We start from the raw sequence: 72,089 nt of genomic DNA, 5'->3' as shown, positions 1-72,089 counted from the left end.
GAGTTTCCTCAAAAATTTAAAATAGACATACTATATGATCCAGCAATTCCATTTTGGAATATTTATCCAAAGAAAAGGAAAACATTAACTCAAAAAGACATATGCACCCCTATTTTTATTGCAGCATTAGTTTTAATAACCAAGACATGGAAATAGCTTAAGTATCCACTGACAAATGAATGGATAGAGAAAATGTGATATATATATATATATATTTATATTATTCAGACATAAAAAAATAAAATCTTGCCATCTGTAACAATATGGATGGACCTTAAGAGCATTTGCTAAGTGAAATAAAGTCAGAGAAAGGTAAGTACCCTATGATCTCACTTATATGTGGAATCTAAAAACAAACAAACAAACCAAGTTCATACATACAGAGAGCAGAGCAGTTATGAAATAAATAAGTCATGTATAGCATGGCAACTGTAGTTAATAATAATGCATTCATAATTTAAAGTTGCTAAGAGAGTGAATCTTAAAAGTTTTTATCACAAGGAAAAAATGTATAACTATTGTATGGTGACAAATGTTAACAAGACTAACTATGGTGATCAGTTCATAATACATATAAATATTGATTCATTATGCTGTACACGTGAAACTAAAAAATGTTATATGTCAACTATATCTAAATTTTAAAAAAGAATTTGATTTGGGGAAGCTGTCAAAATGTCAAAAGGTTTGAACATCTGACCAAATAGGATCAAAGATCATTATGAAACAATAATTATCTACTTAACCAAAGTGACAATAAAAGATTGTAAAGGCAAATATAGGTTGCACAGTTGTGAACAAAACTTAGCTCTTTTGATACAGAGAAGACTAGGTTTTCCTACGTAAGCAAATACCTGATAAAGACAATGTGAAAGCACAGTAAATATTTTAGTAATACACAAAACCTTTGCTTTTCAGGTGGATAACCCAAAATATTAAAAAAAAAAATCTTCCACAATCTCTTATCAAGAGCAGACCAATAGTCCAAGAAAACTTTGTCCTTTTAACAGGGAGAAAACCAAATTCCAATTTTGCACTGTGTACTTTTGATATTAAAGTTTTAAAAAGGTTAACTATATCTATTCCAATCTTAGCCAACTTTAGCACATAAAATTCCTAACCAAGATTCCTTCTCTTTTAGTTTAGGACAAAATCACTCTCTTTTTCTCTTAATAAAAACACGCCTGCATATCTCATAGCTCTTCTTACCAAAAACACATCCTACTTTCCTTACAGAATGATGCTACCCTTAATATTTCTAGTTTAGTTAAATATATTAATTAGAATTCTTAACCCTGAGAATTCTTAATACTTAGAGAAAACTAAGAAACAAGCAATTGTGAAATGTCAATTCTATGGATTGGCAAATTTATAAATACATTTCATAATTTCTAGAGGTATATTTTTCCTCATAGTTAATTTTTCAATGTGGCATAAAACATGTTTATCAATAGAATCAAATAACCGAATAGCCAAAAATGTTAAAACTATGTTCAATAATTACTATTTCAGTATTTTATCTTATTTTGAAATGATCTAGATATTAAATGAATATCCAATATAAGTTATCTCAGTATAACTTTAAGATTTCAAGTTCCTAAAAGATTTTAGAAACTATTTTTTAAACAGACATACCATAAAGCATAATTATTTTTTAAAATTCATTAAAAAATATTTATCTTACATCAATTTACATTCTTAACAATTATGTTCAGATTACTCTTGAAAATTCATGAGACATTAAACAATCATCATCTTGCCCTGGCCAGTTTGGCTCAGTTGGTTGGAGCATCATCCCATGCACCGAAAGGTCTCAGGTTTGATTCATAAATAGGGCACATACCTAGGTTTTGGGTTTAGGTCCCAGGTTGGGGTGTCTACAATATTTATCTCTCCCTTCCTCTCTCTCAAAAAAATAAAAAAGCACCAAAAAATCATTTTAAGTTCTCTTGCTGAAAAATACTGTAACAGAGATAAAATGAGCTTATTTGGCTTTTAATAAACTTAGGTAGAATAAAAGTATTATATTTAATTTTGATAACTATAATGGCATGCCTGTTTTCATTAAACCAACAAACTTAAACTTTTTTATGTACTGAAGATTATCCTATATCATGTGAACTTGAAAACCATTTGGGTTACTTTCTATATTTCTGAACGTATACTTAATTTATATAAATACTTGATATTATTTAAGCCAATTAAATAGTGTTAGAAATTAATTTTGGAAGGATGAGACAAAACCTTTGAAGACACTCTTTTTCTCAATGTCCCGGTTGCTTGCAAATGAGAGACCGATTTCTGGGCCAGTGTTTTATCATGGAGCCCTAGAATCTATTACTCTTTTCACTAAAATATTTTTTATACTGGAGGATACCCTGATGATTTTTAATAGTCCGTTCCCACTTAGATTGATGGTCAAAACAGTCTGAATTTCTTGTCTTAATTTATTTTCCCAAGTACCCCCACAGTTTATTTTGTGGACTTACCTTGTGAGTTCCATAACTGCCTGCCACCCATTGTGGACTCCCAATATAACTAGCCTGGAACCTCTCTGGAAATTTTAATAAGCCCCAAAACCCTTCCACGACCCCAGAGCCTTTCCTGGAAGAATATGTATCTTTTTCCCCCCTAATAAAGTGTGTTTGGATTGGAGAGCTGCATGCAAGGGAGCAGAGCTCAAACGCCAGTGTGACTTACTCAGGGCCCTCGGTTAGGACGAGAGGACAAGTGAATTCCAAGGGTTCAGGGGCGCCTCACCTGTCTGTCTTGTCGTCTCACAAGCCATGAGCAGTCAGCTTCAGATCCCGTTCCTCGTTGACAAAAAACTGTTAAAAAATGATTACAGAAAAAAAAATGTTTTGGTGATAGAAACAAACTTTAACACTTCAGGAAGTGAACAGCCTCCTTTCAAAGAACTGTAAAATGGAGCGGGAGGCAAGAAGCTTCGAATCTAGAGGCTAAAGAATAAAGGACAAGGAAAAGACAAACAGGAACTATCTCACTGGCGGGGGCCACGTTCTCAACCTGGTTTGGAGAAGGCCCAGGGTCCGCTTGGCTGTGGAGCACTGGCCGGCGGGCTATACCGCGGTTCTGGTCGGAGCACTTACAGCGACAAGGAAGGTCAGTAAGTTTCCGTTTGCTGCCCTGGCACCCCAGTCTTGGGCCTAGAAACTTATCCCAACAGCCCCCATCCCTATTCTTAGACCTGCCTCCCATGCTTTGCTTAACTTCCCTATTTCTTTACTAAAAAAAGTGAAGGATAAGGCGGGAGGCTGACACTCCACAGCGTTTGGGTGGAATAGATCCAGGGATGCCCCTTCTTCCAGCCCCTGACCACCCTCTAACCTCCTTTCCAGTCACGACCTTCATAACCATCTTCTCAGTCACCCTCAGCCTCCGGGCCTTTTGAGCTTAGCTGATTGCGCTCCCGGTCTCACCAGCATGATTCCGCGCGGGTGGAGGCCGGGGACAACCTGCACCTGTGGGCCTCCTACAGTTCCCTCTCCAGGCTTCTCCTTCGCTGTGAATGTGGCCCCGGGGGGCAGGGGCAACTTCAGCGAGTTGCTGTGGAGAAGCGCCAGGGAGCCCGGTGTGTCTTGACCTGAGCCGGGACCTGAGCCGGGAAAAACCTTGGACGCCTGAGCCGGGAAAAACCTTGGACGCTGGAAGCCTCCCGGCCCTGGACGCGACCGACAGGAAGCAGGCCCTCCTGCAGCTGCGCAGGTGGGTTGCCGGGCAGACTCCCTGACTTCCCAGCAGCACAGGTGAAACTCATCAAGTGACCTCCGCAGGCACCACTAGGGGCTCGGCGTCCAGGAGACGTGGAGGAGCCTTCTGCACATTCTGGTGTCAGGGCTTCTGGCCGGCCCCCACAGCCTCTCCCTGCAGCCACTGGGAAGCTTTTTAAGGGCAACGCTTTTATTTGTGTGTGTATGTATGTATGAATTTATTTATTTATTTAAGTGAATCCTCACCCTAGGATATTTTTCCATTGGTTTTAGAAAGAGAGGAAGGGAGAGGGAGAGACAAGGAGAAACACTGATGTGAGAGAGACACATCAATTGGTTGCCTCCTGCACACACCTCCACCAGGGCCGGGGAACCTGCAGCCGAGGTTCGTGCCTTGACCAGCATCAAACCATCAAACAGGGGACCCTTCAGTCCGAGGGCCAACACTATCCACTGAGCAAAACTGGCTAGGGTGCCACTGGGCAGCTTTTAACACCCTGGAGCCCTCTACATGCTGTGAACCAAATGAAAACAACAGAGCTCTGGGGGGAAGGGGGGGCGGTAAAGAAGATTTCCTGCAGTCAGCCTGCTTCACAGACTAGCTTCATTGAAAGAGTGCCACAGAAAGCCCTGGCTGGGCAGCTCACTTGATTAGAGTGTCATCCCCATATGCCAAGGTTGTGGGTTCCATGGTAGGTCAGGGCACATACAAGAAGCAACCAATAAATGCATAACTAAGTGAAACAACAAGTTGATTTTTCCCTCTCTCAAATCAATAAATCGTTTTTTTAGAAAAAGAGTGACCCAGTATGGTTATTATAAATATTATAAATGCATAACTAAGTGAAACAACAAGTTGATTTTTCTCTCTCTCAAATCAATAAATCGTTTTTTTTAGAAAAAGTGTGACCCAGTATGGTTATTATAAATATTGTTGCCCTATTTTGGATCCTTTGAGGTTAGGATTAAACTTCAGAGTCATTAATTTAATAGTTTGGGGGCTGTTGGGTGAGAATAAGGACAGGGACACATTTTGGACATTAGAAAGGGCATTTCTAGCTTTCTTTGAAATTAAAGAGCAAATCATGTCCTGTTCCATTCCTTCTCCTTCTCAGTCCCTGCATAGCCTCCTCAGAGTTTCCAGAGAAGAAGCCCACCAGCTTGACAGTTTAAATGAGAAAGGAGTTGCTATTCTTAGCCAGGAAGAGTCACTTGTGTTGCTCTAACTACCTGCCCTTCTGTCCTTTCCCTGACTTAGCTGCTCTGTAGAGTGGTCCTAATATTCAGCCAGGTTGAGGACAAGTGCTCTAGTGTGTGAAATAAATTCACCGTCCACTTCTCTAGCCTCCATAAACAATGGGCTTCAACACAAAGAGAATGAAAAAGGAGACTTGAAAAAGAAAACTAGGGAAGGCTAAGGTCGAGGACAGTATAGGAAGGGATGGAAACGCCTCCTGTAAGGGACAGTATTGAGAAGGCCCCCAAGTAGAGTTTAACATTGGGAGAGAAAAAAATCATAGAGTGAGAAAGTAGAATAAGCTCCCTGCCCCAACCCCTAGCACTCTGACTACAAGTCTTTAGAATGTCCGTAGGTCACTCCCACCTCTGAACACACAAAACCTGACACATCTTGGAAAGTCATTTTCCTCACAGATGTGAAATGGGGCTACACCACCTTTGCCACAGGGCTTTTTTGCCAACTCAGTGTCCCTCTATTGCTTCCTCCCTGCATAAACCTTGAAGGTAGGGAAAAGCAAAAAGTAGCTAGCCTGCAGGTAGAATCACACAAAGGTAGGTTGAAGTTGGGATTCAGACAGACAGTGTTTTGGGCATTTGTCATCAATCCCTTTGATTTTCTCTTTTTAAAAAGTCACTGAGCACTTGTTAGGTATCATGCATTTACACACACATTATCTCATTCCATCCTCAACACAGCCCTCAGAAGTAGGATTACCACTCACATTTTACAGATAAGGAAACTAAAGCTTAAAGAAGAGGCATGACGAATTCAAGGAGGTAGAGCCAAGATCAAACCCAGATCTTTCTTTACTCAAAATAGTGCTCTTTCTGCTGAACCCCAGCTGCCTTTGGATTTAAGCTTCAATTTGGTCCAATAGAACTAGAATGTTGGTTTTTATCCTATTTTACACTTGGAATATTAAAGAGCCACTCACATTAGGGGAGTTACTAAAACCCATAATGGATTTAGGAGACAAACGCATCAGCGGACATTTCTTTATAACTTTCTGGTCTCTTTCCTAATTTTTACTCACTCTTTTGGTGCGCTCACAATAGCCCATTATTGTCCCCTGTGCTTTATTCAGAAAAATTCCCCAACAACCTTTCCATCCTAATGGATTTATTCAGGGTCATCTGTAAATGTAAGGATAAGAATTATAGCCATCATTTATTTTTATAGTGAGTGCCTCTCATGTCAAGGAACTAAACCCTTCATAGGCATTATCTCACTTAATCCTTATAATAAATTCCTGAGACCAGTTCAGTTAGTATTTCTATTTTACACATGAGGAAACTCAGGCATAGAATTAATAGAACTTACCCAAGATCTCATGGCCATTTAATGGTTAACCAGAGATTCAGACCTTAGTCAAACTCCAGAGCTCACATGCCTAAACTAACCTAGGTTAGTCAAGAGAATGTTGAAGTCCTCAGACTAGACCATTCAGAAGTGACATAGAGCCCACACTAGAGTTCCACAAAGAAGAATGAGCATGAGATAAAAGTATTAAGAACTAATCTGAATCCTAAAATTTATATGGAACCACAAAAGACCCCGAATAGTAAAATCAATCTTGTGAAAGAATAAAGCTGGAAATATCACATTTCCTGATTTTAAACTATATTACAATGCATAGTAATCAAAACAGTATGGTATTGGTGCTCTGGCTGGTGTAGTCAGTGGTTGGAGTGTTGGCCCATGCACCAAAGTGTCTGGGGTTCGATTCCCAGTCAAGGGCATGTACTTGAGTTGCAGGTTTGATCCCTGACCCTAGTATGACCTGTGCAGGAGACAACCAATCAATGTGTCTCTGTCACAACCATGTTTCTGTCTGTCTGTCTCTCTTTCTCCCTTCCCTCACTCACTCCCTCCCTCTCTCCCTCCCTTCCTCCCTTTCTTCCTCCTTCCACTCTCTCTAAAAAAGAAAAAAATCAATGGAAAAAAGATCCTCAGTTAAGGATTAACAAAAAATTAGTATGGCATTGGCATAAACACAGATACATAGATTAATGGAACAAAAAAAATAGCTCTGAAGTACACCCACACATATATGGTAAATTACCTTATAAAAAAGGAGGCAACAATATACAATAGGAAAAACAGTCTCTTCAATAAATGGTGTTGGGAAAACTGGACAGTTTCATGCAAAAGAGTGAAACTGGACTCCTGTCTTACACCATACACAAAAATCAACTCAAAATGGATTAAAAACTTTAACATAAGACCTGAAACCATAAAACTGCTAGCAGAAAATATAGGCCATAAGCTCCTTGACATCAGTCTTGGCAATGATTATTTTATTAGAGTTGACATCAAAAGCAAAGGTAACAAAAACAAAAATAAATAGTAGGACTACATCAAACTAAAAATTTCTACACAGCAAAGAAAACCATCAGCAAAAATCAGCAAAATGGAAAGGCAACCTACCAAATGAAAGTATTTGCAAATCATATATCTGATAAGGGATTAGTATCCAAAGTACATATTTTTAAAAACTCATAAACTCAACAGCAAAAAAAAAGAAAAAGAAAAATTTTATTCAAAATGGGGGAAAGGATTTGAATAGACATTTTTCCAAAGAAGACATACATATGGTCATCAACTATATAAAAAGGTGCTCAACATCACTAACCATCAGAAAAATGTAAATTAAAACCACAATGAGATATGACCTTACCCTGTTAGGATGGCTATTATCAAAAAGACAAAAAATAACAAGCAGTGGTGAGGATGTGGATAAAAAAGAACATGCGTACTGTTCATGGAATTGTAAACTGATACAGTCACTATGAAAAACAGTACAGTGGTTCCTCAAAAATTAAAAATAGAACTACTATATCCAACAGTTCCACTTCTGGGTATATATCCAACAGAAACAAGCATATTAATTTGAAAATATATATGTACCCCATGTTCAGTGCAACATTATTTATAATATCCAAGATACATAAACTACCTAAATGTCCATCAATGAATGAATGGATAAAGAAAACGTATATAATGAAGTATTACTTGGCCATTAAAAAGAATGAAATCCTGCCATTTGCAACAACATGGATAAACCTTGAGGATATTATGCTAAGTAAATTTAAGTAGACAGAAAAAAATGTAAACTGGTACAGTCACTATGAAGAACAGTACAGTGGTTCCTCAAAAATTAAAAATAGAACTACTATATCCAACAGTTCCACTTCTGGGTATATATCCAACAGAAACAAGCATATTAACTTGAAAATATATATGTGCCCCATGTTCAGTGCAACATTATTTGTAATATCCAAGATACATAAACTACCTAAATGTCTATAAATGAATGAATGGATAAAGAAAACGTATATAATGAAATATTACTTGGCCATTAAAAAGAATGAAATCCTGCCATTTGAAACAACATGGATATACCTTGAGGATATTATGCTAAGTAAATTTAGATAGACAGAAAAAACACACAAATACCATATGACCTCACCGATATGTGGAATCTAAATAAAAAAGAGTTCATCGATACAGAGAATGTGTTTGCAGTTACCAAAGGGGGCATTTGGGGTGGGGTTGGGGAAATGGGTGAAGGTGGTCACAAAAGGTACAAACTCCCAGTTATCTATAATAATAAAAGCATAACATGCTAATTAGGCCAGACGTCCTTCTGGACGACCTTCCGCATGAAACCGGGGCTGTGAGGGAAGCCTGGGTCCCAGGTGCCAGAGGGAAGCCGGTGTCAGCAGCCAGGGGAAGGAAGGCCTACTCTTGCACGAATCTTATGCATTGGGCCTCTAGTAAAATAAATTACCCCTGGGGACATAATGTACAGTATGGCCACTATAGTTAATAATACTGTATTATGTAAAAAAAATTGCTAGGAAACTAAGTTTTGATCACAAGAAAAAAGTATAACTATGTCTGTTGGTAGAATGTTAACTAGAGTTATTGTGATGACACAAGATCTAATTTGAAAATAGATATGGTTCTTAGTTTTGATGAGAGAAGAATATACTGGAAGCTCTTCTGAAAAATTAACTTGGGAAAAGAGGAAACAGAGAAAGACCGTTACAGGGAAACCAATCATTCCTGGAGAAGAGTGAACAAGGAATTTACACTTTGTAAAAAAAACTCTCTGCTCCACACACTTACTAATAAAAGATATAATATGAAAATGAAAAGTAAAAAGAAAAAAAGGCAGAGGCAAGATCAATAACAAGATTAAGGTTTCTATGAAGCAGAAATAGAATAAAAATACAAAATTGTGAGTTGAGCTAAAGCTACAGCCTGCTGGCTTCTGGATCTGGATATAAAGAACTGTGAACAAGAAGTTAGCCCTCCCAACAGAGGAATACAAGAATGCTCAATGCTTCAGGCCCAGAGTGTGGTGGGAGGCTTCCCATGGCCAGAGCCTTTAGCAAGCTGTAGGAATACAGGGCGAGAAGGCCCAGACACAACCCCTCCATGAGATGAATTTGGTAACTCCTGACATAGTGAATGGATCTATGCTAACTTCAATGTCCCTTCAGAGCAAAGAGACCCAATGTTTTAACCTAGGATGCCAAAGCAAGGTAAAATAAAGGATAAAACCACTGGACAAGGAAGATGAGTAAAGGGGGATGGAAGAGAGAAAGAGAGACAGTCATGAATAACCCATATTTACTAGGATGCCAAAGCAAGGTAAAATAAAGGATAAAACCATTGGACAGGGAAGATGAGTAAAGGGGGATGGAAGAGAGAGAGACAGACATGAATAACCCATATTTAGTCAGAAAACTAAAATTTCTAAACATATGAAGAAATCTAATGCGAAGAAAAACAGTCAACAGAATCACTCATTGGAACATAAATTCATCCCAGATTAAATTAATTTTATAAAACAATCTGACAAAGAATTTAAAGGAGCTAAGTTTAGACAACTCAAAAAGACTAACTAACAAAGTCATAACTTCCATTTTTAAAGAGCAAGTAATTATGAGACTACAAAAACCTGCAATAGAAGCAGAGCTAGAACTCAGCTCAGTGTACAGGAAAGGCCACCACATTAACCCTGAGTACAATACAGGTTCCACTGGGCGACTCATGAGCAGAAGACGAATGCATCGCTTTACTCCACCTAATGAACATTTCAATCTTCTAATAAACACCCTAATAAAGAAAAATTGAGGCTTAACTCACTTTTATTATCCCAACTGACATGTCGCAAGTTCTTAATTGGGCTGAAAACGGCTTCCAATAATAATACCCTCCTTAATTGATTCATTAAAGGGGCCCCTACTGAGACAGAAGTGCTAGTTTCAGGAAAAGGAATGAAATAGAGCCCTGATTCCCCACTGTGTGGCTATGATCCCTCTGCCATCAGCTCCCTGGGCCACTGAAGAGAATGTGAAGAGTATCCAATGCCTGGAATTGTTCTTCTAGTCCAAAATTGGGCACAGAACTGAAACACAATCTCTACACACCCCTTAGCGGGGTAACAAGAGAAAGATGGAATCTCTAGGAATTCTTTTTTAGTATGACATAAATCTGCAAATAAACAACCAGGCGAGGGGATGCATTGATAGCAAGAGATTAAAGCTTTTTACAACATTGAACAAAAATTACCGAATCCCAGCATGGTTGGGCAGGGAGAGGAGGGGCCAGTGTAGCGGTGGGAAGACTTACGAGGAGCAAATGAAAGTCATCCGTTTGTAGGGAAGGATGGTTGTGAGCATACTATACAGATAATATAGTGTAGTGATGAAAAACATGGGATTTGAAGTCAGGTAGACCTGGAAGTCTGTCCTGCTCTTTCACTTACCAGCTCTGTCAGCTTGGGCAGATGAACCCATCTAAATCCCAGTTCCCTCAGCTATGAAAGAGAAATGATAAACTAAATCTACCACAGCAGCCAGAGTAAGTCAGGTCTTTCATTCTTTTGCTCAAACCCTTGGATGGCTCCTACACTCTGCCCCCTCCATTGCCTCTTTGAGGTCATTTCCTATTCTGATTCCCCAGTTCACTCCATGCCACCTCCCTTCCCCTACTGTTCCTGCAACAACTGGAAAGCTCTCACCTCTAGCCTTTGCTGTTGCCCTCTCCTCCCGTTCTCTTCAGCTCATACCTTCACCTCTGTCATGTTTTTGATCCAACATCACCTCCTCCATGATCACCTTGTTTAAAATTACAAACTGTCCCTCTGCTTACTCCTTTCCTTGCTCTCTTTTTTCTTTTTCCATAGCACATATCTATCACCTTGTCACACTATATAACATTTATTACACCTGTTGTTTATTCTCCCTGTTTAGTTCATTGATCTATCCCAAATGCCCAGAACAATGAAGAGCATATAGCAGGTGCTTAATTTTTGTTACATGAAAATCTCATACAATTGTTCTAATGACTAAATTAGTGTATGCAAAGCACTTAGCTCAATACAGGCATACAAAATCACTTAGTAAATATTATCTATTGTTTTTACAGTGGTTACTATTATTGTAATTATTATTTTCCATTCAGCAGGAGGATAATAGTAACTAATGAAGTTATGGTTTTTCCAGCTATTGGTTCCTGTATAATACCTAAATTTAATTAACCAGAGTCTTCTGACACTATATGACATCTTGTTATGTATAGATACTACTGGCCAATGATTAAAGGTACTGGGTCACCTGCAAGCCTCACCCCTTTTATAAAATCTCCACAAACAAATAAATAAAGAATGCTTTGGGAAGTTACAGGCTTATCATGATGGCCTGTAGTCTAATCATAGATGCTAAGTACAGGCAAAGAAGGGAAGTCTTCAATATGACAACAGGGCTAGGGGCAGTATGGATATATAGATCAAGGTACATCTAGGAGCTGCTGCTCTTTCATGTTCCTTTAGGACTGTGCTGCATGTAAATACCAACTCAACAGCACCTGCATTACAACAAAAGGCTAGAAATGGTTTTGTTTTATGTTTAACAAAGGATAAGCAAGGGAATAGGGAGAGCAATTGTCTGACTTGATTGCTGGAGTCTCCAGACTCCACACTCTCCGAGACATTTGTGTTTCTGTCCAGGAAAAAATGAAAACAGCAACCATCTGCTCACCTTGGACCCTCCCAGGCACTAATGAGATGCTTTCCTCTTGGTTGAAACGTAGGAGCTTCTGTGATAAAGCACTGTCCTGGGTAAATAATAAATGGGACAGACCCATTAGCTCAAAGTTCGACTACATCTTCTGTTTCCTAAACATGAAGGAAGACAGGAGCAGCCAAGGCAATGAACTGTTCAGCACTGGGGGCCACAGCTTGCTCTCTACTTCTCAGCTGATAAACAGTGTGAAGAGCACACAGAAGCCGAGACACCAAATGCAGGTTGCTGTGTGTTTTCTTTGCCATATGTCCTGTTCTTTTGCACACTGCAGATGGCCCCGTGCAAGGGGACATAGTTTAGTATGTATGTGAGAACAAGAATGGAGTCATAAACTTGGCCAACCACATGGACTTCAGAAGACAATGGCTCAAAGCACAAGCACCTGAGCAAGAAAGCACAGTGCTCAAATCCCAAATCTACCAATTAGCATCTATGTGATCTCAGGCTGCTTACTTTATCTCTCTGAGCCTCGGTTTCCACATCTGTAAAAGGTAATGCTAGTAACAACTAACTTATAAAGTTTGTGGAGGATTAAATGAAATCAACTAGCACTGAGTCTGAGTCTTATTACAAACTAGAGGCCCGGTGCACGAAAATTCATGCACTCAGGGGGTGGGGGAGTCCCTCAGCCTGGCCTGTGCCCTCTCGAAGTCCGGGAGCCCTTGGGGAATATCTGACTAATGGATTAGGCCCACTCCTCTGTGGGAGGCAACCGGGCTGATTGGGGGATGGTGAGTGGCTGGCCCCGACCCCCAATTGCCCTCCGCCACCACCGGTCACCGCCATCCCCCGATTGCCATCCTCTCCCTCTGCCCGTTGGCACCTGCCTTCGCTGGCCTAGCACTGCCCGCTCACCAGCCCCGCCCCCCACTGACCAGTCATTCCACCGTTTGGTCGATTTGCATATTAGGCTTTTATTATATAGGATGGTTTTTAGTTACCATGTTCAAAGTATTCTTAAGAAAAACTAAATTATAAAATCTCCACAAACAAATAAATAAATAATGCTTTGGGAAGTTACAAGCTTATCATGATGGCCTGTAGTTTAATCATAGATGCTAAGTACAGGCAAAGAAGGGAAGTCTTCAATGTTAAAGAACTTTATAGAACTTCAAATTATAACAAAGCAACACAGTGGAATTCCCAAGTCTTGAACTGTCCATGAAAAAAAATAGATAGTATGCCTTCCAGGACACTAAGCTTAATTCAGAAACCATTTGATAAGTATTTAGTACTTCCTTTCATAGAGAGGAGATCTGGGGAAGGAGGGACGTTATCTGTAGTGTAGGAAAAAAATAGCATTGAGTCTGGAATATAGCAAATGCTCAATAAATATCACTCTTTTTTGGAGGGTGGAGGGCCTAAAAGGAACAAAAAACTTGAATGCCATTGTATTCAATCACTAATTTATTCAACAAATATTCATTAAATAGCTACTAAGGCAGTCAGCAAATATTTATTGGTTCCAGGCCCTCATCTAGCTGTTAAAGATATAGCAGTGCGCAGAGCATACAAGATATCCTGTCCTCAAAGAGCTTGCAATCTAGTGGATAATAGTGGCCAACATCTAATAGGTACTTACTATGCATCAGACAGTATTCCAAGTGCTTTATCTATATTAACTTAATGCTTACAACCACCCTATGAAGTAAATCAATATTATCTGCATATGACAGAAGAAGCAATTGAGGCACAAATCAGTTAAGTAAATTGCCCACTGTCAAAAGACCATTAAGCATTAAAGCCAGGGTTTGAACCCAATTAGACTGACTCTGAAGTCCATTCTCTTAAGCATTACATCTATTACCTTCTTACAACTACTAGACAGTGCACTCTTTATAGGCAGAAAACACATTCATTTCTGTATCCCCAACAAAGCACCTGGCTTGTGAAAATGCTCAATAAATGCTTATTGCAGAAATGGAGGACAGATTTTCTCTGAGGCCCCAGAGCCACTCTTCTTGTCAGTGTCATGACACCTCTCTATAAACCCAAAATATATAATGAAAATAGACTATTCTTCCTATGCCTGGAGGATATTATTGATCTTCTGTCCATGGGCTATTAAATGTAAGGCTGTTTTTCCAGAAATGGTGATGAATTTTCCTTGAACCAACTACTGGCCTTTGAGAGGGATCTGGCAGGGATTAAACCATATCTTTTAAATCCAGAATAGTTGGTGCCAAGGAGACAAACTAGGCAATACTTCTGCTATTTTATTTGCTAAACCAATGAAACAACCCAACCATATTCAACATATCTCACTCAAGGCCTGAGTTCTCCCACTAACTCCACTATTCTCAGGACTATTTATGGACAAATTAGTTGACATCCAGGTGGGCCACAACTGAAGAAGATGATGACTACTACGTTGGCGGAGATGGAGGCAGAAGAAAGAGGAGCTCCCTGGGGAACTAGGATCAACACTTGCTACAGCTAGCTAATATGCACTGAATATTGCCAGTTCTTGATTAGTAATAACTATAATAATAATTATTGTATTATAGTAATTATATTTATGTTAAATTAAATATGTTTATATTGTATACCAAACATATCATAAATATAGATTATATTATAAGTGCCATTTATTCAGAAACTCTACTGGGTTCTTATTTTCTTTCACATTATCTCACTAAATCTCTTTAACAACCATAAATAGTAGTATTGGAATCTCTATTTAAGGAACAAACTAAGTTCCTTTAACAAATAAACCCAAAATGCAGTGGTTTAAACAGGATAGTTTCCCCCTATTGGGTAACAATTTAGAAGTATCATGTACAGTCTAAGCTGCTGTAACAAAGGTACAAAAAATATGTGACTTAAGATCCTCCACATAATAGTCCAGGATTGGGAAGGCAAACTGTCATCATAATTTGTGGTTTCCATTTTTAGAATCAAAATGGTTCTGCAACTCTCACCATCCCATCCCAGCCAGCAGTAGGTGGAAAGGAGCAATGGAAAAGCACGCCCATTTCTTTTAAGAATACAATCCAGAAGTGGCATGCGTCACTTGTGTCCCATTGGTCAAAACTGGTCATAGAGTTGTGAGGACTAAATTGAAAAACCTAACCAAACTTTCAAATATTTAATACCTATTCTTTTAAATCCTCTCAAAGAAATTGAAGAGAAAGGAACACTTCCAAATTCATTTTATGAGGCTAGCATTACCCTGAAACCAAAACCAAACAAGAATACCACACACACACACACACACACACACACACACATTACAGACCAATAGTCCTGAGTACCATAGATACAAAAATACTCAATAAAATATTAGCAAACTGAATTAAACAATACATTTAAAAGATCATACACCATGATCATGTGGGATTTATTCCAGGGATGCAAAGATGGTTCAATATCCACAAACCCATCAATGTGATACACCACATTAACAAAATGAAGGATAAAAATTATATGATCATTTTAATAAATGCAGAAAAAGCATATTACAAAATTCAACATCCATTTATGATAGACATTCTCAACCAAATAGGTGCAAATGGAACACACCTCAAATAATAAAAGCCATATTTAACAATGCACAGTTAACTTCATACTCAATGGTAAAAAACTGGAAGCTTTGTTTTTAAGATTAGAAAGAAGATGAGAATACTCACTCTTCACCACTTTTATTCAACATTGTACTGGAAGTCCCGACCAGAGGAATTAGACAGGAAAAAGAAATGAAATTTATCCAAATTTGAAAGGAAGACGTAGAACTATCACTATTTGCTGACAACATGATTTTATATGCAGAAAACCCTTAACATTCTACTCAAAAAAAACAACTGTTAGAGCTAATAAACAAATTCAGAAAAGTTACAAGGATAAAACATCAATATACAAATACCTGTTGTGGCCCAGCCAGTGTGGCTCAGCAATTAAGGGTCGACCCACGAACCAAAATATCACCAGTTCAACTCCTGGTCAGGGCACATGCCCAGGTTGTGGACTCGATCAACAGTAGGGGGCTTGCAGAAAGCAGTTGAATGTATCTTTCTCTCTATCCCTCTCCTTTCCTCTCTCTCTAAAAATAAATAAAAACATATTTTTAAATGCCTGTGCCAGTGTGGCTCAGCAATTAAGGGTCGACCCACGAACCAAAATATCACCAGTTCAACTCCTGGTCAGGGCACATGCCCAGGTTGTGGACTCGATCAACAGTAGGGGGCTTGCAGAAAGCAGTTGAATGTATCTTTCTCTCTATCCCTCTCCTTTCCTCTCTCTCTAAAAATAAATAAAAGCATATTTTTAAATGACTGCTGTGTTTCTACACACTAACAAAAAACTAACAGAAAGAGGGAGAAAAAGAAAACAACCCCATTTACAATTGCATCAAAAGGTATAGAATACCTAAGAATAAGTTTAGTGAAGGAGATGAAAGACCTGTATAAGGAAAACTATAAATCATTGATTAAAGAAATTCAATAAGACACAAAGAAATGGAAAGATGTTCCATACTACCCAAAGCAATCTAGAGATTCAAAGCAATTTCTATCAATGGCATTCTTCACAGAAATAGAACAAACAATCCTAAAATTTGTATAGAACCACAAAAAAATCTCAAACAGCTAAAGCGATGTTGAGAAAGAAGAAAAAGCTGAAGGCAGCATGCCTCCTGATTTTAATCTATATTACAAAGTAATCAAAACAATATGGTATTGGCATAAAAACAGACACATGAATTAATGGAACAAAAAAGAGAGCCCAGAAATAAACCCATGCATATATGGTCAATCAATTTACAACAAAGGAGCCAAGAAAGAGGAAAGAATAGCCTCTTCAATAAATAGTATTGGAAAAACAGGACGACCACATGCAAAAGAATGAAACTGGACAACGATCTTATACCATGCACAAAAATTAACTCAAAATGAATCTAAAAGTAAAAGCAGAAACCATAAAACTTCTAGAAGAAAATATAGGAAGTAAGCTACTTGAAATCAATCTTGGCAATGATTTGGACTTGACTCCAAAGGCAAAGGAAACAAAAGCAAAAGCAAGCAAATAGGACTACATCAACCAAAAAGTATCTACACAGTGAAAGAAACCAACAACGAAGTGAAAAGGCAAACTACTGAATGGGAAAAGATATTTGCAAATCATATATTCAATAAGGGGTTAATAGCTAAAACATATAACTCATACAACTCAATAACAAAACAAACATATAAACTACCTGATTAAAAATTGGGCAGAGGATCTGAGTAGACATTTTTCAAAAAAAGACATACATATAGCCATTAGGTACATGAAAAGATGTTATACATCACTAATCATCAGGGAAATGCAAATCAAAATCACAATGAGATATTACCCCACACCTGTTAGAATGGCTATTATTCTAAAAAAAAAAATGAATAACAAATGTTGGTGAGGTTTTGGAGAAAAGGGAACACCTGTGCACCATTTGTGGGAATATAGTATGGAGGTTCCTCAAAAATTAAACATAGAATTATCATATAATCCAGCAATTCCATTTCTGTGTATTTATCCAAAATACTAATTTGAAAAGATATATGCACCCCCATGTTTATTGCAGCATTATTTACAATAGCCAAGATATGGAAACAACCTAAGTGTCCATCAATGGATATACTGATAAAGTGTATATATATATATATATATATACACTAAATCTTATATATAATGAAATTATATATTGAATTATAACGAAATATATATTTAAATACTACTCAGCCATAAAAATAAAAATAATGAAATCTAAACATTTGCAACAGCATGGATATACTTTGAGGGTATTATGTAAGTGAAATAAGTCAGAAAGACAAACACAGATACTGTGTGATTTCATTTATATGTAGAATCTAAAAAAACAAACAAAAGACAGACTCATAGGTACAGAGAACAGACTGGTGATTGCCAGAGAAGAGGGGGTTTGGGACAAGTGAAATGAATGAAGGGGATCAATAGATTCAAACTTCTAGTTATAAAATCAATAAGTCATAGGCATATAATGCACAGCACAAGGACTATAGTCAATAATATTGTATCAACTCTGTATGGTGACAGATGGTAACTAGAATTACTATCGTGATTATTTTCCAATGTAACAAATGTCAAATCATTATATTGCATACCTGAAACTAATACAATATTATATGTCAATTAAAAAACCCAGATGCCTCGAGTAAGGCATTTAATAAATGTCCTTCTTTTCCTTCTCTTTGACATCAATATCTTGAAAGTAAATTCTAGTGTTATCATCTGAATTATTATTCAGCAAAAAATTAATTCCTTACCCTTCCCACTGTGGACAGAGTATACTATACTTCCCTGTTCCACTGATGTTAGGCTTGGCCATGTAATTTGCTTTGTCCAGCAGAATGTTAATGGCTATGATGCAGGCAGAAGCTTTCAATGCTCTGTGTGTTTCAGCTGGGCTAGTAGAGCTCCAGAGATACACTATAAAAAGAGCTTATCCCCCAGCAGCTGCCCCTCTTCTGCCTGGGGTGAAAGCAAACACATGTGGAAAAGACCTGAACTTAAATCGCAGTACAGACCCAACTCCAGTTAATGTGCATCCTAAAACTGGGTCACTTGCTGAACTCAGCCTAGATCAGTCGAATGACAACCAACCAGGAGACCTGTGAATGTGAGCTAAGTACTTGTTATTGTAAATCATGAGTTTGGGGATAGTTCAATATGCAGCATTATTGTAGCTATAGCTGGCACACAGAGAAACTGGTATCAGAAGTAGAATAATGCCATAATGAACTCCTAAGATATGTGACTATGGTTTGGTGATTAGGCAGCAGATGATGAGGAAACTTTTATGGAAAGCTGGAAACTCCATCAAGTATGTGATGAAGTACTTGGGAAAAAATCATCTGTGAGCTTGGACAAAAAAATGGGAAGGGAATTAAGAAGTAAAATTTCCAGTTATAAAATAATTCACAGGGATGTACAGTATAGTGAATAGAATTTACAGTATAGTGAATACAATCAATAATATTATATAACTAAGGTGACAGATGGTTACTAGATTTAATGTGGTGATCACTATGTAAGGTATATAAATGTCAAATCACTATATCTTATACCTGAAAATACTGTAACATTATATGTCAACTATAAGTAAAAATAAATTTTTTAAATATTGTTTTGGTAAAAAACAAACAAACAAACAAACCTCATCTGTTATAACCTGAAAGGCAGAAAATGTGCCTAATGAATTTGAAGCATTGGGCAAGAAAGTTTCCAAGCAGAATGTTGATGAAGTAATTGGGTTGTTACTAGCTGGATGAGGTACTGCAAGATAAAGTTGAGTTTTTAAAGGAACTGACCAGATTTCCAGCAAAACTGAGAGAATACAGAAAGCCCAAAAATTCCAGAAGTTGCAGTTTTGAAAAACGAAATGGTTTCTCACCTCATCTTATCAGCCTCAGGACAAAGACTAAGTCAAGGGTGTGGGTGAAAGAAATGAAGTAATGACCATCAGTTCTTTTCAGCTGAACAAAGAACTCCTAGAAAGATAAAAGGTATGATCCCACAGAAGCCTAATAAAACCAAGGTAGCCAAAATTAAGTCTCAAGAGAAACTTACGTCTCAAAATGAATTACAGATGTAACTAACATGGCGTTGAGTGAAATCAAACTTAGGAAACTCACAAAACCTGGGAAACATCTATATTGGCAAAATGCCATCAACCTGAGACTGTTTGAGATATACAAAGATATCTGGCCCCAAAATGTCTATAAGCAGAACACAGGCTAGAAAAATTGCTGATCCAGAGAGAAAGGCTTATTCTCTAAAGTTCTCTTCATAAGTGGCCATGCATGGTTGATGATGGAAAAGGAAGGATCTCTTGAAAGTTGGAGCCAAAAGACATGGAGAACAATGGACTGGTGAGTCACTCCCAGGAAGCAGAGCTAGGGTCTAAACCAGTGATGGTGAACCTTTTGAGCTCGGCGTGTCAGCATTTTGAAAAACCCTAACTTAACTCTGGTGCCGTGTCACATATAGAAATTTTTTGATCTTTGCAACCATAGTAAAACAAAGATTTATATTTTTGATATTTACTTTATATATTTAAATGCCATTTAACAAAGAAAAATCAACCAAAAAAATGAGTTCGCGTGTCACCTCTGACACGCGTGTCATAGGTTCTCCATCACTGGCCTAAGCCATGGTCTACGGGCCAAACTCTTCCTTCACCTAAAATTTAGTAAATAAAGTTTTATTGGACCACAACCACACCTATACATGTACATGTTGTCTTTGCTGCTTTTGCTGTAACCCGAAGTTGAGAAGTTGCAGCAGATACCACATGGCCTGCAAAGCCTGAAATATTTACCATCTGGCACTTTATCGCTGCCAGCTCATGGCCTAGTATAAGAATAGTCCATGCCTACACAATAAGGAAATCTGGCTGGCTACACTTGCACAACAGGATTTCAGAATTGTTGTGGATCAGAGACTGCAATGTACCTCCCATTCTTCTCTTTTTCAAATGGAAATACTTATTGCAGTTACTTTGCCCCTGTTTACATTGTATGTTGTGTTGTTAGAAAACAAATAACTTGCTCTTTATTTCATAAATGTCTCAGTCAATAGGAACCATATCAGGATTTGGTATCATTTCAAGATCTTAGACTTCAAGTCTTTAGATTGGATGAGAGATTTACGGGTGTTGGAATGAGGATAAGTATGTTTCCTATGCAGGAGAACAATGAATAAGAGGCCACACTGTGAAGGCTTGTTTTATTATTCACTCCCCCTTCCCCTCCTATTGTGAGTAGTATATCCTTATTCATTGCCTGTATTTGGCCATGTAACTTGCTTTGGCCAATGAAATGTCACCAGGCATAGTAGAAACAGAGACTTTAAATGGGCTCATGAGGTTCATTATAGATCTTGTATTTCAGTAATCTGCTCTGAAAAAAGCATCCTCTTCTATCTGGTCCTTAGAATAAATACACATGGAACAGATACGAACCTAAGACACAGACTTAAGCCAAATCCTGAAGCAGATCCACCCAGGCAAAGCAAGGCAAGTTTACATGAGCTAACTACAGAACTACAGTCAATCTGAACACCCATATCTGATAGCATAAATACTTGTTGTGAGCCACTGAATTTTGAAGTGATTTATTACACATTATTGTAGCACTGATTGACAGGGTTTCCATAAAATGATGAGGTGGCTGCAATCCAGAAAGTTGCAATTTAGTCCTGAAATCAAAAGACCTCAGTTCAAGCCCCAGCTCTGCCACTTATCTGCTATTAAATTGGAAGAAGTCACTATACCAGCGGTTCTCAACCTGTGGGTCGCGACCCCTTTGGGGGTCGAACGACCCTTTCACAGGGGTCGCCTAAGACCATCGGAAAACACATATATAATTACATATTGTTTTGTGATTAATCACTATGCTTTAATTATGTTCAATTTTTAACAATGAAATTGGGGGTCACCACAACATGAGGAACTGTATTAAAGGATCGTAGCATTAGGAAGGTTGAGAACCACCTTTCTGAGTCTCAGAGTGGTTGTTTTTATGTTTTGTTGTTTTGCTTTTTTATTATAAAATAAGGTAATAACCTAAATCAGATGGTAATTATAAGATTAAATAAGATGACATACTTAAATGTGTTCTGTAAATACAATAAAGTGTACAAGATATTTTCATTATTAACTCTGGTTCATATAAAGCAGCTCTGATTTTTTTAATCAATGGCAGAGAAACAGTTATACCATTTCTATCCTCTGACCCCAAGAGTGACCATGCTAAGTCTGAAAAGATGAATACCTGTAAGCTGTTAGCATTGTGGCATTTTAATAATTCTTTCTTGATTTTATTTATGTGATATCTGAATTTTATTCTAATGAACATGTATAATTTTATAATTAAAAAAACAATATAAAGGTTATTCTTTTAAAAATTGATTATGCTACCGAAGCCGGACACTTCTGAGCACTTTTCCCTTCCCCACCCTTCCCCCATGAGGAACATACAGTGTCACTGACGGCAGCAACGTATTAGATTAAAAAGAAAGCCCTCTGAGCCTGTATTCTTCCCTCACTGCAGATGAGGGAAAAATCAGAATGTTCCCTTTTCTATACCACCCACAAATCATTGAAAAACCCGGCCAGTCAGCTGGATTCCCAGCAGAGAAGGAACTTCCATTAGAAATAAAAGCCCACATTAGAACTGTGTTCACCAAATTGTTTTCTGTGGACTCCAGTGACCACACACCCAGAATTGTGTCTGGAACATTGCAACCCCATTATTTTGTGCTCATGTCAAAAATGTTTTTCTTTCTCCAAAATGCCAAAGGGAAGAGTAGGAGTTTCCTAGAAATGTGTCTAAATTGTCTCACTGCACCCAGGAGGACGGAGCAGTGAGGCCATAGATACTATCCACCAGGAGAGGGGGAGAAGGTCAGATCAATGACACTGATGACATCCATTCATTCCACAAAGACAGCCAACCCGGGTTCTGGGGAGGATTATTTGAGAAATAAATCTACTCACACCGTTCTTCTCAATCCTCCAGCCAAGCTAGCAGAACCCAGTAGAAATCAGAGCACACCTCAGCCTGTTTTCTAACAGAGCAGCCAAGCTGGGCAATAACACCACAAAACAGAACCACTGATCAGATTAGCATAGCGCAGAGTGCTATGGGCATGGTGTGCAGGACACAAGGGCTTTGATGGAAAGGAGAGAATGGCCCCCCAGGAGAAGTCCAACACCTATGAGCAGAGTCCTCCCGAAGAGCAATTGTGACAACCACCACAGGGCTAACTTCTGAGGGCCGCTGTCCTGCTGTGGCACCTCCAGGCACAGAACTGGAGAAATTAACAGAGGAAGGAGAAGCAGAGATGGTGGTGCTGCCCCCTAGTTTTCAGGATGACTCCTAGATAATGGTACAGTGGGGCCTTGACTTACGAGTTTAATTCGTTCCGTGACGGAGCTCGTAACTCAAATTACTCATATGTCAAATCAATTTGCTGGGCTGATGTTGTGGCGTTCACTGTGACGTTCGCTGCGCCCAACTAGCGGTGGGGTATCTGAAGCTGGCTCGTAACCCGAATTTTAGCTTGCAACTCAAAGCAAAAAATCGGCCAAGAGACGGCTCGTATCTCGAAAAACTCGTTAGTCGGGACACTCGTAAGTCAAGGCCCCACTGTATAAAAAAGAGACCTCAAATCACAAATATGTGTTGTCCACCTATAACATGCTTGCACCATGCTAGATGCTTCCTATTCAAAGATAAATAAGAGACAGTTCCTGCTCTTTCAGCTTGTATGCAAAAATAAGATAAAATAAAAATAAATTTTTTAAAAAGGATACAATATACAGATGATGTATTATAGAAATGTATACCTGAAACCTGCATAATTTTATTCATCAATGTCACCCCAATAAATTAAATTTTTAAAAAATTAAATAAATAGCCCTAACCGGTTTGGCTCAGTGGATAGAGTGTTGGCCTGCGGACTGAAAGGTCCCAGGTTCGATTCCGGTCAAGGGCATGTACCTTGGTTGCGGGCACATCCCCAGTAGGGGGTGTGCAGGAGGCAGCTGGTCGATGTTTCTCTCTCATCGATGTTTCTGACTCTCTATCCTTCTCCCTTCCTCTCTGTAAAAAAATCAATAAAATATATATTTTTTAAATTAAATAAATAAAGTTTATATGCCCCATTGTGCCTAGTACATAGCAGGAGCCCAATAAGTGTCCACTGAGTGTTACTTTATCATTCAGCTCAATGTGACCTTTTATCTCTGTCCTGCATAGCACTTTTTTAAAATCCTTATTTAATAAACACTTATAGTGCTCTGAATCTTAGTTACTGGTGCATATTTTATTTCTACTATGACACAATAGGGTGACTGAATAGAGGATCTGTGTATTTTTGTCATTGCATCTGCTCAATAAATATTTATTGGATATATGACTATGTAATCGTAATGAGTGTGTCACCACCCATGACCATCATCAAAAATAGAATGGAAGGCCTAGAGCTTGCAAATGAGGGAGAAGGCATACTAGGTTAGGAGTCAAGAGAACTGCCTTCTAACAGAAGCTACTGTCATCAACTGGCAGGGTGACTGTGGACAGCAGCCTGGGTGTCTTATTGCTCAGCTCTAAGAGGAAGCAGTGGGTAGATGATGTCTAAGGTATCTTCCAGCCTTGAGATTCATCATCTTAATCGTAGGTTACAGAAGACAGACACTGAGCACTTGGCGTGTTCAGGCACTCTGTTAAGAACCTTGCCTGTCTTGCCCTGGCCGGTGTTTCCCAGTGGATAGAACATCAGCCCCATAACCAAAAGGTCTCAGGCTCAATTCCCAGTCAAGGATACGTACCTAGGTTGCCGGTTTGCTCCCCACTCTCAGGGATTGTGCAGGAGGCAACCAGTCGATGTGATATCTCACATCGATGTTTCTCTCTCTCTCTCTCTCTCTCTCTCTCTCTCTCTCTCTCTCTTTTTCTCCCTCCCTCCCCTTCACTCTCCTTCTCTCCCTCCCTCCCTTCCTCCTTTCCTCTCTTTCTGAAAAGCAATGGAAAAAATATCCTCTGGTGAAAATTGACAACAACAACAAAAAAGAACCTTACCTGTCTCACATGTATTACCTCACTGATCCTCAGAGGAACCCTCTGAGGTAGGGTGATTATCCCTAGTTTATATGAAGAAAGGAGGCCACACGGTAGGAGACTGGGGTTTAGAATCCAAGTCTGACCAACTTGAAAACCCACACTCTCAACTCCTGAGCCATACCAACCCCTCTTCCACAGCCATACCGCAAGCTGTCCAGTGCCCATCAGACCCATCACTTCTCCTGAATTTCATTTTCATTATAGCCAAGTTTTTAGAAAACTGCTAGAAATGCACTTAGCAGAGAGAGTCGTAGCAGGCAGGCTTTGCACAGCTCACACTGGTGGGCAGTGACTCTCCTATGGTTCCCAAGCCTCCTGAGCATTGGTCAAATTACAAGGAATCCTATAAATCCTTTAAGAAGAGGAGAAACTCAGCAAGGACTTTCAGAGGGTGCCTGCCCCAGCCCATGAAAAAGACAGTTTGAGAAACCATCTGAGAAGGCAAGAAAAGGAAAAGAAAGATATTGCTTTGTTCTAGGAAGTTGGGGGAACTATCAAGACTTTGACCATATTCCAGGTCGATCTGACAGAAGCTTCTATTTATTTTTCCCTCATTTTTAAACCATGGAAGGGGCAGAAGTTTACTCTCCAACAGACAGTCGTGCGACACAGCTGCAGGCAGTTTCAGCAGAACATGGCCCTCACTCATGGGCCTCCAAACACCCGAAGGTGGCAGTAATCAATGGCACTGATCAAAGAATTTGGAACAGAATTTTTTTAAAATCTCTTAAAAGGAACATATTTTTATAAGGAGACAGAAAAATCAACTAGAACTCTAAACTTCTTTTAAAGTTGTACCCAAATATTTTTTAAATGATAAATAACATTAGTACAATTAAGTACTCAACAATAAATTCATGCCCCACCACCACCACCACTGCTGCCAAGTTATAGCTAATAAACAAGTCATTTGAAGGAGAAAAGAGGGTAAAATACAGCTCACATTTAGAAAGCAAAAGATGTTGAGAAAAAAATCAGATTAATGATCAGCAGAATTAATTAACGGCAGGCAAATAAAAGGACCTCTCTCCTGAACCAATGACCTTAAACCTAAGGCAGGAAAAGAATATAAGACTGGGATTTAGCAGAAAGTGAATGGATTTTAATTGTTTGAAAGAGAAATTTATCAGCGGAAATTCAGGGGCTCTTTATTTGTGTGTGTGTGTGTGTGTGTGTAGAGAGAAAGAGAGAGAGAGAGAGAGAGAGAGAGAGAGAGAGAAAATTGAGATTTTCTTAGTGACAGAAAATAGAAACCAGAGGCACTCGGTGGGTGCTCCTCTCACAGTGAGAGGAAGTCCCATTACATCTCATAAGAAACCAGCACAGTGAGCCTTCCTATTAGTATTGGGCAAATGATCTCCCAGATATGCCTAAATCCAAGCCACACAAAAGGAGCCAAGACACAGAAAGGCAGTTTGTTCTGAAGCAAAATGACATTTTTCATGCTTAAATCACAATTCCTTCCTCCATGAACCCCCTGTTTGAAACGATGAATTGTTAGAGCAGTGGGTGCTATGAAAAAACAGGCAGGTAGAGATTTAAATTTGTTACCGGAGAGCAAAGTCCCCCTCACCCCTGCCTCTCTGGGGGGCTGCCTGCTGCTTCCATCCAGCTTAGTGCCCCACCTCCTACCCCCACCCCATTTCCCTCCTGCTCTGGTTCCTCCTGAGTTGGGCTCCCTGCCCCACCCCCACCCCCAAACCTGGTCAGCAAGTCCCTTTCAGATCTGCCTGGCCAAGCCAAGCACTCTGCCCAGCCCCCAACACCCATGTCAAGTCCAGGAGTGGATGTTTGAAGCCATTTTGAATTATTTCCTCGGCTGCTTCCAAAAACAACTGCTTCTTATCTCCCCATCCCTGAAGATCATAATCCACCCACACCTCCAAATTCAATGGAATTTATTAGAAATATTAAAATTCTATACAAAGTGTGTGAGGGAAGAGACAGGGCCTTCAGGAGGCCTTGTGTGTTTTCCTCTGGGCTTACAATTACACCTCGGTGTTTTTAAAACTCTGTGAAGAGATGAAAATGAACAGAAATGGAGATAGGAGGAGAGAGAGTAGGAGAGAAGAGGGAAAGAAGACAGGAGAAGAATGGGAGGGAAGCAAGAGAGGGAGAAAAAGAACAGAGGAAGTCAGGGACCCTAAAGGATTGATACAATTTCTTGACTTCACACTCAACGACCTCACTTTGAGCACAGTAACATTGCCACCTAGAGGCTCAAAAGTGCCTTCCTAAACTTGTACACCAGTGTCCAAGATTTATTTGTGTAAGCTTATTGAGGAGCTTTGAAAAGGGGGAGGCAGATGATGGCAGGATGGGGGAATGTTATGAAGAAGTTCAACATCTAACCATTTCAAAGTGGTCAGTGGATAGAGCGTCAGCCTTCGGACTCAAGGGTCCCGGGTTCGATTCCAGTCAAGGGCATGTACCTTGGTTGCGGGCACATACCCAGTGGGGAGTGTGCAGGAGGCAGCTGATCGATGTTTCTCTCTCATCGATGTTTCTAACTCTCTATCCCTGTCCCTTCCTCTCTGTAAAAAATCAATAAAATATATTTAAAAAAAAAGAAGTTCAACATCTAACCATTTCAAAGTGGCCAATATTGATTAGGCACCTACTATATGCCAGGGACTGAGCAAAGCGCTGAGAATACAAACACAAGACATTTCTCTGCTCAAGGATGTCAGACTAAGGAGACAGACAGATACATAGAATAATATAGACTGTGACCATTACCATAACATACAAAAGCCCTGTGCTCACAGTATAGGTGAGATTAATACTAACTAGATTCATGAGTGGAGGAGCATGATCTGGGAAGAATTCAAAGAAGGAATGCAATTGAGCGGGGTCACAGAAATCTGGACAGGTGAGCAGAACTCCAGGTCAAGGTAACCGCCCAACTAGGCACAAACTAAAGGACACTGAGAACACTCAGTGTGACCAGGAGGAATGCGGATACCACCTGCAGATGTGTGGGGAAACAGTACAGGCCAGAAAGAGGAGCTGAGCCAAATTGTAGGTGGTCTTGAATGCCAGACTACAGAGTGTGCACTTTTTAAGTGGCACAAGGACAAGCTTTGTAATTGCTTTGCTTACTCTGCCCAGCACCTAGAAGACTGTTGGCATTTAGCTGTTGCTCAATTAGCATCTGAGGAATGAATGACTAGAATAGGAAGCCAATGAAGATTATGGAAAAAGAGAATAATTGGATAAAGTCTGTGTCTCTGGAAACTATAACCTGTAGAAACAGAAAAGGAGCACAGAGGCTCCATTAGACATCTACTGACAATGTCCAACCTAAGGCACAGCGATGGGAATGGAAAGGCTCAAATAGCCACAAGCAATTTTGTCAAAGTAGAATCTAGAGGTTTTCAACACTAACACCCGGTGTGTGTATTGAGCCTGAGTCATGGCACTGGCCAAGAGAACGCAACAGGAGGAGGAGTGCAGGGAGAAGATAATGAGTCTAGTTTGAGAAATGGAACATTTCGGTTTCTGGGGTATAACTAAGTAGAGATGCCCAGCAGGCAGTTATAGAGAGTGTGGAGCTCAGGGAGGGCTCTTGGCTCACACAGACATGCACATACTCACCTGAGCAGAATGCTACTGACATTTCTTTTAATCCTACTGTTAGAGATAAGGTAAGCCTGTCACAACCTTGAGACAAAGCTGTAGTCTATGCTTTCCTCCAGCCAGAGGCTAAAGGGAGCATCTCCATTTCCACATCTGGAAAATAGGGATTATTGTAAGGATTGAATGAGCTAAGGTAAAGTGTTTAGCCAGCACCAGGCACAGTGTTAGTTTATGATCTAAATCCCTCATGATGTGGCAGGAAAACTATAGGATTACAGTTCCAAACCCAGCTCATCTACTTATCATTTGCATGACCTTGAACAGGAAACATGGTCCTTCTAAGTCTTGGTTTGCTCCTCTTATAAATGGGAAGAGTTTTTATTTGCCATAACTGCCTCACAAGATAACATGCGACCATGCACTTAAAAAGTTTGTAAATTTGAAGTTGATTTAGAAATATTGTGTATGATTTATCAAAAGGAAGATTGAGCTAGAAGAACTCTGAATTCCTTCAAGATACTGTGGTTCTAGGTATGCATCTATCTTTTTAACACCCTTCACTCCAAAGAAAGAGATTCTTCTATGCCCTCATTTAGCAAGAAAGTCCTCACTTTCCACCTTTCTATGTTCCAGACATGCTTTCATCACCACCCATTTCCTTGATCACATCTTCAAATGAGATTTTAAAAGACATCTTTGAAACTCCCCAGCTGGTAGAACCACTATGGAATCAAAGCACATTTGTTCTCTCTTCTACACATTCCCCATATAATCTGAATACTGGTAATCTGAATTAATAGGAAATGGGGCATTATTAAAAGGAAACAAGATAACCACAGCAGAGGAATAGGAGCAAATAAGATAATTCCCCTTCTTACCCACAGAGTGCTGTGTTTACTCTGCACCGGAGATCCCCTCCAGAACATACCAATAATGAAAGACAAAGGACCCGGACAGCTGCTAGGTTAGCCTTGTGGCCATCTACCCACCTCTGCATCTGTGTTTAGGTGTTAGGAAAATCATAGGATCATTGGGCTGGAACTGAGGGAAATGAAATATGATGTAACTTTCTTTCTTCAGCCCAATTTCAAGCACAATACAAGAAGTCTTTTTATGGTCAGGGAACAACAAGCATCTAGCTTCAACTTAATCCCATTCAAGACCAAGTACTCACCGCTCTGTAAGAGGCTCATCCCACCAACTGGCAGAGTGAACCCATTGGTAGAAGACTCTTCCCTATGATCAGGGGAAGCCCGCTTCCCACACCTCCACCCGTAACTCTCAGAGCTGCCTATGGTGTTGCACAGAATAAACCTCCTTTTCTCCTCAGTCTTCTCTAAATGAGGTAGCCCTCATGCCCACAACATATCCTCATAATAAATACCACATCTACAAAAAAATACTTGAGCTCTCATTACTATCCAGCAAACCCCAAAAGGCCATTGTGGATTAACTCTCTAAAGCCGTGGTCAGCAAACTGCAGCTCGCGAGCCACATGCGGCTTTTTGGCCCCTTGAGTGTGGCTCTTCCTAAGCCTTAGGAGTACCCTAATTAACTTAATAACAATGTACCTACCTATATAGTTTAAGTTTAAAAAATTTGGCTCTCAAAAGAAATTTCAATCGTTGTACTGTTGATATTTGGCTCTGTTGACTAATGAGTTTGCCGACCACTGCTCTAAAGTAAGACAATTGTACTGGATGTTGCCTGCACTGGAGCCTCTCCTCCACAGAAGGGCCCCATCTCTGTGTGATAGTTTCTGAGCTCTAATAGGCTTAGAGGTGACCAATGAGATATTTCTACCACAGCTCTTCCAAGGAGGACAAGCATGACCACAATTTTTAGAGAAAGGTTTGAGGCACTTTCAACTTATCTCAAAGCAAGTGTGCAGCAACTCACCCTGCCTTTCCTAGTTCTGTTCGTGGCACCACTGTTCTCTCGGTCAGCCTGGTCCTGGCGACAGGGCACAATTTCAAAGGCCCCTTCTCCACTTCTCACATATCACTTCCCCATCTTCCTATCTCTGCTCTTACAGTCCCGTACCCACTGCTCTTCATTTTGACTGCTTCCATCAATCTCTGCTCAAGTCCTTCTTGTGCTTAGAAACATTTAATGATTTCCAAGTTTCCTGAATTAAAAAAAACAGATCTCACTCTTCTTCAAAAACTAGCTCTATCCATTTCTAGTCTACTCTCCTAGTGCTCTCTATGTTGATCAAGGTTCCATCAGGAAATTGGAGGCACACACACTAAAAGGTGCAACTACAGAGAACTCAGTCAGGAACTACCTGTAGGGGAGTGAGGACAGTTTAAGGAACCAGCAAGGGAAGGGGAATTCTGCAGGAACCAAACACCAATGGGAAGCCATTAACTTCCATTAGGCCCAAAGGAGCAAGGGTGAGGGACAGTGTTGCCAGATCCCTGTGAGAGCTGCAGTGAAGCAAGATGAGCGTGTGACAGACATGTGTCACTAGAGGATTGTAAGATTGTAGCTTTGCCAGAACCTTAGCCAGCTTGGAGGGGTAGGGGAGAAGGCTTGCAATGCCTTCTATTGGCCAATGCCAACAGGGAACCTCAGGCAAGGGAACCCCTGCAGTTGAACCATAGGAGTCAAAAAGGCAAAGAATAGATAAAGCATAAAGCACAGGTGTAAGGGGCACCTGGAGAATAACCCATACATCCCCTCACTAACATCCTATCTTCAATCAAACACATGAGCTCACTATTTCCTAATCACCTACACAATTTCCTGATCTTGTGCCTTCAGTCACACCTCCTCCTCTCTGACACCCTTACCCTGCAGGAGAGACTTGCTCAGGGTCTTTTAAGAGTCGCTGAGGGTCATGCATTTATGTGAGAGATTCCTGCTGCATGCCTAGTACTCAGAGGCATGCCTGTGGTACCTGGTAGAATGAAGGACAAAGGAGGAGTGCAGCTACTGCAGGTAAAGCCCCAAAAGTGGGGCCCATCAACTAGAAAGATGCTCAAAGGAATCCCTATAGGCCCCCAATATACTCTGCTTGAAAAAGGAGAAGCAGGCACTGGACATGGAAACTCGGACCTGTGTGTGTGATAACATCTGTCATCGGTAGCCGGAAGACAAATCCCATGTCTCTGCAGCACCTCTCACACTCAGGTCAGGGGCTCAGGGCAGACCACTCTGGAAAGGGGGCTTCAGATCCTGGTCCCACTGAGCCAAGCCCTCTGCCCCACTGCCAGGAGCCAGGGTCCTCTGAATTGATCAGTACAACAGTAAGGCCAGATATGCACTTAACCATTCTGTTTTCAGAGTAAAGGTTTTCCTACCCCGACAGTTCTTGCCTTTTGTCAAGGAAAAGAAAAGAAGGATCAACAGGAGCAAATTCCTTGTAGGCAGCAGATGCGGCCAGAGCACACACAGCGTATTTGTTTGAAACCTGCTCCTGCTGCACAGAGGTGGGAGACGGGGGAGGGGGCCTATTCATCCAGCTCATCACAGCCACCCTGGGGGCTGGAGCTTGGTTTCCAGCCTTCAGGGGGCCAGAGAAGCCACATTTCCTTCCAAGGAGGGTAAGTGGGGCAAGGTGGGGGGCATCCAGACTTCTGCACGTATGTGGAAAGCTGGCAAATGCTCCTGCTATCAGAGAAAAGGTGGGAGGGCTCAGGAGGATGGCTCTCATTTATGTACTTAATGAACATCTGCACTTAGCCTGGCAGAGCAGTAAAGAGAGTGGACTTTAAAGCCAGACTGGATGGGTTCAAATTCTGTCTACATCATTAACCAGCTGTGTGACCATGGGCAATCTGGGTACTCTCCCCATGTCCCTCTGCAGGGAGGCCTAAATCAATCCATGTTAAGTAATTAGCACAGTACCTGGCATCTTATATAATAAAGAGGTAATATGCAAATTGACCATCACACCCTTGCACAAGATTGCCACCCCCATGTGGTCACAAGATGGCCAGCAGGGGAGGGCAGTTGGGGGCAACTGGGCCTGCAGGGGAGGGAGGGTAGTTGGGAGGGACCAGGCCTGCAGGGGGGGCAATTAGGGGTGACCAGGCCTGCAGGGGAGGGCAGTTAGGGGCAATCAGGCCAGCAGGGGAGCAGTTAGGCGTTGATCAGGCTGGCAAGGGAGTGGTTAGGGGGTGATCAGGATGGCAGGCAGAAGCAGTTAGGGGCAATCAGGCAGGCAGGCGAGCAGTTGGGAGCCAGCAGCCCTGGATTGTGAGAGGGATGTCCGACTGCTGGTTCAGACACCCCCCGAGGGGTCCCAGATTAGAGAGGGTGCAGGCTGGACTGAGGGACATCCTCCCTCCCCCCACCACCAGTGCACGGATTTCATGCTCCGGGCCTCTAGTATAATAATACATCTCAAGAAAAATATCTCCATCTTCAGATTAGGATACTGGGGTGAAAGTTGGTTACATAATTTGCCCAAGGTCATTCATGGAAAGAGAGCAATAAAACATAAACCAAAAGATGCATTCATAATTACAGAAATGCTATGAAGAAAATTAAATGCCTGCAGAGATGGAGCACAGGAGAGGGCACACTGGAAAGTGTGGTCAAGATGAGACTCGAAGCAACAGAAGCAATCAGTCATACAGAGAGCAAAGGGGGTGTAATTCCTGGCAGAGGGGAAGGACAGTGAGGAGATACTGAAGTTGGAGAGAGATCAGAAACAAGGCAGGAAGGGCTGAAAAGAAAGGGGAACGAGATGAGTCTGGAATGGAAGGCAGGATCCAGATGTGGCAAGACCTCATGGGTCATTATAAAGACTTCAGATCCAAATGCAACAGGAAGCTGCTAGAGGGTCTTAAAAGGAAGGACAATCTAATCTGAATGTTTCCATGGTGTGAGCCTTGAATGAAATATGGGGAGTCTTAGAAAGCAACTAATAGTGTTCAGTGATTTGAACCAGGAACACATCAAGCTTATTATGGGTTAGGAATGTGCCTTGTGATGAGTACAGAATAAAGGCATCACTCATATCCCCACCCCAGATCCCAACTCTCTATCTTGACACAGATAAAAAGATTTTGTGTTTTTCCATCATCATCACTGCCCTTGTCCTCACTCTCAAATCACAGGTAAAGGTCAAAGTGGCCATGGGCTAGTCATGACTCCATCCAGACTCCCAGGCATGGGGTCTCTACTCTGGGATCATAGCCGACAGCTCAGTGTCTCAGCCACAATGCATATACAAACACCTAAAAACAAAACAAAACAAAAAACCCTGAGCATAGAAAGCCCAGAAACAGATACAACTATTTCTCAAATTCCCTGTATTGTATTGCCAATGACGAACCATAGCACCCATTGCCCCATTCTCTCAGGGTCTGGATGCTTGATACATTACTATAATCTGTTACCCATTCAGTCCTACACCAACAATGATTGAAAAAACCTTCTGTATCTGCTGTACTGGATGTTGATGAAATATTAAAACAAATAAAATATCTTTGCCCTCAAGGAGCTCAAGACTCCTTACTTTACAGACACGTAAAAGGGAAATTACAATGCAATATGATTGGAGCCAGGATAAAGGGGAAAACAAGGAGCACTTACCTGGATGCTTAGCCCAGGGGCGGGGCAGACTCTAGTCTAGGGAGTGGAGGCAGGGAAGACAAAAGAGGGGTGAGGCAGTGCCAACAAGACTGGAGAGCACTTCTGGGTACTCAGGGAACTGGAAGCACTTAGTGTGATTCAAGCTCAACACCAAGGAGCTGATAAGGGGACATGAGAAAGAACCTTCAGGTTGTGCTAAGAAGTTAGCACTTTTTCCCCATGCTACAGGAATCTATTAACAATTTTAAGGGAGTGTATGATGGTCTGTCTCACTTTAGAATAGCATTTTGCATGAAGAGCAAGGTAGGGGGAAGGAATGGAGGAAGAAAAGCCAGAGGCAAGTCTCTTGTAATAATTCAGAAAAGAAGGAGGGTGTGAGCCAGAGCAAGGTGGAGAGAAGGAGGGCCAATCAGCAAGATAACAGCAGAGTACAATCAACTGGAGAAATCGTGACTACAGATGGTCCTTGAATTAGATTTTTCAACTTGATGATGGTGTGAAAGTGATATGCATTCAGTAAAAACTGTACTACAAATTTTGAATTTTTATCTTTATCTAAACTATTTTTTAAGTTTATTTAAAAAAAAAACAGCCCTCAACAGTTCTCAACTGTTACTTAATTTCTTAGATTGGAGCCAAGACTATTTCCACCGCTCAACCACAGCCCTGGAGGCTTTTGAAAGTCTCAACAGATGTTCCTACTTGATCATCAGGACCTTCCCTCCCCTTTTCCAATTTTCTTAAGAATTATCAAGGGCAGCCCAGCCTGTGTTGCCCAATGGTTGAGCGTCTACCTATGAACCAGGAGGTCATGGTTTTATTCTGATTCCCGGTCAGGGCACAGGCCCAGGTTTTGGGCTCAATCCCCAGTGTGGGGTGTGCATGAGACAGCCCTCAATGGTTCTTCTCTCATCATTGATGTATCTATCTCTCTCTTCCTCTTTGAAATCAATAAAAATATTTTTTTTAAAGAAGAATGATCAAAGGCAAATAAAAAAGAAATTCTTACATTTTCTCTGCAATAATTAGTAATTCAAATTGTGTTTATGTTCTTTACATGACATGTGTATTATGTGTGGTGATTTTTTTTTTACCTAAACTATTGATAAGTGGTCGGATACTCTGTCGTGATGCTGGACAGGGGCAGCGAGCACAGCTCCCAGTCTGCACCCAATCAGGAGGGTAAACAACAGATACTCTGAAGTGTTTTGTGTTGCCAACATTTTTTGGATTTTGTGTTTTGTGTTTTCGCATCCTATCATGTCTACAAAATGCCCATGTGTATGTCTCCTGTTTCTGGTGAGCAGAAGAGGAAGACTATGATTCATGAGATAAAACTCAAGATAACTGCCCAACTGTAGGCTAATGTAAGTGTTCTGAGTATGTTTAAGGTAGGTTAGGTTAAGCTATGATATTTGATAGATTAGGTACATTAAATACATTTTCAACTTAGGATAACTTTAACTTGTGACGGGTTTATCAGACAAAAACTCATCGTAATCAAGGAGCATCTTTAACTAGGTTTGGTGACAAGACAGAGATGGGTTGTTTCCTCCCATGTATGAGGAATGAGGCCACAAAGGCCCTGTGTGCCAGCCTAGTGTGTCTGAGCTTGACATGGTAGGCAGTAGAAAGATACTACCTGTTTTTTAGCAGAAGAGTGATATATCATACCTATAGCTTAATATAATTAATATGCCAATAATATGTAAAACAGGTTGTAGGAGAGACACTGCAGGGAAGAAATAAGTAAGAACTCTTATGATAGCCCTGACCGGTTTGGCTCAGTGGATAGAGCGTCAGCCTGCGGACTCAGGGGTCCCAGGTTCGATTCCGGTCGAGGGCATGTACCTTGGTTGCGGGCGCATCCCCAGTGGGGAGTGTGCAGGAGGCGGCTGATCGATGTTTCTCTCTCATCGATGTTTCTAGCTCTCTGTCCCTCTCCCTTCCTCTCTGTAGAAAATCAATAAAATATATTTTTTAAAAAAAGAACTCTTATGATAGTCTACTAAGTGAGAAGAATTAAAAGCTTGAACTAAGGATATGACCATGGACATGAAGGACTGGGAGATGGGGAACAAATGGCAAGCAAGTTTCTTGAAGGGAATGCGATCAATTGCAAGGGCTGACGCATTAGCCTTGACAAGGAAATAGGGCTCTTTAGCCTCTGAGATGAGGCAAAGCAGAGGGCGATAGAGACCAGAAATAACTTTCACATGGAGAAGAGCAAAGCTGGTGAATCCAAACCTGCCTCAAGCTTCTCTGTGATATCATAGCCAGGAAGAGCCAGCTAGAGTGAGTGGCATACATTAAAAATTATGTTGAATACCCTAGCATTCTGTTGGCTCAGTTGGCTGGACATCATCCTGTGCACAGTAAGGTTGCTGGTTCAGTTCCCAGTAAGGGCACATACTCTGATTGCAGACTCAATCCCTGATAGGGGGTGTGCAGGAGGCAGCCATTTGCTATTTCACTCTCACATTGATGTTTCTCTCTCTCTCCCTCTCCCTCGCCCTTCCTGTCTCTCTGAAAAAAAAAACAATAGAAAAATTTGTTGAAGACCAATATTTAAAGACATAAAGTTTTCAGAATTTACTGCTAAGTAAAAAACAACTTTTAAAAATGACATAGGGGCTATAATCCTGCTTGTTAGACATGTGTGTGGATGTCAAAGCTCCACACCAGAACGTTAACAGTGGCCATCTCTCAGAAGGGGAGTTCTAACAGACTTTTCTTTTCTTAGGTGCCTTTCTGTATTTTCTACAATGAACAAGCATGACTTTTATAATAAGAAACCCAGCAGAGTTTAAAATATATTTGTTAAGCTTATATAGCATGGCTGTCTCCCAGAATTGAAGAGAGGGATCTGTTGTTAACTTCTTTTTTCCAGTACATTTATGGTTCCTGAGATGCAGAGCAGCTTCAATGCTTCTAATGGGAAAAAAAACTGTGGGTTCCATACATGGTCCCCCCATCACGTAGGAAGACCCTCACTCCCAAAAGACAGCACTGTTCTTTTTTCTCGCCCAAACCTCAACCCCAAAAGCTCTAGTCCTAACAAACTGCCCCTCTCATCTTCCTGCTCCCAAATTCTCTCTTTCTCAAATTATTAAAAATTATATTCAGTTCCAAATACTGATGAAAGCCAGGGATGGAATACAATTAAAGGATTCGAATTTCTTTGAAGGGGAACAGAGGGCCAGGAGAAGATGAGCCTGCCAATCAGAACCTGCCAGATTATATATCCCCACAACGCCAGCTGTGTTCACAGCTGCTTCTTAAATATTCCATAAAACCACTGTGCCTCAGACCCCAGTTGCAAGGAGTTGTTTTCAGAGGAATTCCAACAGAATAAGGGCTCAGGCTTTTCAGCAAGATGAATTCTACCTATTGGTGGTGGAGGACAGTGATGCAGAAATAAGGATGGATTTTAAAAAGCAGAAATTCCTTTTTAATGGAAGTTCCCCCATTCTGAAAATTTTCCCCAGGAGCTTGTGGGTGCTAGGAGTGGGGGCTCCTAGAGTTTGTCCACAGCCCTGTGAGTGGCAAACAGTAGCAATAAGTCCTGTTCCTTTTATTCTTGCAGACAGCCTCAGAGGCTGGTTCAGAAGAAGTGTGATTGATCTCTTCTTATACCGCCCACTCCTCAAGAGCAGAAACACTGTCTGTCCTATGTCTCACCCACAGCCTCGCCCTGAATTTTCTGAGTTAATGAAGTAAGAGAGAAGTTAAACCAGGTGCCAAAGGTCATCTGGTTATTTATTTTTATTATTGGACTTATTATTCTTTATTTTATTGATTATTAGATATTTATTCTACTTATGAGGCATCTCAGGTCCCAGGGATTCAGTCCAGGTGCTATTCTGGGTGCTGGGGAAACAGAGCCCTGCCTTCAAGGTACTTATTCAAGTTATGACAGAGCTGGGACTTGAACCCAGGACTGCTAATACTGGGCTAGTACATTTTCCCCTCTAACACATTGTACTTCCTGAGTTTCATCTCCTTACTTATGAAAAAATCATTTTAATTGTACCAAAAGTTTTTAAACACCTTACAAAAAATTTAATTACAAATACAATTACTTCTAACTCCAAGCATACAGCACGAAAAGAGCATCCCTAAATTCTAGAGGAACATTACCTGGAGCCTCTAAAAACAAATAAGCTGCTCATTTGTTACATCAGAGAAATCTTTAAATACTACTAAATATGCCTTGGGTTTATAATAGCTTTGTTATTATACCATGAAACACTCAAAGAGTTTCTACCAATGGTATCCTATTTCTTCTCACAATTTTGCTAAGATTTTTAACAGAAGATTCTATAAGGAAAAAAAAAGAGATACAGAATCTGAAATTAAATGATAAATGAAAATATTAAACTACATACTAGTTGCCTGATTTCCTGCCTATACATGGCTATTTGGTTCCATGACTCTGAAGAGGAACTTCCTAAAACGAGTACTGACACAATCACAGAAAGCTAGTGCCCACCAGGACCACCGGTGTCATTTAGGACAGCCTCATGCTTTTACAGCTGAGAAAACTGAGGCCATTCAGCCAAGTCACCATCCCCAGTTCCCAAATGGCTGTTCAATATCACATCCACCATTAAATTTCAGCCCATACTTGGTTACTAGAAGTCAGGTCACAGGAGAAAGCCTTTAGGAAACAGGATGAAAGGGTTGTTGAAGGTCTATGAAAAACTGGGCAGAAGGAATAAGGATGTGAAGTGGGCAAAAAGAGCACAATGATTTGGGGACCATATTCCGCTGACACTTTCAACATCAAAAACCAACAGGAGGTCCACTTGCTGGGCTAACAGTCACATGGCTGCTAGGCTACCCTGCTAGCTGATTGGAGTCCAGATAACAAGCAGCAGGGTAGCCACAAGGACCTGAGCCAGAGGAAAGCTTGCACTCTCCGAGGAGAATGTGGTGCAGCTAGAAAGGGAACTAGGTTTTAAAAGACAACAAGCATAAAAGGAGATGTCTGACATGTTTCAATTTCCCACTTTGTGTTTGTCCAATTCAAGTCAGCCCAGGGCCACCACCTTGCACTAATCTGGGCCTCCTTTCACAAGTGCAGCACAGTGGCCCTAACAAATATGGCCAAGGTCACAGTGACCTTGGAGAGGATCCCCTGTCTCCCATGTGAAATGGGGAGCCCTTGGTCTGTAAAGAGGAGGGGAGGAGGAGAGCCAGAAGGGCCGGAGTCACTGGCTGGACGGACAGAAGGTCTCTGTGGCCACAGCCGCCGGGGCTCAGATAATTGACCCTCATTTATCCATAGTAACAGCAAGAAAGGTAGCCCAGCTAATTTAAAACCACAGCTATAATCAAAAAACCCCATGTAGCTAAAAGTTGGCTTCCCTGTCCACCCAATCTTTTTAAAAAAAGCTGCTGCTAATAAGGAGCAAAACTGCGTGGCTTAAGTTTTATTTCCCTTTACATTTACTTTCTGGTTGAGGCGTTAATGAGAACGGAAAGGCCCAAAGTGCATGGAGAGAGGAGATGAAAATGATCTGAAAAATATAAACTGTGCAGTCCACCTTCACATAAGGGAGGGCTGATTCTAAGATTACGAGGTCATAGACATTTGCCCACAGTTCAAAGAGCTTCCTTCTAGATGACCATGAAAACTGTGATGCAAGTGAGGGGAAGTGCTAAGTAACAAAGGAGACCTGGCCTGAGAGTCAGGGGCCCTGGGCTCTGGTCCTGATTCCATGATATCTCTGCTCCTCAGTTGCTTCAACTATAAAATAGCAAGTGTAATTTAAAGTTCTAAAATCCAGGACAGAAATTCTCCAGAATATTGGGTTCTCTATATAGAATGGTGATGTGAATTCATATGATCTCCATTTCACAAATAAGTGTGTTGAGACTTAGAGAATTTAGTGGACATGTTTAAAGCCATACCTGTACCAACAGAGGGAAATGGGACTTCAAACAGATCTATGTGAGTTCAGAGCCCATATTAATCTCTGTGTAACACTGCCACCACACTCCAAAATGTGTGTGCAAGTTCCTGGAACATAATAGAGTATCAATAACTATCAGTTATGCCTAGATTATCACCCAGTATGATGAAGTGTTTTAATATATGTTTACTGAATGGAAGAATAAATGAGTAAATAAACTATATGTCACATAAGGCTGTTACACCAAGATTCAATTCCTGGGGGAATACTGGGGCAGTTGCCTTTTCAAAGTCAGGAGCCAGAGGCGAGGAAGCTGTGTCTATCCAAGGACAAAAGTATGGTGCCCAGCCAACAAGGCACAGCAATCAATCAGATTATAGCAAAGAAGTGCCTATAATATACTTGGGGACTGAGAGTCTGACTTTAGTGAATCTTAAGAAGTAAAAACAGACCAGGAAAGAACGTATCTTAATTTAATTTTAATTTTCCTGCTCAGCTAATTCCAAGAAGGAAGAAAGAAAAGAAAGGAGGGAGGTAGGGTGGGAGGGGAATTAAAATTCCAATGAGGAATTTCCCTATGTTAATACTACCTTCCTGGAGTTCTTTTAACTATATACAACCATATGCAAGGGAGCCACTCCAGAACAGGGGTGACATTTAACGGTGAGCTGGTGGGCAGAGTATGTGCCTTCATGCACCATCCACAGCAGACAGAAACAACAACTGAACAGGGCCCCTCCAGAGATATGGTTATAAATTTCACCCCCCTCTCCCATCCCATAGCAATTCCAGCTCCATAGCCCACTAGACTATCAGCAGCTAAATTTCACCCCCCTCTCCCATCCCATAGCAATTCCAGGCTCCATGGCTAATGAGCAGGGTGAGGGGCTGACTATAGGAAAAGAAGCAGGCTTCTGGAAAGCAGGCATCTGTGTAAGCAGCAACCCCTCCTTTCTGTTCCAACCAGCCTCATCCCTCCCTGTCCTCCCCTGCTTCTATTGCTGAAGACCTGGGTTACTGGGCGCTAAATGGACCTGTCTCAGCCCTCAGAACTCCCACAGTCACCACACAGTATCAGATTCCTAGAGGTGAATTCTATCTGCTTCACCAACAGAACCAGAAAATGGTTTAAAAAACAAGAGAAAGGAGAAAATAACATTAGAAGTAAATAAATCACTGGAGCATGAAAGGAACCTTCACAAAACAGACAGACACAAGGGCAAAGGGAGGCAAGGGAATGGAGAACAATGCATCCCCCAAGGAACAGAAGAAGGAAAAAAATGTGTGTCTGAACCCAAGGAATGCCTTGTTCCAAATTGTTCATCAGTTTAAATATGAACATCAGCAACTGCTAGGGAGGAAGGAAGGAAGAATAAGCTGTAATTATGTCTGACATGGGTCTCCAGGAGGAGTGTCAAGACTCAGGTTAGCAGCTCAGTGTGATAATAACCCAAGATTACCAGAAATTCTGCAATGTCTGAAGAAAAGGGGGCTTGGAAGACAGGAAGTGGCAATTAGAAATACTTGCCATGGTAATTGCATTGTGAATAGCAGGCATCCGCCTCTCAGCAGCCAGTGTAGGTTTTCTTCTGCCTGACTTCAGAAAAACATCTTCCAGACAGGTAGAGCAGTGGAAGAATACATCAAATTTTCAGAAATAACAGTGTGAAAAAAGGTCTGGATAATGGTGTGCTGGATAATAAAAACTCCCAAAATCCGTAAAGCTGAGAACAGTATTACTTGGCCAAACAGTGAAGCTGCCTTAAGCCAACTAGCAGCCCCCTGATCTTCTCCCTCATAATGGTGACTTGAGTCCATGCCAACACACTGCCCCTGCCAAGACTAATATTGCTTTCCAAGGACAAGGAGTCAAGGCTGAATGACAATATTCTTCAATCACTCATTTTCTCAAAAATGGGCACATGGAAAACTGAGGATGGTCAACCAAATCCTATTGGATGCCAACCCTGCAGGAATTCATAGCTGTCCACTTATGGCTCCAACCCGAAGGACAGTGTTTCTCTCCTCTGCTCTTTGGAAAACCATAAAGACATCAAGAAACTCAGATTCCCTCATCTGAGTCTCATCGCAGACTTCAAGACTGAGTCCTGGCGCAGCTCTAATGCTGAGTGATGCAGCTAACTATCAACCGTGGAGCTCAGCAAGCATTCTAAAAGGCAACTTTAATCCTGTCAATCCCAGGCTTAAAATCAGTCCGTGGTTTCCTGGGGCTTTTTGGAAAAACTGTGATTTCCTTAGCATGATGTCCTTCAACCACAAGACCTTCCATGATCTGGCTTCTTTCCAAGTCTCATAACTCAGGACTAATGCACTCACATTAATTTTCTGAACTGTGGAGAATTAATGACAGTTCTTCAGACACACCATGTTCTCCAAGCCTCCACACTTTTGTACAGGTTGTTCATTTTGAGAATCCCTTTCACCTAATTAACACGGAGTATTCAGTACTCAGCTCTGGAGTCGCCTCTACTCTGAAGCCTTACTTAATTCCATCCCTCATCCACCCCTGACAAATCTGTTTTCAGCATCTCTTCTGTGTTCTCACTGCATCTATGCATTCCTCTGTACCAGCTAGCTCACCCTATTGCCTTTACTTGTCCATTTCCCCCACTAGACTATCAGCAGCTTGAGGGCCAGGGCTTATCTTTCATTCTATTTCCCAGGGACAATTATCACAAAGAGCTCTCGTGACAGGCTCCAGTTTAGGAATCTATACATCAAGGAAGAAAGTTAAATCAGATAAAAAAAGGGTGACTACTTAGTACTTTCATAAAGGATTAAACCTCTTTAATAAGGTACTGCTTTATAAATTCTAGGAACCAAAGGCTAAACTCTATTAGTCAGGTAGTACCTTCTCCATCAGGTAGCTATATTTTAACTGCATCTAAAGAGCTTTTTTAACTTGGACACTTATTAAGGATTTTTAAAAGGATTTATTGAGAATTTGTAGAGAGAGGCAGTGGATGCTGATGTCCCTCTCCTCTGCACCCTCTCTGAAAAGTCAGTGGTAAACTGCAAGCTGGGAATAGACTAGGGCCCTCCTCTGCAGGCCCCACATGGTCTGCCATTATGGCTCGTTGGGCTGAAACATAGTTTGTGTCTTGTCTTAAGAACTTAGCCAAAGAATAATCTTTTAAGAACTGACTTCAGCTGATTTCTAGGAAGATGCTGTTCTCAGTTCTGCAAAATGCTGGCTGTGCCTCTTGAGCCCTACAGCACTAAATTTTCACATGAGCACCATGTCTGTAGCCTCTCTGACCAGCAGATTTGCTGGGAAGGTTCCATACTCATCTGGGAAAGGGTAGCTTTAGAGTCTGTTTGGTATTAAGAGTCTTTTCTTGGTCTAATTCAAACTTATTTGGACCACGTTTGCATAAAGCTACATCATAGCCTGTGTAACAACAGTAAACATCAAGGCAATTTGAGACTTGACATTGGTTGAATTACTTGATGCTGGATGATCTTGGCTAAGGCCAAAAAGGGATTGTGTGGGGCCAGTGACACCCACCCCACATGCCAGCTACTTAGTTGCATGGGAGAAAGTAGGCCTACAAGGAGAGAAGGTTGGCCCTCTGCCCATGGAGAGATACTGGAAGTAAGGAAATAGAGAGGATTCCATGTGTAAGATTTCCAGTTGGGCTTTGCCTATTACAGGGGCCCAAGCAAAAGTGAAGGAGCTGTTGTCACAGGAATATCTGTGATGCTCCAGGCACAGCAGTGTCATGCCAGTGCACCAAGTACAACACCGATACACTTTGTTAACATAGTAATGTCAGGACAGTTTGCAGGTAAGAATTTCAGAAAACAGCACCCCAGTCAGGAAAGCAATGTCCCATGGAGGGTACCGGCAGCAGGATACCCTCCCTCAAGTATGTCATGGGTAAAAGATATCAGCAGGATTCTGCACCAGGAGAACATGAAAGGCCCATTCTTGATCATTGATGAGACAACCCTGATGAATGCCCAGGGATACCCGGATGGGGAATGAGGGTGGGCAAGACTTCAAAGAGGCTGAGATCCTACAAATGAAGACAGGGCTAAAGTCTTACAGCTGCAAGTTAGCATTCATAAACCAGAAAAAAATTTAACATTATGGTTAAAGCAACTTTAGTCATACCTTTCATGTATAAAATCATCAAAAGCACCTAGACTCACTTCTGCCTGAAATAGATACTAAATAAATGTTATTATGTGTGCAGTTGAGGAGAGAGCATGGAATAGACCAGGTCTGATATGCAGACCGTACACACCAGAACCAGAACGGCTGCACCAAGTGCTTACAACTGTCCCCTCTGAATGGTGCCTGTGCTATTCTGTTCATTGTTTTGAATATCGCCCCTGGGTGAGACACTAAGAAGTCTGAGATGACCCCACCCTCTCCTCTGGTGATTTTCAAAGCCATTTTGATTGGTCCAAAAGCCTGCAGGCTCAGCAACCGCCTCTTGTCCCCACCCTCTCTCTTACCTCCCATCCACACTGCACCAGAACAGGTACGTCTTAAACCCAGTTCTCTTCGGTCCTCTCATGAAAAAACTCAACATCTGTGACTTGGTTATAACGCAGCTCATCTTGTGTAGTGTTTTGTAAGTTTTGCCCTTAGTGTGGGTGCTGGTCCATCTGACAGTTGTTCTGTGAAGAGCGGGGAAGGGTGTTTTACAGCTCGGCTGCTGGGAAGCACAGATGTTGTAGACTGTGTTCTGGAGAGGTGGTAAAGGCTGCAAGAAAGGTGGGACAGCATTAATTATCTTCCTGCAGCTGTTCATTAGCCCACAGACACCTCATCTCGCCATCTTCAGGACTGACAGCCACACGATTCCAAAGCAAAACCAGAGATTAGAAGGAGGAGGGAGGAACTATCTGAAGGTTAAAATGGGAAGCAACATGCAGAACAGCTTGAGAGGAGAGAGGAGAAGCCCTATTTCGGCTTCCCCGAGCCCCAGGTGATCCTGCAGACCCGAGGAGGTAGCCTAAGGGCTCAGTCCCGTAGCACAGCAGTGAATTCCAACACAGGCAGCTAGTGAAGCTCCTTATCCAGTTGCTGGAAGACCAGCCATACAGGTTTAAGGGAACAGGGTGCAGGGGCATTTTCCTTTTTAAATGTTAGCTTTCAAATGTCAATGAAAGATGCTGATTTGACAGCCCTGTAAACTCAGATGCTGAACCAGTTCAGCATGAGTAGAGGCACAATTTCATCAGTGATCTAAAGAGAACATATCAGACCTCACTCAGTTTGACCTGAGGAGATCTCACCTAAGCTCCATGTCATTTTACTTTACACAAAGAAAATACAAACAATAGCCTGGAACACTGCTGGAGCAATGTGGACACCAGCACCCAGGAGCGTCAGCCTGTCTGTCCTGTCGCCAAGCACCTGGTTCTGAGACAGCACAATTATGTCAATGCCTTCATTCTCCACAGAGGCTGTTCCTCTTCCAAGCAAGCGCCTTTCTAGCTTCACAAATGACGTCCAACCCCCATCCCTTCATAAACCTTGAAGTTAAGGTGGAAAGACAGATACCTCTTCTTCTCTAAACCTGTGCCATATACTCTTGTTCCTCTTGTGCCCCAATTAAAAGGGAACCAAGAGGATAATCTGGTATGTTTATGAGTCTATGAGTCTCCATCTGAGCAAACCTGGTGACCTTCAAGTGAAGCATGACCTGTGCTCCCTGGCCGTGGCTTCTACAGCCAGACAGCCAGATGTGGGTGAATGGTGCCCTTCCCTGGCATTTCATGGGAATTTCCACAGGGTAGGATACGGCCCCAACCTGTCAGGCCTCCTGCTGGTTCCCAGGACTGGAGACTGTCCACTGGGTAACATGTGCTGGTTCCCCTGGGAACAGGAAGCAGGGAGCAGGGCTCTGTCCTACCCTGCCTCCTCTTGCTTCCTGCAGGCCCATCACGCTAACCCTCTTCTCGCTGAGACAGTCACAACACAGATAGCCACGTGGGTGTCTACCGGCCACATCCTGCCCACACACACCAGTCAAGGACAGTGTTTCCCAGCTGTTTCTGTGATGGATGACCATGTTTGTAGTCTTGGTCTAAGTGCCACCACATGCCCAGTGGTTCTCAGCCTTCCTAATGCCGAGACCCTTTAATACAGTTCCTCATGTTGTGGTGAGCCCCAACCATAAAATTATTTTCGTTGCTACTTCATACTGTAATTTTGCTACTGTTATGAATTGTAATGTAAATATCTGATATGCAGGATGTATTTTCAGGGATCGCGACCCACAGGTTGAGAACCCCTGCAGGGCCTAGAATGACACAGACCGAACCCAGAACCAGGGGAAGACCCAGATGCCATCCTGTCCATTTGAGAGAAACTACTTTTATTTTAAAGATTTCAAGGCAAAGGCTCATTGTTTCTCTGTCATCAAGTCACCATTTGGCTTTCTCTTAAAAAGCTCTTCCTCGCCCTGAATGGTTTGGCTTAGTGGATAGAGCGTCGGCCTGCAGACTGAAGGGTCCCAGGTTCGATCCGATCAAGGGCATGTACCTTGGTTGCGGGCACATCCCCAGTAGGGGGTGTACAGGAAGCAGCTGATCGATGTTTCTGACTCTATCTCTCTCCCTTCCTCTCTGTAAGAAATCAATAAAATATATTTTAAAAAAAAAGCTCTTCCTCATGTCCAACCTAAACTCTGCTGAAGCTTTGAGTCGTTTCTCTCAGCCAAGCACATTCCCTGTCTCTACAAAGATTCAATGACCTCATTCAGATCTAGGCAATCTGAGTTAAAGGCTGCTCTCTGGCAAATAAATATCATCAAGGACAATGGATTTAAGGGCAACCTACATCCCAGGGTCAGTCACACGACTACTTTTCTGGACTCAAGTCCCTAATCAAACCAGGCCCTTTCATTCGCCCCTAAGTGGCAACTCAGAGCTCTCCATTTTTAAGTGGTTTTCTTCTGTCTCAGTAGTTCCACCATGGGTACTTTGCTATTTTTACACTATTTATATGGGTGTGATCCTTTGGTGATGATTAGCTGTGATTAATCCCTGCAGCTATGGGAAAATCGGAGGAATGGCTTGTACCACATCGAATGAGAGCTGATGTCTGCTGGGAGGCTTCTTTGTGCTAAGTAGCTTTGTGAGTTCACTGTAACTGACAAGAGAAGGGGAGGTTATGCAATTAAAAAGGTGTTTATTATTTTTTAATTTATAGAAATGATGTATATAGAGACAGATAATAAGGCGAGCTTTCAGCTGGGTTTAATGAAGCCAGGTGGCACCTCCACAGGGCCCCGTGCCTTCCCAGGAGGCTTCACCAGCTCCTTCCTGGCTCTTAGCTGTCCTCAGACTGAAGTCACCCGCCGCCAATCAGAGGCTAGAGAAACATGGACGCTGGAACAGTCCCAGACATATGATCACAGCATGGATCTCACTGGCCTGTTTAAAACAGCGCCATCTAAATCCTCACGTCCCATTTCTGAAAATAGGGACAGGGAGAAGCTGATTCTCCCCTCGAAGAATGGCCGCTTCCCCAGATGCTGGCAGCCGGGCAGGCAGGACTCAGCCCTCAAGTTTAAAGGGTTAAAGGGGAGATTTACAGGATCATATTTCTTTCCCTGAAACATCAAGCAGTTCATATGTACACATTTCTCTCCACTAAGACCTAATTTTCCACCATTTCCCTTGATTTGCAGCTCCCTTTTCCCCATTTTCTTGATTTAATGCCCAATTATTTTTTGTCCCATTGCCAGTAAAACAAAATATTGCATAACTGCTTCTGGTGAGGTTTTTGGATACTGCTTTAAACACAAGACTTACACACCTGCTATTGCAAAATTTAGAGAAATCTAGTGAATGCTTAGATGTGAATTCTGCATTTTTCTCTACCAGCTGCCCCAAGCTTGACTTTGAAAAGTACATGCCAAACCTAAGTAAATGCCCTGCATTTCCCACTCTCAGTTTCCACTCAGTAGCCATGGTGTCTCCTTGGGAGCTGGGATGTTGAGACCCCATTTCTCCCACTTCTCCAGCCTCCTTCCCCTCCCCTGGCTATGAAGGGACATACATGGACAGAGAACTAGCCGGCTGGTCAGGAGATTGGGGTCAAGTTTTTGCCTGCTGTCAACTGACTGAGCAGCTTTGGCTGACTCACCCCACTAATTTGGTCCTTAGTTATCTCAGGTACAGAAGAAGGTTTTGAATCAAATCACTGTTAACTTTCTTATAGATCCAAAAACTCTAGATTACCTTCTGTGTCCTAGAAACAGAAATTAAACACCCAGACTAATGGGTCTGGTTTTGATATTTGAGGGAGAAAGTAAAACATCAAGAGGCAAGGCTTCTCGCTTCTCGACTATTGAAATCCCTTTTCCCTGCATAAACCTCTTTTGGCCTAATTTTCACTTGCATAGATACAAGGACCGTAGGGCAGAAAGGAATCTTACAGAAGCTGTCTCCCATTTGTTTGACAGTCGCACCTCCTTTCCTGCTCATCTGTTTTATGGCTTATTGCTCTGTTCCCAATAAAATGAAAGTGAAGTCAACCTTGTATTGAGAAATATATGTGAACTTCATGAAAGCTGTAAAAACACTGGAAACACCCATAAGTATCCAAAAACCATTATTGCCAAACCCATTCTGGAAATGGCCCAGGATGTGGCCGCTCAATTCCAGGCCTGCTAACAAGAAGGCGCTGCTTATTATTCAAGAAAAAACTCCTCTGCATCTGCCACCAGGTCTTGCCATAGTTGACATCAGACACCTGTCTGATTTCCATCCACCACCCAGACAGCAGCTGGCCCCAACCAGGTTACCAACCAAGCATCCAGGGCTGAGACTGGGTGAACAGAGGACATTTCCTATTACAGACAAGATTTGAGGGGCCACCAAGACAAAGCCTTCAAAAAGATACAATTCAAACACAGTCCAGTGACCAATGGGACCAGAGGCAAAAAAGCAAAACTCAGAAGTATAGATCTGGATAGAGAAAGCTCAAAAGAAAATTCTGTTAGACTAGGTAAGAAGGGATTGTCACCATCACCAAGGCGAGAGAGAAGCCTGGACAAATTGTCAGCCCAGGCTAGGAAGGGATCAGATCATGTTGCATGTCAATCAAATAACCTTTGCTGAGTGCCTGATTTTTCCCCTCATTGGGGCCAAACATGCTCTCAAGTGCCTGGTAATTCCCAGTGATTGCTATAAACCAGGATGGGGAGAGACCAGGGCCTGGCACCTGGCTGGGATAGGCTAGAATCAAGAGGATTCCTCGGGGAGGAGGCAGAGAGAGACAGCATTATCCAGCAGCATAAGAAGGCGTGGCTGAGTTGAAGAACATAGTCACATAGTCCTGCCCTGTAGGAACTTATACTCTAGGAGGAAATAAGAATCACAGCAAAAGGTGTTCATTTCCATCAATTCTAAAAATAACCCAGCATGAGAAAACCACCTTTACAAGAGGCAAGGAGAGTTGCTCACAACTCCCCTCTACAAGCAGGAAACGGGCATTTTCCTCTTTTCCCATATTTTCTGGAACAATTTTTTAAGAGAGTAAAGGGAAAGCACAGCTATAATACAGGGAAGCTGGTCTCATAATAGAAGCAACAGAAATTTATATATCCAAATGGACATGGTGGATGGTGTTTTAAAAGGCTAATAAATAACACTTTTTTCTTAATCACCTGGAGATTAAAACCAAATAAGAGAGATACACAGGAGTCATATAGATAGAATTCAAAATATCGCCAACATTGACTATGAGGTTTTATATCTGTGGCCAAGAGGGCTTGCTACTACTTTATCTGCAAGGAAATCAGACCCACCCTTGCAGATCTCTCCAGGGCAGTCCTCTTAGTTCAGGGCCAGGGATCTACAGACTGGTGGTAGAGCCCAGAAGGGGCTGCACCACCCATGCGCAGTCCTTCTCCCCTACTCACCGTCAGATTCAGGTTCTTTGCCCCATGGGAGAAATGGAGGAAGAGGGAAATGGCCAGTAGTGCTATTCTAGAGGACTACCCTCCATATGGCACATGAAATCCCGGGAAATGTCTTCTCTGCCCAGACAGCTGTCTCCTTCCAAATGGACTCCTTGGAACACAGTCTCTTTTTTTGATGCCATAGTTAATTGTCAGAACATTTTGGAGCTCCTCTCTAGGAATCCTATTCAGAGCCTGTAGTTATTCTTTGAATACCTTCAGTTAGAGGCAAGTTTCATCTCCGAGCATGAAACAGTCGAAAGTCATTGCAGTAAAGTGGGTAGAAACCTTTTGGGTCAATAGGATGGTGACAGTGGAGAGATGAATGAAGTTCACTTGTAAGATGTATAAACTGATCCTGAAGTAGGATCAATGTTTTTTTATAACGGCAGCATCCTGACCATGAGGGTGTGGAGACTGTGGTGACACTCTCTGAAGCTAAAAACTGGGACTCATGATCTGACGGACTGGTTAAGCCCCTTCCGGGTGCATGAGGCTGCCTGGCAAATATAACTGAGATGATGAAATACTAGGCTTTCTGACATATTTCAATTGTTTATGAATAGAACCAGGTGCAATTTTGATGGAGAACCTTTATATCATCAACTCTAAACACACAAGTGCATGTGTGACATGCTTATAAGCTGACAACTTTGAAGAGGGTATTTATTTCACAAAATTCTGGTATACTTATATTTTAAAAAGTCAGACTTACTACTTTATAGTAAAACCTTAAATGTGAACAATGGTGAGAAGATTCCGCTGCTTGGTATTGATTGACCAGGGAGCCCAAGAAGCGATACCAGCTCAGCTATTAATTGGGAAAAATGATTGAGCTGCAAGTGAATAAATCACTTTTAACCCTATTTTAGTTTTAGAAGAGGCATTAATCACATTTTCTACTACATTTACATTTTCCATTGTTTTGCAATTAATTTTGTGAGACGTCTCTTCTCCAAGGCTGGAAACAAGTAATAGGATTCCCAAGGTGGATAAGAGAAGAAGGTGAGGCATGAAGAGGTAATGAGAAGTTATCAACCCAGGAGCCAAGAGAGGTTCAGTTGCCACACCTGAAAACTCTGGCAGTCAGAGGGGCTTGCCCATTCCCATCAGAGAGAAAAGCCGTGCAAGGGGATCAGAGGAAGAGAGCAGATCATGGACAGGAAAAAGAGGGCAGAGCACAGTTTGTGATGATCAGAAAGAGAGTTTTTCATAAGGACATAAGGCAGTGGGAAGCCCAAATAAATGACACTTCTTAAGAAATCAATAGAAATAGGGGATGTACTCCTATCAGTGGATATTGACATTTAGGGAGTGGCTTCCAGTCTGGCCTAGTGGTTCCCATTGCATTGTGCAGGGCGGGAACACGGAGGCCACCAGGCCACGTTATAGTAACACATTGCTCTTGTGTGGCATCCCAGAATACCCCCGTTGCAACTTCAGACTGTTCCCCTCTCTGCTCAGAAGATATTTTAACTGCTATCTGGAAGACAGGAAGAGCTGGGCAGTTAAAGTCAACAGGCTCCACTTCCACACCAGCGAGATTGTGTCATAATCGGAAATGTGAAATACACCTTCCGCTGCTTAGACTTCTAAGGCCGGGGCGAGGCCTGGTTGTGTTTCCTCCAAATTCCAGAAAAGGCCAGTCACAGTCTTGAGTAAATGCTTCAGCCTTGTTGGGAGCAGGGGGGACCATGGCCCCTTCCAAGTCCCTATAAAACATATGGGCTCAGCAGCCCTTGTTGGAGGAGGGAAGTATATAGGAGACAGGAGGATGCAAGAGAGGCTAGAACCAAAAACACACCATCTTAACCATATTAGCCATGCACCAGAAATGCCCTCTCCAATCCCCTCCCCATGTCTGAGAAAATCTTCTGGTCCTTCAGGGTAGCTCAGATCCTGCCTGTTCTAGCAGACATCCCTGGCCACCTCACAATATCCTCACTTCTCCAAAGTTGGAAGTCTCATTTGCCTGCCGTCCTGGACACTTCCTGAAGCCCAGGGGGTCTTCCATGGGACCATGCCCTCCTAGTCTAGGCTGCTTTTTCTTCCTTTCCTTTCAGTCCCCATCTCTTTTAACCCCTTCCTGCACTGCCCACTCCATCCTTCTCTTCCCCCACCCATTCAGAACTCACTCCCTCCTTCCAGGCATGATGTAGCTTTGAGTCCTCCTGGGTGTCTCATGAATTGCTCAGCCTCTGCTCTATGAGGTAAATCAAGATGTGTCTACTCTGACCCCAATTCCAGCTGCTGGGCATGTATTTGGGACTCAGGGTCCATGTGGGGGAGTAAGGACGTTATTTGGAGTTTGCTGTTTCCCCAAATATCCAAAAATACCAGACACACCTCACACTGCAAGGATTCGTTTCCTGACAAAACCCATCATTAGGTCTCCTGAAGAGACACAAATTTCCCCTGTTAACATAACTTTGAACTAATCAGAGCAGATCCTCGAATAATGCCATTTCATTCAGTGTCATTTCAGTATAACATTGATGAGATGCTGTAGCAATTTAACTCTTCTTTATGTCAACTAGTCTAGGGTAAAACTGATTTGGTTATACATTGTTTTGCAGCAGTTCCATAACCTATTGATGATGTTAAGTAAGGACCTACTGTACCCTACCAAAAGCTTTTGTCCCCTCCAACCTTCCAGCACAGTGAGAGACACTACGCCAAGTTTCTTTTCCTCAATTTCTGGGGCTCTCTTTGGCTTGTGTGGGTGGTAGACATGAAGACAGTAAAAGATCTTACTACCCAACACGTGGGAATTTTTTTTCTCCCCAATTATAATGCAAATTCCTTTTCATCCCCCACAGGATCTAACATAGTACCAGGTACATTTATTTGCTTCTGAGCTAGCTAAGAGACAGAGGTGGGACTCAAACCCAGGTGTGACAGACTCCAGACTTCTACTCTGCCTCTGCTCTACACCATGTGCCTTCTTCTGCCCCATAGTTCTCCATGGCTGCGCTGACCAGAATGTCCTCTGGGAAGAAATTAAAATAGTAGCAGGTCTGGGGCATAAAAGGCAGGGTGTTCAAAGCCGGAAGAGTTCCCCTGCCCCCTGTGCTGCTGTGCATGGTTTTGTACCAAGTTCCCAGGCCTTCAGGAGAAGAAGGGGGTTTCATGGCTGTTTAATATCTGTGGCAATGTTATCAGGAGCTCTATCCTAGCCTTTGCCCAGGAGTTTGTGCCCCAACCGAAACCTAGCCTGTGCCCAGAGAGAAACGGTGAGACCAATCCAGAAACCCTACTTCTACATAATAATTTGGCTGAGTGTAAGAGCAGGAAGTATTAATAATTTGCATTCTTTTGAATTGACAACAGTCATGCCACAGAATCAGTACAACTGGCCAGGGCCCCACTCAGCCTGAGATCTGACCCTGGGTCAGTAGACATATTTCAGCATTCCAACCCTTTCTTCCAGGGAACTCTTACACAGAACCCTGAGATGGAAATGCAGTGGAAGTGCCGGGCGAGGGGTCCTGGAGCCCCACCACCTGGTCCTCCTCCTTAGTCTTCTTCCCAACGCCTTCTCTCCTCCCACCACCACCCCAGCCCCTGGGGCACCCTGGGTGAGGAGCAGGATGAGAACTAGCCAGCAGAGCAGTAGGGGCACTGTCCGGGAGGGGCCAGGAAGGAATGTGTTGAACAGCAAACGTGTTCTACACCAGCCCCTTGCAGGGAGCTCCTTTCTTTTTAGGGAGAAAATAATGGGCCTGAAGGTCAGAATGAAGCCTGACATGGGACCTGTCAACATTTCTAACATTCATAGTCTTCAAATACTGAAACACCAGGATTTTGAAGGATCTTTGACTTTTTTTCTCTCTCTCTGTCAACAAATTCTGCTTTTGCTGAGTAAAGATTCTGGCTTTGCTTCTCCTGATGAAAAACAAAAGAGGTTAAGTGAGAGAAGGTGAGGGGAAAGAAAAGGAGAAAGGACAAGGGTTCGTAAGTGTCCTGATGGAGATGCAGAACTTAGAGAAGGAGGCAGAAGCAGAGGGACTTGGAGAGTTACAGCCCAGCAACCCCTCTCAAGTGGGACTGTTCAGTCAGACCCTTCATTTACTGAGGATCTGAGAGGTGAATGGAGTTAGGTTAGATTGGATCATAAAGCCAAGTTTTAAAAAGCTGATTAAAACTGGAGTTCACAGTTTCTGATGCCTGGTTTTCACATGGGAAGACATGTTTTTAAAGAAGAATGGCAGCTCTCAAGGAGGGAGGAAAGGGGGCCCATGGACATGAATTAATTCTATTGTAAGCATTTATTATCCCTACTCTGTGCCTTCACTGCCCCGGGTGCTGGGAAATGGAGATGAAGTAGACACAACCCCTGCCCTCAAGCCTTCCACAGCCAGTGGGTGAGACAGACATAGAGCAACAACATCAATACAACCTAGTAAGTGTCACGACTGTGTTCAGTGTTGGTTGCTACAGAGGTGTCAGCAGGACCAGATACATAATTTATGGATCTCAATGAAAAATAAAAATGTAGGGTCCCTTATTTTTAAAAAATTGTTGAAATTTTAAGACAGATAGAAGAGCATTAAACTAAATGCAGGGACCTTCTAAGCATGGGGCCCTGTGTGCCTGCACCGGTCAGACGTCCATGAAGCCTTAGGGGTCAGGTACCACTTCACAGAGGAGGTGCTGCTAAAGCCAAGTCTGAAAAGACAAAGAAATTACCAGCAGGGAGAAGAGGAAGAGCATTCCAGAAAAAGGTAACAGCATAGCTAAAGGCACAGATAGGTGGAAGCACATATTATCTTCAAGAAACTGAAACAAGTTCAGTTTTGCCAGAGTATGAAATATGGGTGGGAAAGTAAGGTGAAATCAAGCTGGCAAGGAAGCAGACCCCAAGCATCAAGATTTCCCTAAACCATACAAGGCTGGGGATATGATCCAATAGGTAATTTAGAAGAAATACCTAGACAACAGGAGAAGCAAGGATGGAAGGTAGTGAACCGGTGTTAGGAGGTCAGTACAATAATCCAGGTAGGAAGCAAAGAGGAAATACCCAGAGGACATCAAATATTAAAGAACGAGTTCCTGGCTGGAGATAGAGATGTAGGGCTCATCCATGCACAGGGACAGCTGAAGTCTTGAGTGTTGACTCTGTTACCTAGACTGAGAATTAACATGGGCACCAAACACAAAGATGCAGGTGGAGCAAAGGGACTTCAAAAAATGGATGTTACAGATAAGAGCATAATCAGAACAGCAATTCACATTATTCACGAGACAAAAGAGTTTCTGGGAGGAGGAAGTGGCCAATTTGTAAAATAATCCAAGAGCAAAACAAGGATTATAGTGTCTGAGATAACTGATGATTTAAATCCAAAGGTGTAGACTAGTCAATGGTGGGCAATGGCAGCTAGAAGAGCTCAAGGAGAATAGAAGGCTCTGACTCCGCATCTCTACCTGCTCTGCCCCAGGTCTGTGGGGGGCTACAGCAGCCTGAATCACTGATTTTCCCTAGACCTGGAGCTAAAAGCTCCTCCTCCCAGTTGCTCCCTCATGGCTTCCATGTGTCTCTGCAAGAGTTGTTGAGGCCATATCTGACCTTGAGGAAGACACTGGGGTGTGCATCTGTCCCATGGTCAACCTGCCTCATCCTCACAGATACTAACCCAGTCACTAACCCCATGGCCAGCCATGCTCTGACTCTGCAACTGTCCAAACTGTTTACACTGGGGTTACTCCTCTGCCATCAACCTTAAAACTCTCTCAGGAAGGCCCAAGCAGAAAGACCTCCTCCACCCTGCTTGTTAGAATTCAACAGACTTGTATTTTCCTTACTCTCCCAGCATAACAAATAGCTCATCTTTGATACAAGATTCCCATAAGTACCTGCTCAGGTACCAATGAGCAAGGTCCATACAGCATCACAGGTAAAACCCCCTTGCTCTACTAGCCCTCAGGCAGTAGACTGAGCCCTCCTGAACCTAGGCACATGGCCTAGGACAGTGGTCGGCAAACTGCAGCTCGCGAGCCACATGCGGCTCTTTGGCCCCTTGAATGTGGCTCTTCCACAAAATACCGACTTCTGCACATGGGCCACGAAGTTTCAATCGCACTGTACGTGCGCGCCCGCATGTGCTATTTTGTGGAAGAGCCACACTCAAGGGGCCAAAGAGCCGCATGTGGCTCGTGAGCCGCAGTTTGCCGACCACGGGCCTAGGAGATCAATGGTCCAACACAGAGCTTCCTTTTATTGGAAATAAAAAGTTCCTACTGTGAGTCAGATATTACCTCATTTCCTTCAATGAACTGAGAAGGAAAGGAATATTGTTCTATTTCCCAGAAAAAATAAATCAGAGCAGCCAATGGTTTAACTATGGTGCAAGGTATATTCAGATCCTCCCCACTGTGTCTGGATGTAAAGAGGCCTTTCCACGATCTTTTCTACTTTCCAATATCTCAGTCAATGATAGACTTCTGGCCTTGCCTTTCACCAAGGATAGCAGAGTAAGAAGAATCAACAAATGGGACCCTCTCTCATTCTTGGCTTCATATCACTGGCTACTAGATTGTGACGGGGGTTGGGGGGGAATAAAAGGCCAAATTGGCCTTGCTCCAAGCCTCCAAAAGAGTGTCTCTCCTGACCCTGAAACAGCCAGAGAGTGTGTGGCCTCACTCCCAGGAAAGCTTCCTGCGATTCTCAGAGTGCATGTGCGCACACGCCCTCACACACTCACACACACACACACACACACACACACGCACCAAGCTCCTTCTTACTTTAGTAAAACCCATTTCCCCTGCAGAGATAAACCACCGATGGGACCCACATCACATTTGAAAATGCAAGCCAGTCATCCACACCGGTTCTGGCTTATTTACAGCTGGCATTGCTTCTGATTTGGCTTCCATCCATTCTAACTGGCTGATGCCCACGCCATATCTGTTGGCTAAATATTTTTTATATTTGCCTTGAGTCAGGAAACAAAGAGGCCCAAACAGGTTAAGTAATATGCTCATGGACCCTCCGCTATTAAGTGGCAGAGCCAGCATTTATAACCAGCTCTAACTAACTCCACAGACCGAGGCTTTTGATCCCTAGTCGCCATGCTGCATACATTATCACTCTCTCTTCCTTCTGAATGCCTCTTGGGTTTCCATGTAGATAGACTGCTAGTGGTCTACCAAACATGCTTGGGGTCCCATGACAGGAATTCAAAGTTGTCCCTTTTGGGAATTTGGCTATACATAATAAGGGAATAACTCTATGGAAAGGCAAATGGTGAATTCCATTTTTTCAAATCTCATGAATTTCAGATGAGCCATCTAATTGGGTGAGTGAGCCAAGGCTTTTTTACCCTCGAACTGGAGGACTAGCTCCTGGGAATGCCCATAAATCAACATGCTTTCAGTTTTCAGGCCTTTACTTATATGTTTTTAAAATCCTCAGCTTGTTAGCAGGTGACCCTCACAAGTTTAGGGCAGTGGACCAGCCGAAACACTACCCAGAAAAGAGGAGATACTGAGCTGAAACAGATGCACATAACTATCCTGTTCTCCTGTGAAATATTGTCCAGGAAACAATAAACAAGTCACAGGTGTTACAGCAGCATTAACCTGCCAACATCGACAGGACAAAGGGGATGAGAACAGTGGTGCTTTGCTTCCCACACTTCCTTGCTTCCCTGGTGCACTAAGGCAGTGGCTCTTGGAATGTGGTCCGCAGACCTGGAAACTTGTGAGAAATCCAAACGCCCCAGCCCTGCCCCTTAAGTGCTGAATCATTGCTCTCACAAGCCCACCCTGATTCTGATTAGAGCTCTGCAAAGATTCAAAACTATGAGAATCTGTCCCTTTGACTAAGAGAAATTAGGAACCGTAAGCCCTTGAGGAGAGGCGCGGCTAAAAAGGAGGTGATGTGGGGAAAAACTTCAGAGTCAGGTAAACATGAAACTGTATCCCAACTCAGCCACTTACTAACCGTGTGACCTTGAGCACATCACTTAACATTTCTAAGAATTTGTTTCATTATTTTTAAATGGAAATCATAGGCCTGGCGGGCATGATTCAGTGGTTGAGTGTTGACCTATGCACCAGGAGACCACGATTTGATTCCTGGCCCAGGGTTGCAGGCTCAATCCCCAGTAGGTGCCATGCAGGAGGCAGAGGTCAATGATTCTCTCTCATCATTGATGTTTCTCTCTCTCTCTCCCCCTCCCTTCCTCTCTGAAATCAATAAAAATATATTTTAAACAAATAAACATTTTAAAAAAGAAAATCATAAAAACCTAGCACAGTGCCTTTGCATACCGAAGGTGTTAAATAAAAAGTAACTATTATAAGGATGCTTCATGTCAATCAGTAGCTGAGTACAACAGGCAACAGTCAATGAGCACCTTTCTCTCCGTAGGTAGACAACAGGGAGCATCCACACAAGCGGAGTGAGAGCCTCCCTGGAGGGGTGGGCAGATGCCTCCATCCCACCTGGGAAACCAGGTGTGAGGGAGGTTCAAACATCAAGAAGGGCTCTGTGTGTGCTCACTGAGAATAACGACATTATAGAGATCTGTTGGGGAGCAACAGATACAAAGGCCCGAGCCAGATCTTCAGGGACAGAATGTCACCAAGGAAAAGCTGCCTTGATCCTTCACGCCAATACTCCACTGAAAGTCATTCCTTGGAGGAACTTCAAGTGATGCACTGGGTGCAATGCAAAACTAATCAAGAACTTTAAGTGCAAGCCTATTGTCATCACAGAGCAGAGCAGGTCTTTAAAACCAAACAATGCCCAGCTCACATCTTCCTGGGAGAGAAGAGATGGAGGAGAGGACAGGAAGCAAGAGAATCAGGGATGGAGTGGACACCTGACACAAGGTCAGAAGGAAGGGGATGAGTGAGTGTCATTAAAGTGGAGCTTCTCAACTTTAATGCATGTATAATTCACTCATGAAGATGCAGGTTATGATTCAGCAAATCCAGGAAGGAGCCTGAGACTCTGCATTTCTACAGGCTCCCAGCAGATGCTGCTGCAGCCCTTTTGGATGATAATACAAATGTTTACACAGGGTTTAAAAGTCTGGATTCCAATCCTGGTTCTGACCCAGCTTGTGTGACACAGGGTCCTTGAAGAAGTCACTTAACCTCCCTGATCCTGTTTCCTCATGTGCCAAATGGGAAAGTTAAAGTCGACCTCACAGAATTCTAAGAAATCCACAAGATGATGTACACTAGAGGTTAGCATGGTGCCTGACAGCTGGTAATCCCTTAAAAGGTGGTGGCTGTGATGACCATCATCTACAATGCCACCAACACAAAGAGAGTGAGGGCTGAATACTCCTTCACTGGACATGGAAGGACTCAGGACTTGGTGGTGCTTTGATCTGGTTGCTAGGATATATGACTGCTGGATCCCTGTCTCCTCCGGTTCCTCTGCCTTTCTCTGCCCCAACCCCCCCCACCAAAGAAAAAAAACACAAAAAAACAAGATTATGTTTGATAAACTGGAGGAGGAAAATCATAAACTTCCAATTTAATCATTTCTGTCCCCCTCACCTAGAAACATATCCTAACACTATGCCTAATATAATGTATTGCCTAATAAAGTAAACAATACATTATAAAATAGTCTGTAGGAAAAAAAATACTTGTAAATGAAGTGTTAATGTCATATACATCACCACGTTTCTCTGCGAGTGGTATCGCTCGTGTGTGGTATCTCAGAGTCTCCAACTGGTCCTCACTTAGTCAACATTCCAAGGCTCTAAGCACTTCAAAATGAGCCCTAATTTTAGCCCAGAGTTTACTGAATCCACATTCCTATTGTTTATTGCATATATACTCATGCCTACAGTCAAGCAAAATAATATTTTTAAATAATCCATGTATTTTTCATTCCTGGAAATTTGGTATGTTGTGTTGCCCACCAGCCAGCCCTCTACCCTCAGAGTCTGAGTTATCCATGGCTTTTGGGAGTGGTGCAGTGGGAGAAAGAACAAAAAATAATGTTTTCTGAGAAGAATGCTTTAATATTCAAGTTCAACATTTTAAATTCAGAAAAAAGATAATAACCTTGAGAGCTCTGGTTTTCCAGTGCAAGAACCAGGCACTTGAGAATGTACAAGAGTTTGTAAACTCCCTGGAGTAGGCAGGATGGAAGATATGAAGTGGGAACAGGTGACCTCTACTGGAGAAGGAAAATCACAGAGAGGTACCTGTAGGTCAGCGGTTCTCAACCTGTGGGTCACGACCCCTTTGGCGGTCAAACAACCCTTTCACAGGGGTCGCCTAAGACCATCCTGCATATCAGATATTTACATTACGATTCATAACAGTAGCAACATTACAGTTATGAAGTAGCAACGAAAATAATTTTATGGTTGGGTCACAACATGAGGAACTGTATTTAAAGGGCCAGAAGGGCCCTAACTGGTTTGGCTCAATGGATAGAGCAGTGGGCCTGCAGACTGAAGGGTTTGGCTTAGTGGACAGAACATCGGCCTGCAGACTGAAGGGTCCCAGGTTCGATTCCAGTCAAGGGCATGTACCTTGGTTCCAGGCACATCCTCAGTAGGGAGTGTGCAGGAGGCAGCTGATCGATGTTTCTCTCTCATCGATGTTTCTAACTCTCTGTCCCTCTCCCTCCTCTGTAAAAAATCAATAAAATATATTTTAAAATAAATAAATAAATAAAGGGCCAGAAGGTTGAGAACCATTGCTGTAGGTGAATGCTCTGAGAGGACCCAGCCTGTCCTTTCCAGGGCACCTCTCTAGGTGGTTGCTTCCAGAACTACAAGTGGAAGAAAGGGCCCGATCAGGTGGAAGTATCATTCCTTCACCCCTCACCCCTCCCTTCCATACACACACACAAATTTCAACCCTGGAAATTCCAGAGGATCATTGTGTCTAGCAAGAACTCAGTCAAGACATAAGTTGGTTATGCAGTGGGCAGGGTCACTTGGATAGAATCAGGAGGACAGACCACCCATTACACCAGCTACAGATACTGAGGCAACCAATGCAGTGAGAACAGAGGGTAGAACCAACTACTCCACTGCAGAGGCCAGCCAAGACCAGAAAACAGAACATAACCAGACAAGATCCCACCCATCTGGAGACTAGACTTTGGACGGGAAGTACACAATAGAGTACACAGACGTCATATTGCAAAGTTATACACCTGAAATGTATATAATGTTATTAACCAATGTCACCCCAATAAACTTAATTTAAGCAAATAATCTTAAAATCTCTTGCTGCCCTGATTCCATAGCTTCTTCCTGCAGGCAGGTGCCATCTCAGATAGGAGAGGAGAAAAGAACACTTAATAAGAGACAAAAGCCCTGGCATAAAGTTTGAATTTTAAAAGAACTGAGTTTTAATTGAATAATTAGTGAAAAGAGACTATGAATCAAGCCAGAATGTGACTAAGCTACCTTTAATTGTCAAGAATAAGTCTTTCCACAGCAGCAAAAACTGGTGACTAGTGACAGTTCTAGAAAAACAACATCACATTTTGCACATCTGAGTCGTGACTAAGCTTCACACTGCATGTCTTGGTTTGGGGCAACGGTAAGAGCAAAACAGATAAAAGTCTCTCTTCCCCATGGAGTTTACAGTCCAGTGGGTAGGCAGGTGGGAAACAGGCAATCTCATAATAATTACAGCACAAGTTGTGCTGGGTGCTATGAAGGGAAAGTACAGGGAAGAAATAGAGCAGTGGTTCTCAACCTTCCTAATGCCGCGACCCTTTAATACAGTTCCTCATGTTGTGGTGACCCCCAACCATAAAATTATTTTCGTTGCTACTTCATAGCTGTAATTTTGCTACTGTTATGAATCGTAATGTAAATATCTGATATGCAGGATGTATTTTCATTGTTACAAATTGTAATTAAAGCATAGTGATTAATCACAAAAACAATATGTAATTATATATGTGTTTTCCAATGGTCTTAGGCGACCCCTGTGAAAGGGTCGTTCGAACTGCTGAAATAGAGGAAAAGAGAGTAAGACCCCTGTCCCAAATCATCATTCCTGCCTGCCCATCCTGAGGATGGAAATTCAGCATCTAGGATGAATCCTATTGGTTAACCATTACCTTCTCTCTTAGCCTCTTTTAAATGCAAATAGCTGTAGGAGGAGTTACTCATGAAGTTGCTAACCTTTCCATTTTGAGAGTTCAATAACTCTCATTCTGTTAAAAAGACATACAACAGGAAAGTGACAAAAGTCTACTGGGGAAGGCAGGGAGGAGCATGCAAAGCAGGAACACACAGGAAGGAACAGAGAGGAACACACAGGAAGGAATACAGAGGGGAGCACTCAGGGAGTAGCATGCAGGGGGGAGCACCCAGGGCAGGTTCACACAGAGAGGAACACACAGTAAGGAGTGCAGAGGGGAGCACTGAGGGAGGAGCATGCAGGGGGGAGCACCCAGGGCTGGAGGAGTATTCAAGAATGAAGGTTCCCACAACAAATCTGACTAGAAATCTTGCCCAGGGTTACTCTGCCCTATGCAGTGGCATTTGGGTCCTAACAGAAGTTTCAAGTGATCCTTTGCACCTGAGTCAGAGCTAGGTGCTTTCTGTGCTACCTGACCTCTCTGAACCTTCTGTTTCTCATCTATAAAATGGGGTTGTTGTAAGACCAAATGAGACACTTTACACAACATGCTCCCCACAGTTACCTGCTACTTTTCAGAGAGGCAGTGGTGTGACAGCCAGTCAAAGCCACCAGGGCTGGGGCTATCTGTACAGGTGCTACCCAGCATCAGCATCACCTGGGCACTTGTTAGGCCTGCAAATTCTCAGACCTACAGAATCTGAATCTCTGGGAATCTGTGTTTTGGCAAACTTCCCAGGCGATTCTTAGGCACACTTAGGTTTAAGGAGCTCGACTCTGTGATCACAGATGTGCCTGAAGTCACAGGCAGATCGTCTCAGGCACGTCCTTTCTTCTCCAGAGGCAGTGACACCTGTCTCGGAGATTTTATAAGACTGATGAGAATATCCAATAATATGCCTGAAAAAGCTTTACAATGTATTGAACAACATGGAAGTAGAAGACAGCATGATTTCTACCCCTGCATTTGTAATAGGGCCCTTTAAAGGGAAGACAGCCAAGTCCTTGGCTTTCCTTCCCTGCTCTTGGCAAAGCCTCCTCCTGCTCAAGGATTGCAAGAACACTGACCCAGAATTCCCTGCATGTTCCCGTGGAAAAGCAAGCTAACTCTGACAGCTAAAACGTCTACACTGTGTGTCATAAGATGCCTGCAGCTGAGACCTGACAGCTATTCCCTCTGGTTTCTGGGCTGCACAGTCATCCCAGAACCATGGGCCTCGCTGTGCCTCAGGGGCTTTCTGCTGATGGAGCATGGCTTTGAGGGGGCCCCAGGATTTGAACCAAGACCAATGGGTAGAAGCTACGAAGAGTCAGTTTTCCTGCCCAAATGAGGAAGAACTTCGCAGCTGTCAGACATGCCCACACATGCCATCAACTCCCCTCATAGGTGAGGAGTGAGACCCCCCAACCCAGGAGATGGATACTTATAGGCCACTGACCCTCTGGCAGGGCTGTGTTTTAAGTTTCCTTTCTACTCAACTCCCAATTGTCGTGTGCTCTGCCTGACACCTGAGGGACCTTCTTCAAAACATCCCGTAAGCCCCTTCTTTCATTCTGTCGATATCTGCTCATCACCTACCAGGTGTCAGGCATTGTCCTACACAGTCAGGATGAAGGACCTTGCTGTCAAGGAGTTTACGTCCTAATGAGCACTTTAGGCTGGGTGAGCAGGGAAAGCCTCTCTGAACAGGTGATATTTTCAACTGAGAGCTAAATCACAGGAGTCAGCCATTGGACGACCATGTGGTCGAGCATTTCAGGCCAAGGGGACAAGGTGGCAAGGCAAGTCCTAATGCAGGAATCCTGGAGCACAGTGAGTGGGGCAAGTGGCAAGAGGAAGGGAAGGAGAAAAAGGGAGGGAGGGTCTAGATTGGTGGGGAAGGCTTTGTGAGCCAGTGGGTGGGAGTAGGATTTTTTCTTTCTCTACTGCAGCACTTAAACAGGCCTGTTGATTACCAGCACCATCTATAAGACTCAACACAAGGATCCTGTCCTCCCATCTGCTGCTGCTTCCTCTAAACACTCAAGTGTGGCCTCGCTTTCAGCACCCTCTTCACCCAGCATCAGGGACTGCCTCGGACTGAACAGCTGATTGCTTACCTTCTTCATCCACTGGCTGGTTGCAAAACTGAAGTCTTTTTTTTCTCTCTCTCTCTCTTTTCCATGTGATGAAACACAGATGCATATTGGATATAGGTCAAAATACACCTGGGGAACAGCAAATCCAATTTGTGCAGAGAGCCAACATAGCACAACAGTTAAGGCACAGGCTCTTAGGTCAAAATACACCTGGGGAACAGCAAATCCAATTTATGCAGAGAGCTAACATAGCAGGCCGAATGCCTGAGTCTCAATGCAGATTCTTTCTCACTTACCAGCTCTGTGACGTGAGCAAACCACTCATCTCTCAGAGCCTCATTTCTGGTATATGCAAAATAGGAATAATGGCAGTCCCTAAGTCATGGGATGGTAAATATGGACTAATACTTCAAAATAGAACTTAGAGCAAAAGCTGGTGCTTACTAAGTGCTTACTAAGCAGAAAGCCTTATTTGGCCCAGACTTAGGCTTTTGCAAGTTTTAACATTTGTTCGACATTGAACTAATATTTGTTGAGCATCTAATATGTGCAGGCACTCTGCTCGGCATGGTTTCATGGGAAGAGCTTTGAACTAAAAGTCAGGAGACTTGGGTTCCAGTCTCAGTTTTGCTATGGGTGACCAAGGATCATGTCTGGATCCTCATTTTTCTTCCCCTTTAAGGTGTACACTGGGACCACGTGACTTCCAAGGGCCCTTCTGGTCCTGGCCTTCATTAAATGACTGCCCTCAGAACACAGCCTGCAGTCCTCCCCAGATGAGGCTGACCCCACCGGCCACTCACATCTACCAGGTCCGTGTATGAGCACACGCCCTGGAGAGAAGCAGGCCTCATCCCCGCCTTGTGCTCGCCATAAAATATTGATTAGAGAATTTAAAATTTTGAAATGATTTAGGAGTCCCAAGTCGGGGCGTAATGTGCTGTGCCCAGCTGCGTTATGAGCCATCTATCTTCTGTCAGCAAGCAGCAAGAAACTGACAGAATCGATACAAACGTGTCTGAAGACAGGCTTAACTCATTTCCTCCCCACCCCACCCCCAACCCCCGGGCTGCCCTGGAGATCAGCACTGAAGCTGGGGCCTGGACACCCACTTGCCAGGTACAGCACAGACAAGAATCTAAGGTGCTGCCTATTTTCACTCCCTCCATTGGCTGATGCAGGTCTCTCTGCTAATGCATCAGGAAAATTAACAAATCTAGAACTTCCATCCTCTTCTTTTCCTTTCTTAGGGCTTAAATAGGATCTTCTGACCTGTGGCCTCAAAGGAAAACAATAAGAACTACCTCATATTTAGCATCTGAGAGGTACCAAGAATCTTATAAGAATCATTATTAACTTCTCAGAGCCTCAGTCTTATCTGTGAAAGGACAAGAATAATAGCACTTTCTCATAGGGTTGACATAGATTAAAGCAGGTGCATTGTGCATGTACTTAATGCCTCTAACTGTACACTTAAAAATGGTTTAAAAGGACAAATTTCATGTTAATACAATAAAAAATAACAGGCTTAAAGTAGACAAATTACATTGAATAGTACATAAAGGGCTCTCCATATATGGCAAAACCTGAGAAGACTGGGATGCAAAGAGTAACAAGTAATACCTCCAAGGTAACAAACTTCAAAACAGCAGAGGTGGCATTTGAACCTGGTCTGCCTGGAGTTGAAATGGAAACACAGCCTCCAAGCTGCCCTCTGTCCCAAAGGACAGGTGTACAGCAGGAAGGTCTTATTTGTCCAGATTGGCCAGGTTCGCCTATTTCCCAACCAGCATTCCAGGTTAAAGGCTGGCATTATTCAGTGAGGTTAATAAATACGTCATTCCCTGGGAGTGGCTTGGCTTCTTCCTGCCGCACACATAGTTCTAAGCACCTGAAGCATTTATTAAACACGCCAAGAGGCTTGAATAGGAATTTAATTTTTCTAGCTAAACAATGGTGTGTGCAGCAGGCAAATAGAATTACTTGTTTAATCTTACCCTCGCATATCTACTCAGCATAAGGCAACTAGCTAACCCCAGAGCAATGTGACGTTACAGGATTTAGGATAATAACAAACACATCTATTATGACCTACTTACTACATCAAGAGAAAGCCCATCTGTAGGTCTTTTTAACCTGGGATTTTTTTCATGATAAATTTATAGATAGATAGATAGATAGATAGATATATTAAAGTCACTCTTATCCAAAGTACAGGGTACAGAACTACTCACTCCAAGCTTCATATCCTAGAATCTTAATGTGCCCTTTGTTTGATCATAATCTATCTTTTATTCAACCTCTTCCTGCAGTCTGTCATTCATTTTCTCCATTTATCACATTCGTTCATTCAAAAAGCATTTGTTGGGCACCTACTACATGCCCAGAAATGTGGTCTACACAGAGAGAGAATTAAGACAGTCCTTGCCCTCAGAGGGCACATTTTGCATTTCTAGGCAGTTCCTTCAGTCTTCACTAAGCGTTGCCTCTGCCTAAACTCTCAGCTCAGACATGCAACAGGCAGGCTTCCACAGGGAAGGCACAGAGATGAAGGAGAACCATGCACACTAGCCAGACCTCTTGGTCACTGCCTCTCTCCTCTATGGGCTGCCAGGGTCAAGGAGTGCACTCTTCTCAGTGAGTATGTGTTTATTTTGTGTGTTTGGTGAAGGGCTGTGTTCTTTCATTTTCCTGTATTTTTCCAAGTTCACTGCAGAAAGATCAAGACCCAACTCTAATGCTGAGAAATGGGAAGATCCCAGCACTGTGCTCTAACCTATCTTTTTAAGTTCATGAACTCCAGGAGATCCTCTTTCTGAATTAGGTATCACAAAGTAAAACGAACTGGATAGAGAAGCAATTCATTTCTGTATCTTGCAATGAAAGAATGGTGTGATAGATTATATTATTATTCTCAATTGGTCACTCTCCCTTTCAATAAGAGAAATATACACCTCTGTCCATGGCCAAGTGATTTCTAGAAACTCCCTGTAAGGGAGTAAATTTCCTTCCCCCACGGACTACAGGCTGCATGAGACTTGCTTTGGCCAACTGAATGTGAACCAAAAGTGACCTACGTATGCCCCATTCTACATAAGAACCATTATGTTATTCAGCCATCTCTCTTTTTTTGCTTTCCATAAAAAAAGTAATCCCTAATGGTAGCTGTTTATTCGATCTAGAATCTTAAAGGAAGAAGATATTTGGAGGAGAAGTAGTTCAATTCCAACCCATAGTCAATATGAAATATAATCAACAAATCAACTTTTCTGGTAAGCCACTGAAATGTAGGGATTGTTTGTTACTGAATATAATCTAATAAAAACTGACAAATACAGATGGGAATCTATCCACACAAGACTCCAAGAAACAGGCATATGGAGCTTTAAGATTTTGCCCATCAGAATAAGTTGTGGACAGATGACTGAAGGAAAAAGGGTATTCATTTTCTCCAGCCATGGCCCACTTAGAGTAATGACAGTTTCCCGGCTTGCCGTCACTGCACAGAATTGCTCAGATTTCTCACACAAAAGACCTTTGATCATCATCTTTCTGCTAGGAGAGAAAGACACTGCTAGGTTTCCAAATTCCCTAAAGTGACATTATTCAGTTAATCTAATACTGGATAAAGCTAGGAAATAAAATTGAGCTAGCTGATTTCATGCTGTAAATTTTTTTCATTTCCAAACTTGGCCATTTCTATCTGGAAAACACCAAGGCAGTCAACCATCTGGCACTTAAGTTTCTGCAGCAACACTTAAAGTAGACAATGCTTTTTGCCTGAGGAAAGTTATCTTCCTTCTTGTGTTAGCTTATCCAAGAGAGACAGAGAGAGAGTTCTTCTATTATCCCGAGGAAGACATTGCTAGAAGGGTTTTCACACATTATTTGAGCTTCCTCCTTAGCAATGAGGAAACTGAAAATGTAATGTGACTTATACATAGCAGCCTGCACATAATAGGTACTCAATAATAACCAGTAAATAGTGGATGGGTTGAAAACTGAATGAATGAAAGCTCACTTTGATTGCTGATGGCAGGACTGGCTTAATTAGACCTTGTAAACTATGTCAAATGCACTTTTCACTAGTGCTTCACCATTCATCCATCAGTTCATTCAATATCCAAATTGTATTTAGCTGCTCCTGTGTGCGGGCTTGGGAGGTCACAGCTTCTGCCCTCCTAGTCTAATGTGAGCCCCTCACCACTCTAACTTTCTCACCAATTCCACCTACATATCCTTTTACCCTCCCCTCACAAAGGAAAAGTTACTACTAGTATGCTAGCAGTTTTCAGGTAATTATTGTCAAACTTCTGGGCCCCTGGATCCCTTTATAATCCTAAAATACTATTAACAACCTCAAAGGGCTTTTGTCTAATACAGTCTCTTTTTCTTTTTGTAACAACTGTTAATAACAATATTTGCCATTTTCAAAATTAAAAAGAAATGTTTTAAAAATATTCATTTAAAAATAACTGTAATAAACCTACTACATGTTAACATAAATAACTATTACATTTTATTTTTCCAATAAAAACAATTTTAGTGAAAAGAATGGCACTGCTTTGCATCTTTCCAAATATCTTTAATACCTTCCTTAGAGAAGATAACTAGATTCTATATCTGCTTCTGCATTCAATCTCTTGAGATATCATGTCATGTAGCCACTGGAAAAATCCACTCTGCATGGTGAAAATATGGAAGTGAAAAAAGCAAATAATGTCTTAATATTACTTTGAACATAGTTTCAATCTCATGGACCCGCTGAGAGGTCTTCAGGATCTCCCAAGGATCCCTAGATCACACTTAGAGAATCACTGCTCTGAATATAACTTCATCTTCCCTCGAAATGAAAGAAACAAACCAACAGAACAAACAAACAAACAAACAAACACAAGGGAATTGATAAGTTATGAGGAAAAGGGAAATGCTAATACCTGGTCATGTCAAACCTCTGAATAGGTGCCCATTCAGGATGTAGAGAGTCAAGCTGGGGCCTAGACTCCCTCCATAACTATGTAATTATTTTTTTAAGGTTGAACGGCAACTCTCCTGGAACATTTAATACTCTCTACATCAAATCCCATGAAATTTAAGTCAGGGTCAATGTTATATCGGTGTTTCCCCTCCATTAATCCTGTTTCATCCTCTTGAAAACCAAATGACTTACAAGGATAAAAGAAGCTGGTTTAAAGGAAGAGATGCGATCAATTACCCATACACCAATTCCATGTCAAATAAATACTGTCACCCTTACACTAGCAAAAACAAGAATAATACACCCCAAAAAATTTTCTAAGCCTATGAAACCTTTCTTTTGTGTATATATTAATCAAAGGGTAACCTCTGTGTATCATAAAGGATTTGTGGGAAATTATAAAAATATTTAAAATATAGAAAACAAAAATAACAACATTCAAATAAATAATCAACAATCTAAGAGTGATATGAAACCAGGAAGTGATAGTAGACAGATAGCAGCAAGATGAAAAGATCTATATAATTATTTAACTTATTTAAATTTGATGTCTAGATTCCTTTTAACCCTAGCAAAGGCAGAAGCACAATTACCTACAGATAATAATATGCTAATTTTATTTGACATAGCTTTACTTGGCACTGTAACTGTGGATCCTCATGGAAGTGACAGTAAGTGGCATAAAGAAAATACATTTTTATAATTCCTCTCAATGCAAGCTGAGGGCATAACGGCAGATCTTTAGACCACAAATTTAATATCTTATATACATTGAGGGTTTCATGATTCTTGGCAATTTCAAAACCACCTGGACAAAGATTTTCAATGACTTTTCACCTTCAATGATTCACATCCAAACTCCCTAGGCTGGCATTCAGGGCCATGCATTTCCTGAAGTCATCTCTCACTGCACTCACACCCAAACCGTCTACCCTAGACAAGCTGACATAGACATTTCTACAAACCCTGGTTCCTGTCTCCACAACTTTGTCTATGATATTTTTCCCACTGAATGTGTGCCCAACAGGTATTTGTAACTTTAGAGCAGGGGTCCTCAAACTACGGCCTGCGGGTCACATGCAAATACAAATATTGTATTTGTTCCCGTTTTGTTTTTTTACTTCAAAATAAGATATGTGCAGTGTGCATAGGAATTTGTTCATAGTTTTTTTTTAAACTATAGTCCGGCCCTCCAACGGTCTGAGGAACAGTGAACTGGCCCCCTGTTTAAAAAGTTTGAGGACCCCTGGTTTAGAGCTTAATCTATGATCAGAAATTATAGCCAGTCTTCTTTTTAAGCTCTTTATGACTCTTTTTATTTGTTTTATTTTATTATTTCAGGAAGAACAGAATGACATGGAAAAAGTCACATGGCTCATGACACCACAACTATGATTCATTTATAGTCTTCATACAACATACCTTCCCAACCTCTTCTCGTCCTTCTTCCTAGTTCACTGACTAAGTTCCACAGAAGTTGGTCATGCATTCATTCAATAAAGAATTAAGTCAGGTGCTATTCTGAGCCACAGGGATACAGCTGTGAGTGAGAAAGCCCTAGTCCAGTGGTTCTCAACCTGTGGGTCGCGACCCCTTTGGCGGTCGAACGACCCTTTCACAGGGGTCGCCTAAGACCATCCTGCATATCAGATATTTACATTACGATTCATAACAGAAGCAACATTACAGTTATGAAGTAGCAACGAAAATAATTTTATGGTTGGGTCACAACATGAGGAACTGTATTTAAAGGGCCAGAAGGTTGAGAATCACTGCCCTAGTCCCAAGCCATACAGACAAAAACACAAGTAAACAAAGAAATTGCAAGTTATAATTCATGCTATAAAAGTCAAAAAGAGACTGAAAATGAAATTAGCGCTTTAAGGGAAGCATTCTTGAAGAGAGATATTTAAGCTAAGAACCAAAAAACAAGAGGGAGCTGTCACATGAAAAGGGGAAAAGAGCATTCAGTTGAGTAAATGTGAGTCAACTTCCTCATTTGTTAAATAGAAGAATAACGGTTCCCATCTTGTATGGGTAATATGAGAATTTAATGTGTTAATCCATGGAAAGCACTTAGAACTGACCTGGCCCATAATAAATGTCATTAAGTTAGACAGGAAACAGCATGTGCAAAACCCTTGATGTGTTAAGAAGCACAGTAGTTAAAAGGACTAAAAGAAGACCAGCATGACTAAAGCATGGTGAATAAAAAGGAAGATATGGTAACAAAAAATTGGAGAGGTAAGGGCCAGATCAAGCAAGGCCTGGTAGACATGATAGGAACATGAGTTTTATTCTGGAGGCAATGCAAAATTTTGGAGGGTTTTGAGAAGGGGAGTTGCTGCATGTAGAATGGACTATAACATATAGTAAGACTGAAAGAAAAACCAATTAGGAGACAGTTGTACTAGACCCAAAATATGATGTAGGCCATGACTAAAAATAACAATGGATAACAAAGTATTTTGTAGAATTTGAATTGGCTGGACTTGTTGCCAAATATATGTTGAGGAGTTGGGAAACAGGTACCAAGAACACCTTTCTGGACTTACTTGGTTTGAAATGCCTGCAAGTGGCAATTTCAAGTAGACAATTGGATTTATAAGTCTAGAACTCATAGGAGAGGTTAAAATAGAAGATATTAATACTGGCGGTATCTGTGTAAAAGTTACATTTAAATACATAGAACTTGAAGAGATCAGTGAGGAAGAGACTTTGGAGAGACAAAGAAAAGGAGCCCAGTCCAAGCTCTGAAGAACATCAACACTTCCATGTTCGGTGGAAGAGAAAGCACCAGCCAAGGAGGTCAGGGAAGCATAGTCAGTGAGGTCAGAGAAGAGTCAGAGGAAAAAATCATGGAAACCAAGAAAGGAGAGTGTTTCAAAAAGGAGGAAATAGTCAACATACCTCCAAGATGTTGAGACTTCAAACAAGATAAGGACAGAACGCGACCACTGGATTTGGTAACTTTGGAGCTCATCAGTAATCTTGACAAAATTGAGTTCAAGCAACTGACACAGTCAGAAGCTGGACCTGAGTAGATTGAAGAGAGCCTGGAAAGTAAAAACATGGAAACAATGTAGACGGCTCTTTTGAAAAGCGTAGATAAGAAGACTATCAGAGAAATGGGACAGTAGCTACAGAGCATTGGGGTCAAGGAAGGAGTTCTGCCAGGACTGATCAGTGGTATTTAAGGGAATGAACTTTGGTTTCTATGATTTATATCACAAATTTTAAACTCAGCCTCC

The sequence above is a fragment of the Myotis brandtii genome, unplaced genomic scaffold, assembly GCF_000412655.1.
Source record: "Myotis brandtii unplaced genomic scaffold, ASM41265v1 scaffold630, whole genome shotgun sequence".
NCBI lineage: Eukaryota > Metazoa > Chordata > Mammalia > Chiroptera > Vespertilionidae > Myotis > Myotis brandtii.
The sequence above is the reverse complement of the archived record's forward strand: the minus strand, read 5'-3'. Positions refer to the sequence as shown.